Below are 72,089 nucleotides of genomic sequence, written 5' to 3'. Positions count from 1 at the left end.
GGAGTCAGAATTGCGATTCGGCTTGAAGGAACCAGGCGGTGGCTAGGTTCTCCCAGAACTCCGGCAGCTTCACAGAAACTGCGTTTGTGTCAGCCATAGTTACGCTTAGGAGTCGTCCTGAGTGTCGGGGTCACCAATGTAGGAGTCTACGTACTCCTAGCAAAAAATACTGAACTCGGAGAGGTTCAACAGAAAAGGTTTAATTGTTGAGGCTGCATGTTGAACACAAAATGGAGTCAGAGCCTACACCAAGTCCGACTGCCTTTCATCAGTCTACAGCTTCGACTGCCCCTCCCCCGCTCTGGGCTTAACTATGTTGCAGATTGAGTTTCTTAAAGGTGTGATCCTTCTTAAAGGCATGACGCCTGATTTATAGTCTACGGACCGAAAAGCGGATTGTGTCCTTTCTGTGATCGGTACGCCACAATACGTGAAAAAAAGGAAACAGCAAAGGCTGCAGTAGTTAGCAACCGAGAATGAGAGAATGTTCAGGGAGATGTAAGCAAGGAAGTGTGGAAGGGAGTGACGAGACCCAGGAAACCAGCCTGAACAGCCTGCCAGATCTTGTCTACAACAACAACTTGCATTTATATAGCACCTTTAACGTATTAAAATGTCCCAAGGTGCTTCACAGGAGCGTTATCAGACAATAATTGACACAGGGCCACTTAAGGAGATATTAGGACAGGAGACTAAAAGTTTGGTGAGAGAGGTAGGTTTTAAGGAGCAATTTAAAAGGAGGAGTGAGGTAGAGAGATTTAGGGAGGGAATTCCAGAGCTCAGGACTCAGGCAGCTGAAGGCACGGCTGCCAATGGTGGAACGAAAGAAGTCAAGGTTGCACAAGAAGCCAGAATTGTAAGTCTATGGTCGAGAAGTACAGCAACAACCCGATCCAATCACCACTTCATCAGCCAGTGGGGAAATTGATTACTAGAAACTTTCAGGCACCAGATGGGGCTTAGTACATGACTGGAATGAAGATACTGGAGGGTACTGAACTACGTGTAACTTGTAAAGTGTAGGGACATACGATAATCTATAAAATAAATTATATTGTAGTAGGCTGAAAGCTCAACTGTTACTGTAATATGGGGTAAAGTAAGCCAGACTGGTGATAAAGTTTTGTTCTTGAACATTACCATATGGTCGTTGACCAGAAGGTATTTAGGAATTTTAATATCCACAGAGCAGGTAAGGGAGCCCCAGGAAGGTTATACATAGATATAAAGTTATATAATTCCCCAGTGAGTAACAATTCATTGTAGTGATAATTTATATGAGAGTTCATTGTAATAAATTAATGCCTAACAGTCTGATCTGACAGATGCAAATTAAACAGCGCTTTAAACTGAAAACCAATCCTCCATTATTACATTATTAATGGTACGTCACTGACCTTTATTCATTTGTACAAAAGAATGTAATAACACCTAGAATTGTAGACAGGTCTGTGTGGCACTCCATATCCCCCATTGATAAGCTTCCAATGGCAACTATAAATTCTCAATAGTTAATGTCAATAGTTTTACTTTTAGAAATTAACTAGAGAGAGAGGTAACACAATCCTCACTGGACACCAGATATCACACGACAGTAATCTTGGTCACTTGTCCTCTAATTTGTTGTTCCTTCTTTCTTCATGGTACAGAATCGAAGCATGATACCACACCACACTAACGCATTGGTGAAACAATCTGCTGTGGTACCGTGGGGCCAGAATAAACTTGGATGACAAAACAGGTTATCCTCTCAGTAACTACTCAGCGCGCAAGTCACAAGATAACTTCCAAAGAGTCGTTTGCTAAAATTACTCTCTTACATGGAAGAAAGCTAGCACAAGTTTAAAGCGTTCTGTACACTGCCCAAACAGCTGGCAAATTGGTATTTATATGTTTATACACCCTAGCCCTGTGTTGTTGGCTTGCAACTTCCATTTTGTTTGGCTGCACTTGATGGAGTTTTCAAATAACTGAGTAATTTGTGAGCAAACATAATGTGATAAAACTCATACAAAAGACTGTCAGTAATTTGCAATATGTGATTTAAGACAGGCAACATTATCCTCCGATTTTTTTTAAAGTACCGTTAACTACCATTTCACTCAATCAGAGTTTGTTTTCCCCTCGAAGCAATACATAGTCAATATCAATGAAAAATAGCAATTACCAAACATCATAACGTTACTAATTACAAAATTATAAATAATAAATAACGAACTAAGCTTGGGACAGCTCCACAACTTGATGTTCTCCAGAGCTTAAAGAAACATTTTATCATGTAATAATATTCCTTTGGTGCATTAGTCATTTATAGATTCGAGGAAGAAGTTACTTTCCAAAAAGATTTAAAAAGCTGTAAATAATGCAGACCAATTAAGGAGGCACTGACTATAACTGGATACACAGTGGCTGCATGCCATAAATAAATCAAAGATAAAAGTATGATGAACAAAAAATGCCAGACTTGTTTGGAGTGGAGTTTCAGCTCTTGGTATATCTGAGGTTAACGCTGCTCTTCCTACTCCCATTTGTAATTGAAAACACCTGTTTTTTGAGACTGATGGCTTATTAGGGAATTTCCAAGGCCTTGTAGGTTCCTATATCAAGTCCTGTTTGCATTCCACCACAGGACAGGGAGTTCACCTGATTGTTATTGGACAACTTGCAGTATAATTGGTATTTAATATGATTTATTGATGCATGCAATGAATACATGAAAGTGATATGTGGACAGGAAATGACAAGGCATGTTTCCTTTGAACTTTCCAGAACAATTTTAAGTAAAATAGACTGTGCCAAATGCTATTTAGACCATTTAACATGTTTTTTTTCCAGATATGATAGATAAAACTACATAGAATAAAGAAAGATAGTTGTATTAAACTAGCTACTGATGTTGCCATAGTTTTTTTAAAATTTATCTTTGTTTATTTTTCTGCCTATTATTTTGTAACCTACCCTCCCCCAACCTAGATGTACTGCTTTCATCAGGCAATGGTACAGTCATAGAAACCATTAATGCTGTTCCATGGTCAAATCAGTCTGGAGTGACATTTTGTTCCCTCAATTTCGAAGGAATTTGAACTCTATTCCTAAGCCCCCTCCACCTTGCTGCATCTCTCACCACCTTCAAAAGTTTCCTCCAAAAGCTACCTGTTGACCATACCTTCAGTGACCTTCCCCTCAAGCAGCTCCCCATTCCTGCTCCTTGTCTGATCCATCCCTCTGCGATATACCTTGGAAAGTTTTCTATATTAAAGCTGTCATGTGATTGCAAGTTATCGTTTCTCTCAGTTAAAGTCTCTATATAAGGGTAAATTGTTGTTGAGTCCACCATCATATGTTCTGAGCAACTTTCTGACAAATTCTACAAAAAAGTGCACATATTTTCATGAACATTTGTAAAAATTTGTTTTGATCATTTAACCAGAATGTTGTAAAGAACATAGAAGTACAACAGTTCTAGAAGAAGACACGTGCCTTTTATTCAATTTGAGTAAAATACACTATCGCATCTCTTTTTTTAATGATTCAGTTATTTATTTATGCTTCAATTTAGCTTAGCTCCCCTCTAATCCAGCTAGGCACACTCCCTTTCAGATCAACTGCAGTGACAAACTACGCATTGCATTGCCATGGAAATAGGGATCAGGTCACAGGTGGGCAGAAGAGTACAGTTTCCTTTCCTTAAATAAAACGATAAGGAGACACTGGGTTATATCAGTGTCATCAAACAAAATAAATAAACGTGCCCCCTTGTAAAGGGGCACAACTAATAGAAATCTAAATCATATAACAAAGGAAACTTATAAAATTGAATGATAGTAAAGCTGCAGAAGAGAGGCAGACAGCCAGAGTGACCATCCCCACGGGCTGTGTCCAACCTGGATCTGTGGATGACCACCTTGGCCAGACTCAGGAGTACACCCACGAGGAGGTCCTCTGACTTGCCCGCCCCACACCGGGTGACCAAACATCAGGAGCATGGGACTGAACTGGAGCCAGAAGTTGAGGAGCAGCCCCTTCAAATAATGGAACAGGGGCTGCAACCTCTCACGCTCGGTGTAGATGTGAAACACGGACTCATCCAGGTCGCAGAAGTGAGAGAACAGTTGCAGTATGTTCCACTCAGTCACATTCTCCAATTTCAAATGCCAGTTGTAAGAGAACTGCTGTCCTGCTTGTAAATAATTATTTTTCCATCTTTTTCCATCTTTTTCCTTCACTGTATTCATTAATATGAAATGTGTATTTTGATTTATGGCACAAAAATACAAGTCATTCTCCTTTCTAACCAGCTCAAATCATTTTTCATAAAGCTCCCTCCTTCGGGGATGGGATAAGTATGCTGTGGTGCAGAGTAATTAGAAACCAACTGGCTGGACTTTGCTCTTGTGAGCAATTTGTGGTTTTATATAAGATCACAGATGAGCGTGAGTCTCAGGGAAATCCACTTACATTGCTTTCATCATTTTTCACAAACTTTTCAACCTCATGCCTCATGTAGCACTCATAAAGAAGCCATGAGAGTATCTAACAAAATCTGGGATTTTACCTGGGCTTCACCCTCAAGATCCATGTGGTGATACGTCAGCGACTCATTCTACCTATCTCCCTTGAAAGATCAGTGAGGCAAGGCTGTCCACAGACTCCCATCCTATTTGATGTTTTAATGTTGTTGGATGGCATCCAAGCATTTCTAAAGGTATAATGGTGCTCTTTTTCACAACAACAAAAACAACTTGCATTTATATGACACCTTTACCACAGTAAAAAAGCCCCCAAGGCACTTCACATGAGCATTATCAAACAAAATTTGACACCGAGCCACATAAGGAGATATTAAGAACACAAGAAATTGGAGCAAGATTAGGCCATTTGGCCCTTCGAGCCTGCTCCGCCATTCAATAAGATCATGGCTGATCTTCTACCTCATCTCCACTTTCCTGCACTATTCCCATATCCCTTGATTCCCTTAATATTCAAAAATATATCGATCTCTGTCTTGAATATGCTCAACGACTGAGCCTCCACAGTCCTCTGGGGTAGAGAATTCCAAATTCACCAATTCACCACCCTCTGAGCGAAAAATGTTCTCCTCATCTCAGTCCTAAATGGCTGACCCCTTATTCTGAGATTGTGACCCCTGGTTCTAGATGCCCCAGCGAGGGAAAACATCCTCCCTGCATCTACCCTGTCAAGCCCTGTAAGAACTTTGTATGTTTCAATGAGATCACCTCTCATTCTTCTAAACTCTAGAGAATATAGGCCTAGTTTACTCAATCTCTCCTCATAGGACAATCCTCCCATGCCAGGAACCAGTCTGGTGAACCTTCATTGCACTCCCTCTATGGCAAGTGTATCCTTCCTTTGGTAAGGAGACCAAAACTGTATACAATACTCCAGGTGTGGTCTCACCAGGGCCCTATATAATTGCAGTAAGACATCTTCACTCTTATACTCAAATCCTCTTGTAATAAAGGCCAACATAGCATTTGCTTTCCAAATTGCTTGCTGTACTTGCATGCTAACTTTCAGTGATTCACGTACAAGGACACCCAGGTCCCTATGAACACCAACATTTCCCAATCTCTCACCATTTAAAAAATAATCTGCTTTTCTATTTTTCCAACCAAAGTGGATAACTCCACATTTCTCCATAATCGATTCCATTTGCCATGTTCACTTAGCCTGTTTATACCCCCTTGAAGCCTCCTTGCATCCACCTCACGACTTACATTCCCACCCAGCATCAGCAAACTTGGATATATTACATTTGGTGCCCTCATCCACATCATTGATATAGATTGTGAATAGCTGAGGCCCAAGCACTGATCCTTGTGGTGCCCCACTAGTTACAGCCTGCCATCCCAAAAATGACCTGTTTATTCCTACTCTCTGTTTTCTGTCCATTAACCAATCCTCAATCCATGCTAGTATATTACCCCCAATCCCATGAGCCCTAATTTTGTTCAATAACTTCTTGTGTGGCACATTATCGAATGCCTTCTGAAAATCCAAATACACTAAATCCACTGGTTCCCCCTTATCTATCCTGCTAATTACAACCTCAAAAAACTCTAACTGATTTGTCAAACATGATTTCCCTTTCATAAATTCATGTTGACTCTGCCTAATTATTATTTCCTAAGTGCCCTGTTACCACGTTCTTAATAATAGATTCTAGCATTTTCCCTACTATTGATGTCAGGCCAACTGGTCTGTCGTTCCCCGTTTTCTCTCTCCCTCCTTTCTTAAATAGCAGGTTTACATTTGCTACCTTCCAATCCACAGGAACTGGTCTAGAATCTATAGAATTTTGTAAAATGACAACCAATGCATCCACTATCTCTATAGTCACCTCTTTCAAAAGCCTAGGATGTAGGCTATCGGGTCCAGGGGATTTATTGGCTTTCAGTCCCATTAATTTCTCCAGTACTATTTTTTTTACTTATGCTAATTTCTTTCAGCTCCTCATTCTCGCTAGGCCCTTGGTTCTCCACTATTTCCAGGAACTTTTTTGCGTCTTCTTCTGTGAAGACAGACGCAAAGTATTTTTTAATTTTGCTGCCATTTCCTTATTCCCCATTATAATTGCTCCTGTCTCAGCCTTGTAAGATTCGAAATTTGCAGCAAAAATCATGCAAGAAAACTGGATAAAATAAGACTGTTTATTGACCAAAGTAAGCTTGCACAGAAAAACCTTTGATAAAAGGGCATACAAAATGGCCGCCAGGCCCCGTGATCAGTTTCTGAACCATTTTATTTCTGTTACTGCAAGCCAGACAGGCTTGTGGATTGAAGACAGTAAGCCCGCGAAAGCCAGTATCTGGGAACTGAAACTCAGAGAAACAGCATACATATTCAATGGATTCTAAGTACAGGATGGGGCCCATCAAGATATGGGCGGACAATGCAAAAACACTTATACCCATTTATTGTACAAAGGAAAAACCGTTTAGCAGCCATCAAGGAAAATCTCCGGACCGATCAATATGCGAACCGAGCCACGGTGACAATGAAAAAGACATTAAAAGACATTATCGGCCAGGAAGGCCAGTTAAGTTATCACCGGCTCCGTTACAAGACAAAGCGCCCCTGCAGAGATTTCTGCCTGCCAAAATTAATACAAAGACAGGACTATGATTTGGCGGGAGATAAGACTGTCCCAAAAGAGTATAACTATGGATTGAAAGTCCATCAAAAACCTCACTTGACTGGACGGCGGCTGCTTCTTCTTCTTGGACGACTTCAGACTTCCATTTTCTTCAAGAACTTCTTCTACAAGGAACGAACGAAGGACGGACGGTGCCAGGATCGGCGCCTCTTCCACTTCAGCAGATACGGAATCGATGAAAACGTTTCGTCTTTTTAAAGACGGACGATTTCGGTGAAAAGACAACGTGGTCGGTGTTCAGCCAAACAAGGCTCGGCCACGACGAGAAGACGACAAGGGTGGCCCGGGTACTGAGGTCGGGAGATCATCGACGACCCAGACCGACGGAGAAGAAACCCTCTGGAGGACCGGCAATCCAGGCCGGAAAGACTCTTCCATGTGCATGCACTTCTTCAGCAGCCTGCATCTAAGTCTGCTCCATGAACCCAAATAGTGGATCTCAACCTTGACGAGCGCTCGTCGAGGCTGTGTCTACCCCACCGCCTCGAGGGAGAGAGAATATCGACTGCGCCAAAAGCTTCCAAATCCACGTGACAACGGAAAGCGGTGCCAAAAGGCTGTGAACCCCCTTTTTCGCGATTTTTGAGAGTGGTGAGCATGATCCCAAGTTCCCCAGGTCAAAACTTAGTTTAGGTATAGGGGAGGGAGTTAAGGGTAATCGTAATGTGTGTCCCCTTTTACGATGTGCCGTGTGTTCCCCATTTCCATAGAGTTAAGTTCATAAATTTGTGTATGATTGTAGTAACTTTAATCTGTGCCTATGACATGTATTTTGTAATGCTTCAAACTGTTTAAAAATAAAAGCATCCATTTCGTGCTATTCAACCTGGTCTATTGAGTTCTTTCTCTGCACTACTGTTCTCTGCATCTAAGTCCAAGGTCTAGAACCGTAGGGGGAGTGGGTCGAACCACTCAAGGGTAATTATTGCACGAAACCTGGCAGGAGACCAGAACGAGCAAGAGAAACCCCCTACAGCCTGTAAGGGACCCACATTTACTTTTGCTAATCTTTTCCTTTTTACATACCTATAGAAGCTTTTACAATCTGTTTTTATGTCTCTCGCTAGTTTACTCTCATTTTCTATTTTGCCTTTCTTTATCAATTTCTTGTCCCTCTTTTGCTGAATTCTAAAATCCTCCCAATCCTCAGGCTTACTACTTTTTTGGCAACGTTATAAGCCTCTTCCTTTGATCTAATATTATCTTTAAGTTGTCTTGTTAGCCATGGTTTTCGTGCCTTAAAGGAATGTACATTTGTTGTAAATTATGTATTCTTTAAATGCTAGCCATTGCTTGTCTACCATTATACTTTTTAATGTAGTTTCCCAATCTACCTTAACCAACTCGCCCCTCATACCTATGTAGTTTACTTTGTTTAGATTTAAGACCCTAGTTTTAGATTTAATTAAATCACTTTCAAGCTCAATATAAAATTCATACATATTATGGTCACTCTTCCCTAAAGGCCCCTTGACTACAAGGTTATTAATTAACCCTTTATCGTTGCACAGTTCTAGGACTAAAATAACCTTTCCCCTAGTTGGTTCCTCAACATACTGATCTAGAAATCTATCTTGCATACATTCCATGGATTCGTCCTCCACACTATTACTGCAAATTTGGTTTGCCCAGTCTATATGTAAATTATAGTCCCCCATGATTACTGTATTACCCTTGTTACATGCGCCTCTAATTTCCTGAATATATACTTTGCCCTACATTACCACTACTGTTTGGGGGCCTTTAAACAACTCCCACCAATGTTTTCTGCCACTTGCTGTTTCTTAGCTCCACCGAAACGGATTCTACTTCTTGATTTTCAGAGCTAAGATCCTTTAAGGCAGCTGCTTGGTCAAAGAGGTAGGTTTTGGAGGAAAGAAAGGAAGAGAGGCAGAGAGCTTGAGGGAGGGAATTCCAGAGCTTAGGGCCTTGGCAGTTGAAGGCACAGCCATCAATGGTGAAGCGATTAAAATTGGGTATTTCAAGAGACCAGAATTGGCGGAACGCAGGGATCTCAGTTAGTTGTAGGGCTGGAGGAGATTACAGAATACATTATTTTGCTGGTGGGCACACCTGATGATCTATTCAACGCCTTGAACAATGGATTAACTGGTGGGATATGGTGGTGGATGTCCACTAATGTGGTATTATGGCTTTGAGGGGATCTCAAAGCATTGATTGGAAGCTAATAGATGTTTGTCCGAGTTAACGATCCCTATCATTCTCTTGAGGTCCTGTGGACACCAACTTCAGCCTGGACACAATCGTTTGGGACCACACTGCAAAGGGGCAATGCACTCCTGGTCTTTCTCATCTTTCTTTAATGAGAGAAAGATCTCAATACAGGTTATATTTCTGGTATTGAAACAGCTTGTAATGGTTCAGAACCCTGAGGCATGCAACAGAAAGATTTTCTCTTGTCCATGTTTGAGATCCAGGACCAAATTGTTAGGTTGATTTCTGGGGGAAAGGGAAGCAGTTGCAGGGAGTGAAGACTCTTGCCCACATTGACCTGTCGCTGAGTACCCTGGAGGGGAGGTCATGTTCATGGTGGGTGTATTTCTTTAATAAAAAGTAGGAGGCTCTGGGATAAGCAGTTAGTGATGACTAAGCTTGGTACAGACATCTATCACTGTAGTTCACAAGCTGCTCTGTGTAGGTTCTTCCACCATGCTGAAGGCTGGTGCCTATTATATAGCTGATAAGATCTGGGACATCTGCTGGAAGGCATTACCTGCGGGCAGTGAATCAGAACATACACTGCTATATCCAGGGCTCGGTGCCTGCTATCCTTGGGTTGCAGCTAGATACGCAGCTGTTACTTATGCTCAACACCTCCAATTGATGGAACAGCCATATGCTGGGGAATGGGGTCCATGCTATGCTCAGGAAGATTCTGGCAATATACTCACACTTTATGGTCAGTTACACTGCTCACCATATTGTTAATGAGGAGCTCTTTGTACCTGCTGTTCACTGAATGAGGGCTCATGTCCCCTCCTGTAAGTTGCCTAATCATCCCTAGTGGCTATCCTCCATAGGGGTGCATGAGATAAGCAGCTGTTGTAAGATTTGCAAAATTTCTGCATTTCCCCGAAGGTTATTATTAATAAAAGGGACCCTGCGTGGACATTTTAAATCAAAAAGGGTACCCAAGATGGCGTCCATGCCTCATGGCAGAAAGCTTGTGAGATTTTAAAACTTGGACTCTGCGGCGCAGGCAGCTTGTGGAGAAATCAAAACCAAAGCTGCAGTTTCTGTGAAGAGAGACTTTGCATTTTGAAAACCAGACAGGACTTTGAATTATGTATTAGACCGAATTGGAGACAAATCTAAACCCAGTTAGGCCTATAGTTAAGGCCATCAAGCAGTTTGCATAAATAATCGGCAACAGATTAAGGAAGCCATCGAGGCTGGACAGGCCCATCAAGGTGCATTCATAACAAAACAAGTCAATTATCTGGCCGGTAGATGCGATTACCGGCCATCTAAAAACAGTTAGTATAGATTGCTACCATTATTTAAAATAGCCCACCAAGATTAAGACAAAGAACTAACCTGACTTGACGCACAGATAAGGGTTTTCGAAAGGAGTATAATTGAAGGCCCCGGGTAGCAATCGCTCTCTTCTATTCTCTCTGGCCTCTCCTTGCTCCTCGCCCTCGTGGCTGTTGCTCTTTCCCTGTCCCGCGCTTACCCCCTGGCCTTTGCCCGTGCCTTTCCCCACTCCATCTGGAATCGCCCAGGCACTGCATCGGGCGGACACGGACAATTCAGGCCAGGCGAGGCAGGACGCGATGAGGCGAGGAGGCAAGATGAACTGAGGAAGACAACTGAGGAAGACAACTGAGGAGATGAACTGAGGAGCTGAACTGAGGAAGATGACTGAAGACAGGCTTCGAATCATCGGGCCTTCAGTCTCAGCTGACCTGCAACTATCTTTATGCAAACTCAAACTGTCGGCCGAGGAAGAGGAACCATCATCCCTGCAAGGTAAAGCACCCAAGCAGAGACTTTAACTTTGGGGTACTTGAACCTGGACAATGCCCCTGCAGCACCCGGAGACCACGTGTTGACGGCAGGCTCCAGAGAGCACCAAGAGTGAACCCCGAACCCCACCGCTGTTTTGAGTTCAGCAGACCCTTTTGATTGGTAGCATAAATTCTGGCCCCTCATAGCTTAATCTAGTTAGGTATGGGGGTGGGATAAGGATAAGGGGATTGTTAAGATAGTTGTTTTCCCTCGATGTGCCGTGTGTTCCCCATTCCCTGTATAAGTATAGTTATTTGTATTTGCCTGTAATTTTATACTAGTAACCTCTTGTAAGACTGTGTTATTTTTCTGTTTAATAAAACCTTGGTTTTGCTTACATCCAACCACCTGTCTACTCGAGTCTTTTCTGTATCGCCGCCTGTACCTAAGTCCGATGTCTAGAACCCAGGGGCATGGGAGCGATTTGAACCGCTCATAAACAGTCAGAGGCATAACTGACTGGGCGTACGTGCCAAACACCACAACACGCCACCCCCTACACTGTTTCTTTGGAGTTGCGGTGACTCCCAAACAACATGCCTGGCCATAGAAGTTTGGAGCCACCTGTAGCAGACTTGGTAATCCAAAGCCTGAGCCAAGCAGGTCTAATACTCCAGAACACTGTCAATAATTGACCAGTTAAGTTGGCTCATTAATAGTATCTGGAGGGGTAGACCTGTTACTGGGGCCTGAGGTATTTCCCATTCAGCTTCACATAACCATGCAAGCCACTGCCCTAATAGATAGGGTGGTCCTGGCTGCACAAGCAGAACACTTACTTGTGCTCTGTGTTAGTACAAGGTGCGCTTTTAGCTGGTTAAGCTCCAACTGTAACCCTGCGCACTTGGAGTCCCTAAATCTGGGACTAAATTGGAGGAAAAATTCAGTTGGTTAGCGTCTCTAGTTAGCACCTGGTGGGGGCGCTAAGGGGGCGCTGATGCAGTAGCGCCGGGGCGAGGCGAATCCAGTGATGCATGCCAAATCCGGCCCCCTCATAGCGCCACCGCTACGAGTTACCACCGGGGACCTCGGCGCAAGGCAGATCATGACACCAGTGGGCATGCAACGCTCACTGGGTGCCCGATCTGCAAAATTCATTGTTACCCCCAGCCTTAGCGCCTTGCCCCGACAGCAACAGCGAGAGGCGGTGTCAAGCAGGCAGGTGCCGGCTCCAGGGACGCTACTTAAAGGGATAATGAGTTGCAGCTGTCATGTTAATGCTGTTTCCCTGCTTTCTTGTCAGTTTGACATTGTGCAACAGTTTAATTCAGTCATTTAAAGGTTGTTTATTATCAGGAGTGTTGTGGCTACTAAAAATTAGTTACATTTATTCTCACAACATATCAAAGTGCTACACTTGGTTACATTAATGGGTGCTGTACTGGCAGTCGACCTCGCCCTCCAGGATCTACTGCAGAAGGAGCAGAGGCAGCAAGAAAGACTGGAACATGTGGCCAGAGGGAGGAGGAGGGCCATCAGGGCTCTCAATGGGAGGTCTTACCCTACAAGGGTATTCTGAGAGCACTTCTCATACCTCCAATTAAGCGAGGAGCAAGGTGGTGGTCACTGAACTCTGCCATCTCCTGCTTCGGCGGGTGCTTCAGCGGTAGAGCGGGCCTACAAAGGGCTCCAGAGACCAGGTAAGGCTTACTTTACTGGTGGTATTGAATTAATTTAATTTAAATTGATTAAAGGGGTAGGTCATGCCAGGAGAGCCCAGCCCCTTGATATGCTCCTCTTGATCTATGTGGGAATTCAGGGACGCTGCCATTGTCCCTGACCAACACGTGTGCCAGAAATGCATCCAGCTGCAGCTACTAACGGGCCGTCTTGGGGCGCTGGAGCTGCGGGTGGATGGGTTGTGGAGCATTCACGATGCTGAGAGGGTCGCGAATTACTCGTACAGTGAGTTGGTCACACTGCAGGGTAGGGCTGCACAGGCAGAAGGGAAATGGGTGACCACCAGGCGGAACAATAGAAGCAGGCAGGTAGTGCAGGGGACCCCTGTGGCCATCCCCCTTTCAACCAGAATTACCGCTTTGGATACTGTTGGGGGGAATGACTTACCAGGGGAAGGCAGCAGCAGCCAACTTCCTGGCACTGGGGGTGCTCCTGCTGCCCAGGAAGGGAGGAAAAAGAGTGGGAGAGCAATAGTGGTAGGGGATTCTATAGTAAGGGGAACAGATAGGTGTTTCTGTGGCCGTAGACGTGAATCCAGGATGGTTTGTTGCCTCCCTGGTGCCAGGGTCAAGGATGTCACTGAGCGGCTGCAGGGCATTCTGGAGGGGGAGGGTGAACAGCCAGAGGTTGTGGTCCACATTGGTACCAACGACATAGGTAAAAAGAGGGATGAGGTCCTGCAGCAAGAATTTAGGGAGCTAGGTAGAAGATTAAAGAGCAGGACCTCAAAGGTTGTAATCTCTGGATTACTCCCGGTGCCACTTGCTAGTGAGTATAGGAATAGGAAGATAGAACAGATGAATGCGTGGCTAAAGGGATGGTGCAGGAGGGAGGGCTTTAGTTTCCTGGATCACTGGGTCTGCTCCTGGGAAAGGTGGGACTTGTACAAGTCGGACGGTTTACACCTGAACCAGAGGGGGACCAATATCCTTGCGGGGAGGTTTGCTAGCACTGTTGGGGGGGGGGGGTTTAAACTAACTTGGCAGGGGGATGGGATACAGAGTGGAGCTATAGTAGGGGGTGATTTACAGCCAAATACGGAGGAAAAAACAAGTCAGCTGGGAAGGCAGAGCAAATATGTGAAGGCAAAAGGGAATATGGCAAGGCTGGAAGGCATTTATTTTAATGCAAGGAGTCTTGCAAATAAGGTGGATGAACTGAAGTTGTTGTTGAACACATTGGAGTACGATATTGTTGCTATCACGGAGACATGGTTGAGGGAGGGTCAGGACTGGCAGCTCAATATTTCGGGGTATAGAATCTTCAGGCGAGACAGAGGGGGGTGTAAAAGGGGAGGGGGTGTTGCAATATTAATTAAGGAATCAATTACTGCTGTAAGGAGGGATGATATATTAGCGGGTTCCTCTAATGAGGCCATATGGGTAGAACTTAAAAACAAAAAGGGGGCAAGCACTTTGCTGGGAGTGTACTATAGGCCCCCAAATAGTCAGGGGGAGATAGAGGAACAGATATGTAGGCAAATCTCAGAGAAGTGCGAAAATAATAGGGTAATAATAGTGGGGGATTTCAACTTCCCCAATATTAATTGGGATAGTCAGAGTGTGAAAGGCTTAGAGGGTGCAGAATTCTTAAAGTGCATCCAGGAGAGCTTTTTGAGCCAACATGTAGAAAGTCCTACAAGAGAGGGGGCGGTACTAGACCTAATTCTAGGGAATGTAGCCAGGCAAGTGGTGGAAGTGTCAGTAGGAGAGCATTTTGGCGACAGTGACCATAATTCGGTGAGATTTAAGGTGGTCATGGAAAAAGACAAAGACGGCCCGGAAATAAGGGTTCTAAATTGGGGGAAGGCCGATTTTAATATGATAAGGCAGGATCTGGCCAAAGTGGACTGGGAGCAGCTACTTATAGGAAAATCCACATCAAAGCAGTGGGAGACTTTCAGAAGGGAAATAGAGAGAGTACAACGCCAACATGTTCCCGTAAAGGTCAAGGGTGGGACCAACAAGCAAAGGGAACCTTGGATGACAAGGGATATACAAAAATGCATTAGGAAAAAAAGGGGGGCTTTTGGCAGTTACAAAAGACTAAAGACGGAGGAAAGCCTCAGGCTACAGGACGATATAAATGGGTTGGTCAGATGGGCGGAAAAGTGGCAAATGGAATTTAACCCTGAAAAGTGCGAGGTGATGCATTTTGGACGGACAAATAAGGCAAGGGAATACACAATTAGTGGTAGGACCCTAGGAAGTACAGAGGGTCAGAGGGACCTTGGTGTACATGTACATAGATCCCTGAAGGCAGCGGAACAGGTAGATAAGGTGGTTAAAAAGGCATATGGGATACTTGTCTTCATTAGCCGAGGCATAGAATATAAGAGCAGGGAGGTTATGATGGAGCTGTACAAAACGCTGGTAAGGCCACAGCTGGAGTACTGTGTGCAGTTCTGGTCGCCTCACTATAGAAAGGATGTGATTGCTTTGGAGAGGGTGCAGAGGAGATTCACCAGGATGTTACCTGGGATGGAGCGCCTCAGCTATGAAGAAAGACTAAACTGGCTGGGGTTGTTTTCCTTGGAGCAAAGAAGGCTGAGGGGGGACCTGATTGAGGTGTACAAAATGATGAGGGGCATAGATAGGGTAGATAAAGAGGAACTTTTCCCCTTAGTAGGGGGGTCAATAACAAGGGGGCATAGATTCAAGGTAAGGGGCAGGAGGTTTAGAGGGGATTTGAGGAGGAACTTTTTCACCCAGAGGGTGGTTGGAGTCTGGAACTCACTGCCTGAAAGGGTGGTAGAGGCAGGAACCCTCACAATATTCAAGAAGCATTTGGATGAGCACTTGAAATGCCATTGCATACAAGGCTATGGGCCAAATGCTGGAAAATGGGATTAGATTGGACAGGGCTTGATGGACGGCGCAGACACGATGGGCCAAAGGGCCTCTTTCTGTGCTGTATAACTCTATGGCCTAGAAATTCATTGGCCTTAGCGCCGCTTTTGAGGCGCTAGAGGGCCTAGCGCCGAAGTTATGGCCAGTTTAGAAATTGACAGGGGCCCTAAATCGGCGTTAGGCGGGTAGCGCTGCGCCGACACCGATGACGTCATCGGTGTGCGCAGCGTCCCGGTTGCCATGGTAACCCGCCCGAACTCGGAAATTGAGTTGCGGCCGCCTCGCCCGTGGCAGCCGCAAGCAACGTTCTGGCAGAGGTGCCTTACAGAACTTTGCGCCGGCGCATTAAAGGCCCCGCCTATGACTCTATGGCCTAGAAATTGAGTTTGCGCTGCGCCAGGGCTTTAGCGCCAGAAGTTAGCGCTGGCGCTAAGTCCCTTTGCGCGCGCCAAAAATTCAGCAGCGCCGCGCCCAAACGGCTGCCGGCGCTACTGAAGGGTTTTAGCGCCTGAAAACTGGCGCAACGCGCCGCATTGCGGCGCTATTCCGGCGCTGCGGCGCCCGCTGCGGTGCGGCAGGCTCGGGAAGTGCAGGCCTCCTCCTTCCGTTAAGGAGGAGCTGCCTGCACCCGGCCGCGGCCCGCGCAAATCTCTTCAAAAATGAGCCCGGCACCTCGGACAAGTGCCGGGCTTGCATCTGTTCCGGGGGGGGGGGAGAAGTCCGGGGAGGGAGCAGCGGGCAGGCGGCCGGCGGGAAAGCGGCCGGCCGGCGGGAAAGCGGCCGGCCGCCGCGCCTCCTTAAAGCGCTGGCGCAGACTCCGGCAACACTCGTTTGCCGGAGTCTTAGTTGCAGCTGCCACTGGCGAGGCGGCCGCAACTGAATTTCGGCTTGGGGCCGGGTTACCACGGCAACCGGGACGCTGCGCACACCGATGACGTCATCGGTGCCGGCGCAGCGCTACCGGTCTACCGCCGCGGAAGGGCCCCAGGCAATTTAGGAACCGGCGCCAATTGCAGCGCTAGGCCCTCTAGCGCCGCAAAATCGGTGCTAAGGGCACTGAATTTCTAGGCCTATGACTCTAACCAGACCTTGAGCCCCAGATCAGGGTGACTACAGCTCTCTCAATGGCAGTCAAGGTCACCGCCACCCTCAATTTCTTCGCCAGCAGATTCTTCCCATCTGCAACAGGAGATATAGCTAACATCTCGCAGTTAGCCATCCATCGCTGCATTTGGGAGGCCACAGAGGCTCTCTGCAGTATGAGAAGGGACTACATTTCCTTCCCCATCACCAGAGAGAAGCAGGATGAACATGCATGTGGCTTTCCCAGGATAGCAGGCTTCCCCACGGTGCAGGGCACCATTGACTGCACCTACATGGCTTTGCGGGCATTACATAACACTCCTGTGATCTTCCATAACCGCAAAGGCTACCACTCAATTAAGGTGGAGTTGGTGTGTGACCACACACAGTGAATCCTCACCATCAATGCCCGCTATCCTGGCAACAGCCACGATGCATTCATCCTGCGCTAGACCGATGTGCCAGCACTCATCCAGCCACCACATAAAGCTGGTCAGAGACAAGGGCTAACCGCTCTCCACCTGGCTCATGATTCCCCTCCACAACCCCAACACTCCTGCCCAGCACTCACATAATGAGAGCCATGCTGCCACCAGGAACATCATCGAGCAGACCATCGCGGTGCTCAAGCAACGGTTCCGCTGCCTTGACCACTTGCGAGGAGCCCGTCAGTACTCGGCTGAGCGAATGTCCCATTTCGTCGTGGTCTGCTGCATGCTCCACAACTTGGCCATCATGAGGGCCAAGCCTTTGCCACCAGGGATTGCCGGGCCACCTCAGGAGGAGGAAGAGGGAGAGGAGGAGGAGGAGGGTGAGGACGAGGAGGAAGAGGAAGACGAGGAGGAGGAGGAGGAGAAACAGGAGTGAGGGAGGAGGCAGCTACTCAATCAGCCTTCCGGAAGGACGGTCCGTGACCGCCTCATCAGACTGCGGTTCCAATAAATTAAACATCAGATCCCCATTGCTCACTGCATCCCCATCATTCTATCCCTGTTGCAGGCCATATCACAGCGCAAAGCTGAAGTGAGAGACACCACAAAATAATCCAAACTGAATTAATAAATTTACCAATAATCAGTGAACACATATGTACAACAACAATATTACCTATTCACCTAAGGCACAAGATTTGGGTTAAGGTGAGGGGAGGGGGGCAGTAAGGGAGAAATGCATCCATACAGCATGATTACCTGGAAAGTGCGAAAGGCTTGTAGGGTGAAGGGGAAGTGGGATGTGAGAAGAAGGAGTAGGGATGACCATACCGTTGTTGTCCCCAAGGGGGTCAACGTCACCAGTGGCCACGACGCCCACCACCTGGCGCCCAATAATCTGCAGCACTCGAGTCTCTAGCTCAGGCAGTGGTTGGGTGTCGGCTTGTCCCCTGCCTGTGCACTCCTGCTCCCTCCTGTTGTGAGCCACTTTTTCCTGCAATAGAAAGGAAAGTGTGTGAGTGAGTGTGAGGCAATGTGTTTGGGTGATGCGCCTGCCATAGTTGAATAGCTGTCATTGTGTGCAAGGTATGAGATGTGGGTGGGTAGAGGCTGTTGGTGGGTGAGTGCTGGGGGTGTGGTACTTTGGGCAGTGTGTGCAGACTGTAGTTCAGATGGTGGTATGTAGCATTTGTTGAAGTATTAACTCACCCTGACCATCTGACTGAGGTTGTTAAATTTCTTCCTGCACTGTGTGTGGGTCCTGGGGACCACAGTACTGCCCGAGACATGCTGGGTTACCTCCGTCCACATGGTGCAGAAGACTTGTGGCGAGGGTCTCCCACCACTTGCCGGGTAGAGCGCCGCCCTCCGTCTTTCCACTGCGAACACTAATGCCTCCAATGCATGGTCACAGAATTTGCGGGTTCTCTCCCAGGGGCGTGGATCTGCCACCATTACGGCTGCTTGAGTCGTCCGGCTCTTGCTCCTTGACCTGCTGCTGCTGGCTGAGATGGCTGCACAGCCAGCAATGATGAGAATTACATAGGATATACGGCACAGAAACAGGCCATTCAGCACAACCAGCCTATGCCAGCATTTATGCTCCAATTGAGCCTCCTCCCGTCTTTCCTCATCTAAATCTATCAGCATAACCCTCTATTCCCTTCTCCCTCATATACTTGTCTAGCCTCCCCTTAAATGCATCTATACTCTGTGGTAGCGAGTTTCATATCTTCGCCACCCTTTGGGTAAAGAAGTTTCTTCTGAATTCCCTATTAGATTTCTTGGTGACTATCTTATATGATGGCCTCTAGTTATGCTCTTCCCCACAACATTCTCTCTGTATCCACTCTATCAAAACCTTTGATAATTTTAAAGACCTCAGTTAGGTCACCCATCAGCCTTCTTTTTAGCAAGAGAAAAGAGACCCAGCCTGTTCATCCTTTCCTGATATGTATACCCTCGCATTTCTGGAATCATCCTTGTAAATCTTCTCTGCACCCTATCCAGTGCCGCTATATCCTTTTTATAATATGGCGACCAGAACTGTACGCAGTACTCTAAGTGTGGTCTAACCAAGGTTCGATACAGGTTTAGCATAACTTCCCTACTTTTCAATTCTATACCTCTAGAAATAAACCCTAGTGCTTGGTTTGCTTTTCTTATGGCTTTGCTCACCTATGTTTCAACTTTTAGTGATTTGTATATTTGTGCTCTGAGATCCCTTTGTTCCTCTACCCCACCTAGACTCACATCCTCCAAGTGATAAGTGATGTCCCTATCCTTCCTACCAAATTGTAGAATAGAGAGGTCATTATCATTTGGAGGGGGCGAGAACGAGGTTCTGCAACATCAATGAACCTCCCCTTTCAGAACTGGAAAGAGCCTGTGGCAATGATGATTTGTGATTAGACTGCACCTGATGTTCATCAGTGCTTCGAGTTTAATGCCACTGAGCTAGGTCATTAGCACTTGATTTAGCGCTCCAATCCTTTCTTTGTGCAATGAGACTGAATTTTGCGTGCATTTGCGCCTGGGGCTAATTCTCAAACTTTTCAAAAGTTACCACCCATTCCTGGGCTATGATAAATTTCTCCCCCATTGTATTTCGGTAGGTAGGACGTATCCCTACAGAGGGTGTGCATTCCAAATCCAGCAAAAATGAAGCTCTGTGGATTTCCAAGTCGCTTGGTTTGGAGACTTTAAAACATGACGATAGGTTTCTGAGATTTCAGACAACTTACAGAACAAAAAATATGTGGGATAGTGTCAAAACGTTTCTTTTTTTTGTTAAACACCTCCTTTATATCACATGAAGTAAAATTGGGTGGTCATATACATAGATATACTTAAAAAGTTACAACAAAGAAACTGGCCATCAGGCCCAACCAGTCTGTGTTGACATTTATCTTCCACATAAGCAAATAGCCGCCATTCACCTGCCCTGTTCCCATATCCCACTATCCGTTTTTCCTTCATCAACCTATGCAATCTAAATTGAGTGCTGGCATAGTTTCTGCTTCAACCATTAATTCTGGAAGTGAATTCCACAACCTCTATGTGTAAAGAAGTTTCTCCTTCTCTCTTTTCTAAATCTCTTACATTGAATCTTTAATCTAGCCCCTCATTCTAAACTCCCCAAAAGTCTGTTTCTGTCTGCCCTGTCCCATCCTTTCATAATTTTAAACGCTTCTACCATATTGCCCTGTAATCTACATCCTTCTAATAAAAAAGCTCCAATTTTTCCAAGTCTTTCTTTGTATTTATATTTCCTCATACCATGCAGCAGTCTCGTGAGTCTGCATTGTACCTTTTCTAAAGCCTCAATATCCTTCTCAGTCCTGCACACAGTATCCTAATTGAGGTCTTATTAAGGTTTTATATAGGCTCATCATTACCTCTTGGCTTAAATATTAAGTATGTGTACATCACAACATGCCAATCAAACCAAATGAGAGGCATCGCTACAGCATGAATGGACAGCAGAAATTCAAAATACAAAGCTTAAGCAATAAAACTGGTGGAAACAGAGGGTGCAAACTCAAACCTCAAAAATAGGTGAACGTAATGAGTAGATAAACAACTTTACCCCAAAAAGGTGAAGTCCATGTGACATATATGGATTAGGGTTATGGTAAAGGTGGTGGTAAGGTAGAGGCAGAGATAGATGCTGTTACAAAGCTAGAAGTTAGCGGTTTTGGAGATGGTTAGAATAGGAGGAGAAACTCAGCTCTGGGCCATACAGGACACTGGAATTGTACAAGTCTGGTTTAGCATAAGTGAGCAGGCAAGGAGAGAGCTGGATTCAATGGCAGGGCTGTGATGCTTTTAGTGGGGCTAAAAACAATAGGCACAAATTCCGTTCCCTACGAGTGTGTATGCGCTGTGTATTCACCCGTAGGGCCAACGGAAATGCTGGTTTCAGGCATGCACTGTGCATGCGCTGGAAACCGGCATTTCCGATCTGTCAAGAAAAACTCTTGACAGGTCCTCCGCCTGCCCGGGAGAAGGGCCTCTGCGGGTGGAGAGTTCCGTTTTTTGGAGACCCTCCACCCGCAGAAAACCCTTACAATTCTTGTGCCTGGTAAAAGCAGGTGTAAGGCTTGCTTTTACCAGAATAAGAGTTGAAAAAAGTTTTTAAAAATTTCCACTGATTTATCATTTAAAAACACTTTAAAGAAAGGTAAGTTTATTTTTAGCCCCGTTAAAAACTTTAATTATTTTTTTCAAAAAATAAAATTTTTGTTTAAAATACTTAATTTATGTAATTTAAAGTCATTTTAAAACTGTGATTTAAAAGAAAAATTATTTAAAGTTTTACTATGTTTTGGGGGTAATTTCCATTCATATATTTGACAGGTCTTCCTGTCAAATGTATGAAGGGAGATTCCCTTCTCTGATTGGCTCCCCATGGCCCACGTGATTCCAGGGATGCTGCGAACCGCCTGCGCCTCGTGGGCGCTGCACACCGGCAATTTGGAGAGGCCCAGCAACGGAACTCTGCGCCTCCCGGGAGCCCTCCGGTCTTGGCGCAGATTTTTCCAGATCGCAGTCCTCCACCCGCGGGAGGCCTGCGAATGGAATATTTGGGCCAATGGCTTTAACCTTGCTGATATTCAGTTGGAAGAAATTAAATTTTCATTCACAATTTAATGTCAGATAACTAGGCAGCCTGACTGCACAAGGATGGTCGTAGGGATGGTGGAAGCAGTTCAGAGGTCGAGCTGAGTGTCATTAGCGTACATATGGAAGTGGGCTTTGTGCCTATGTATGAGGTCACCAGAGGGAAGTACATAACTGAAGACGAGAGGGGGCCAAAAATAGATCCTTGGGAGCTATGTGGGATGGAAAGAAAAGTCATTACTGGAGAGGGGCTGGCTGCATTGGGATAGGTAGAGGTGGATCAATGTGAGGGATGTGCCATGGAGCTGGACCACAGAGGAAAAGTGGTAGTGGTCGAACATGATGAATGGAAAGGTGCCACAGCTGCAGTTCCAGAGGTTGTTGTTGGTGACTTTGACCAAGGTGGTCTTGGTGATGTGAGCAGAACGGAAACCAAATTGAGCACAGAGTTGTGAGAGATGTGGGCAGGGAGGTAAGACGCTAAAAACGAAAGGGTACATGTGCAATATAAAAATAAATGGTGCCTAGAAGGGTACCAGGACTATTACATGGGTGTCAGCTGTGGCTCAGTGATAGCACTTTAGCCTCTCAGCCAGGAGATTGAGGGCTCAATCTCCACTCCAGAGATTTGAGCACATAATCTAGGGTGGCACTTCAGTACAGTGCTGAGGGATTACTGCAGTCAGAGGTGCCGGCTTTCAAAGGAGACAGTAAACCAATGTGGGAAAGCCAAATGTCAAGCACATAGTACCACAGCTTAACTTGCTGTTCTACAGCTTACTGAATGTTTTGCTTAAGTAACTTTTGTGTATATTAGGGCACTTCCAAAGCACAGCCTTTTTACACTTGCTGTAGGGAAGTTTAATGGATGGCATTTCTGCACTAAAATTCTTGTGTAACAACATCTTGTGCAGTCTTAGATTGTAGACCACCCTCTCAGGTGGACGGAAAAGATCCCACGGCACTATTCGAAGAAGAGCAGGGGCGTTCTCCTGGTGTCCTGGCCAATATTTATCCCTCAACCAATACCTGAAAACCGATGATCTGGTCACTTATTTCATTGCTGTTTGTAGGACATTGCTGTGTGCAAATTAGCTGTTACGTATCCTACATTAAAACAGTATTCAAAAAGTATTTAATTGGCTGTAATCCACTTTGGGATGTCCGGAAGTCATGAACAGTGTTAAATAAATACAAGTTCTTTCCTTCTTTACACAATGCTGAAGTTCTCTTCAGTGTATAATTTGCTTTGCTCTTGCAGTTAACGATGGTTATCAAAGCCACTTGATTGTGTTATCGAAAGAACTTTGCATTCTTTACATAATATAAATGAGGTACACAAGAACACACAGGAATGTTAGAACTAGAAAACGCCTTTCAGCTCAGTCAGCTTACCCATTGTTTAGTTCCATGTTCAGGGCCTGTTCAGCCTATTTCCACCTCCTTGGCACCAAGCCCTTATCCATCTACTCCCTATTGAATCAGGTACCAGTCTCTTTTCTCAATGCTTCAGTTCATTCAGTGCTTTAAATTGTGCTTGGTGGTGGTGTATTCCATAAATACTTTATCCCCTTGAATCGCACCCACTGTTCTTCTTTACTGATGGCTCCCCGTCTATGCAGTTATCTTACCCTGACACACTTGCCTTTTTTCATGAACAGAAGGAAGAAAGTAGTTGGTAAATATTTTGCAGAGCAATGGATGGTTGGGAGATGAATTATAGGCTCCACAATAATTTATCTGTAATTAACCCCCAACCAATCATTACGCCATTTATAATATATACTGTGTATGGAACTTACTCAGTCTACAGCAGGTTATTCTTTGTTAAGTATGCACTCACAAAGGAGTTTAATAACTATCTGCGAATGTTAAGAAACTGAAAGTCAGTAGAGGATGCCACAAGCCCCAGACCTCTCGCCAAATAACAATACATTCCAACATTCCATTCACAGTATATAGATATATAAGACTCCAGGTAGAGTAAGTTTACTAGCCTTCACACTCAAATGACATTCATAAAGTGTTAAAGTTTTATTCTTGTGGTTCACGTTGTCTTCTGAACCCTGAGATTACAGCTTTTCCATTCACTCCCAGATCATCTTTAAGTGCAGATTCAATAGGGTCAATTTTAATATATTCAGATTGCTGTACATTACTCCCAACTATGTTGTTACTAGACTGTTTAGGTGACGGGCAGATTATGTTGATCCAATTTGATTTAATTACCAGCCCGATTCTCACTAAGCAACAATTCCAAGTATGTATGTATTTGACCAAATATGGCCTGAAGGCAACATTTCGGATCCATGCGCCCTGAAACCACTGAGAGGTGGAAATGGTTGTAAACTGCAGACTATGACTGAGGCCTGTATTTGCTGTCTGGTTCTCCAGAATTGGAGACAGTTGTTGATTTACATTGAGGATATTTTTTAAATAACTCTGTAAATGCTCAAGAAGAGTGTTCATATATTGTTGTGTAAAAAAACCGTGGGGTTTGATTTCTTCTGGTAGCACATTGCTTAACCTATTATTATTATTATAAATGGGTTCATGACTGCGCCAATGTGTCAGCTAGGCTCTGTTACTGGCATCTTGCCTTTGAATCAGAAGGATTCAAGGCCCACTCTAGGCTGACACTCCAATGCAGTGCTGAGAGAGTGCTGTATTGTCGGACATACCGTCCTTTGGGTGAAACATTAAGGACTCCTGTTCAAATGGTTCAAGTAGACGCTAAAGATTCCATGGCACCATTTGAAGAAGAGAAGGGAGTTCTCCTGGTGCTCTCGCCAACAGTCTTCCCTCAGACAGCATCACCACAAATAGATTAACTGGTCATTCATCTCATTTGCTGTTTGTAGGACTTTACTCTGTGCGTTTACGTACAAAACAAGTGTGACTGCACTTCAAAGTAATGCATTATATGAGAAGTGCTTTGGGATGTTTCTAAGACATGTGATCAGATGCTATAGGGATCATGATGAGACCATTGTTTATCAGATGCCACTGCCCTGCATTATGGGGCGCTGAGGCCTGCTCAGGGCATACGAGATGCTGTCACGAAATACCTGTGCTTCTTTGTTCTTTATCTGTTTACCCATTAGCCTGGTTACCTGATTGCTTTAATAACAACAGAAAATGCTGGAAACACTCAGCAGGCCAGGCAGCATCCGTGGAGAGAGAAACAGAGTTAACGTTTCAGGTCTGTGACCCTTTGTCAGAACTGGAAAACGTTAGAGATGTGACAGGTTTTAAGCAGGTGCAGGGGCAGGGAAAGTGGGCGGGGGGGGGTGGGGAAGAAGGAACAAAAGGGACGGTCTGTGCAGGGATGGAAGGCAGGAGAGATTAAATGTTGCAAATGGGGATGGCAGAATCAGCAACAGCTGCCGCCTGAAAAAATAATGGCAGGGGTTATAGTCTGAAATTGTTGAACTCAATGTTGAGTCCAGAAGGCTGCTTTGCTGTTTTCAAGAAATTAATTCATGAGAACTTCTTAAAATTAGATTTCATCTGCTACCTGAGCCTGCTTTCTGTATAGTGGTTGTGGGGTTCCCTCTGGCTATCTGGCTGTTCCTTTTCTTTTGAAGAGAAGGATCAGAGAAGGCATGTCAAACAGGTGCTTTACCACCTATGGGGATCATTTAAGACTCACCCTTACACTGACCCTGTGTGTGTTTGTGGACCAGCCCATCATACCTGGACACGCCCAAAGAAACCTGGATGCCATCATAGAACTGTGCACAACTCTGCTGCCAAACTTGGAAACCATTTGTCAGACAGGGGTGGCTTCATCAGTGATTGCCTTGAACTTTTTTATGCCACTAAGCCCTTCCAATCAACAGCAGCAGCTATCACCAACCTGCACTACACCATTGCATCAGGCAGATCTCATATGCTTTGTTTTCCCAGACCAATAAATCCATCTGTTTCCCCATGGAAAACGTGCAACTTTGCACTGTAAAGGATCCTTGGCAGAGAGCAGGCAGAAGAAAGGCAGCACCAATCAGTGGCTGAAGGCAACCTCAACCAAAGCCCAAAAGATATATGTTTTAAAATTAATGGATGGAAAATCACGGGCTGGAGTGTGCAATTTCCCAGTGTGCATACCCAGGATGTGCCGGGTGGAAAATCTCCCTTTGACATACTGATCCCCTGAAACCTGCAACAGACATACCAGGGCTGCTTTTAGACATACATACGCCATGTCTGCAACTGTTCTTAGCTGCAGATGGGGCGTACCAGACAGTAAAATATGGTGCGACTAGATTGCCGCCAAATTTGGGACCTCACCCCGTTATGCAACCAGACCGGGGACAGATGTTGGAAGCTCCTGTACAGAGAGGGCGGGAGCTTCATAAAGAAAGCAGAAAGGACTTGCATTTATGTTACCCCTTTCACGTCTGTTTTGTAGGCAAATACAGCAGCCAATCTGTACACAGCAAAGTCCCACAGTGAGATGCATAACCAGTTTTGGTAGTGTTAGTTGAGGGAGGAATGTGAGCCAGGACACCAGGAGAACTCCTCTACTTCAAAAACTACCATGGCACCATTTACATCCAATTGAACAGGCAGCTGAGGCCACAGTTTAACATCTTATTCAAAAGCCGGCACCTCGGACAAAGCAGCACTCCCTCAGCACTGCACTGAAATGTCAGTGTAGATTGTGCTCAAATCCTGGAGTAGGCCTTGAACTCGTAACCTTCTAACTTAAGGTGAGAGTGCCACCACTGAACTAAGCTAACACTTAACGGTATTTGAAATGGGACGGGGAAGATTGCTGCTCCCATTCCTGAGCCATGGACATTCTGGCCTTTCTACTTCAGTGCTTTCAATCACAGTCAAAGCCATCAATTATCAAGGAACATAAAACAAAATAGTAAAATATTTTACAGGCACATAAATAAAAAAAGGAAAGTCTGGATGGGAATAGGGCCACTAAGGGATGGACAGGATAATATCACAGGCAACGATAGCGAGATAGCCGAAATATTAAATAATTACTGTGCTTCAGTATTTACCAGGGAGACAGAACAGGTGGACATGACATCAAATGATGAGATTAGAAATGGGATAACTGCATTTAAAATAAAAAGAGGAGAAATATTAAATAAACTCATCAAACTCAAAGAGGATAAAACCCCTGGTCTGCACGGATTACATCCATGCATTTTTTTAAAAATCTAGGGAAGAGATAGCAGAGGCATTACTATATATATTTAATAATTTGTTAGAACAAAGTGCCAGAGGACTGGCGGATAGCTAATGTAATACCTATATTTAAGAAGGGAAATAGAACATGTCCAGGGAACTATAGACCAGTCAGCTTAACACCAGTGGTAGGAAAAATAATGGAATCCCTACTAAAGGAGAAAATAGAAGAACATCTAGAAACCAAAAATATAATGAATAGTCAGCATGGATTTCAAAAGAGAAAGTCTTGCTTGACCAACCTCATTGAATTTTTTGAACTGGTAACAGAGAGAGTAGACAAGAGTAATGTAGTAGATGTAATTTATCTAGATTTTCAAAAGGCCTTCGATAAGGTACCACATAATAGACTAATGAATAAGGTCAGAGCATGCGGAGTCAGGGGACAAGTAGCAGAATGGATAACTAGCTGGCTTCAAGACAGAAAGCAGAGAGTAGGGGTAAAGGGTAGCTATTCAGAGTGGCAGAAGGTGGGTAGTGGTGTTCCACAAGGATCAGTGCTGGGACCACTGTTGTTCACAATTTATATTAATGATTTAGACTTTGGAACCAAAAACACAATTTCTAAAATTGCAGATGACTCCAAATTGGGGGGAAATAGTCAATACTGAGGAGGACTGCAACAAATAACATTAATAAACTTGAAGAATGGGCATATAATTGGTAAATGAAATTCAACACAGATAAATGTGAGGTATTACATTTTGGTGAGAAAATAGGTAGATCACATATTACTTGGAAAATATGAATCTAAGTGGGGTAGAAGAGCAAAGGGATCTCGGAGTACAAATACACAAATTACTAAAAGTAGCGACACAGGTTAATAAGGCCATAAAAAAGCAAACCAAGCACTAGAGGGACTGAATTGAAAATTAGAGAAGTTATGCTAAACTTGTATTGACCTTGGTTAGACCACACTTGGAGTACTACGTACAATTCTGGTCACCATATTATAAAAAGGATATAGGAGCACTGGGGAGAGTGCAAAAAAGATTTACAAGGATAATTTTTCTGATGAACAAGCTGGGTCTCTTTTCTCTTGAAAAGAGAAGGCTGAGGGGTGACCTAATAGAGGTCTTTAAAATTATGAAAAGTTTTGATGGAGTAGACACAGAGAGAATATTTCCACTTGTGGGGAAGAGCAAAACTAGAGGCCATCAATATAAAATAGTCACCAAGAAATCCAATAGGGAATCCAGAAGGAACTTCTTTACCCAAAGAGTGGTGAGAATGTGGAACTCGCTACTGCAGAGAGTGGTTGAAGTGAATAGTATAGATGCATTTAAGGGGAGGCTAGATAAGTATATGAGGGAGAAGGGAATAGAGGGTTATGCTGATAGATTTAGATGAGGAAAGACAGGAGAAGGCTCGATTGGAGCATAAACGCCGACATGGACTGGTTGGGCCGAATGGCCTGTTTCTGGGCTGTATATCCTATGTAATCTGGTGTAATCCTATGAGACTGCAGTTCAAAATAAACCCTCCAAATGTTGAAAATGTAAAGCTTTGTTGAGAATGCAAAAAAGATTGTTGACATAATTGAGCCTGAATTTGCTGAAAACTTGCATCATAGTAGTAGTGCAGGTACAGTGTCTGCCATTATTACGGTGCAGAAATTCCAACAAATTAGACGTGAGTGACTTACGCCATTACCTGCACCACGCCATAATTTAGGGGGACTTTTGCACCACTCCACTGTTACCCCTCACCAAAAACAGCGGGAAGGTAATTATCACAGCTTTGCCCCCATTAAAATCAATGGCGGTCGCAAATTTGCTGCATTTAAGCCAGCCTTCACGCCGCTGCCACTTAAGACTGAAAAATAAAGGCACTGGAAACTTGTATCTGAGGAAGCTGGTTGTTTTGTTTCCCAGGGTTTGGGAGTCTTTTATGGAGCTTGACACAGACCACACACCAACTCTTGCCAATGACCCAAATTAGCATGTAATGAGCATTATTGGGAAATGATCTAAGCAATCCTGATCTCTCCTCTAATCAATGCAAAGCTGTTGGCTTTGGAATCAGCCTGTTCCTCTGCGAGATATATTCACATCTTCTGAGTTCATGAATCCAAGTCACTGACCTCTTAAAACATTAAAGAGACTAATTTGTTACATGGCATCATGGGCAAACGGAGATACCTGAAATTAAAAGTTCACACTAATAAATAATTGTTTATAATCAGGAATTGAGATCCTCTGAAAAGAGAAAAAAATTACTAATGTTATTACACCAGTTTCTGGATATTGGGCCGGTTTGACGCATCGTTAGTTTTCAGTCACTGCTTTCAATATGATCATTGGTCTACGTCAGAAGTGCTGAACTTTTTAATTGCTCTGACCCATTAAAACATCTGCCCTATATGGAGCTTCACCCTTTTAAAGGGGTTTTAAGCACTTAGAGTCCTTGTTGCTTGATGCCTTTCCACCAATATTGATTTGAATGCTACGTGCGATTTTTAAAATTCATTCATGGGATGTGAGCGTCGCTGGCAAGGCCAGCCTTTCTTACTCTTGAGAAGTTAGTGGGGGGCCACCTTCTTGATCTGATGCAGTCCGTGTGGTGAAGGTATTCCCACTGTGCTGTCAGGGAGGGAGTTCCAGGATTTTGACCCAGCAATGATGAAGGAGCAGCAATATATTTCCAAGTCAGGATGGTGTGTGACTTGGAGGGGAACTTGGAGGTGGTGGTGTTCCCATGCACCTGCTGCCCTTGTCAATCTAGGTGGTCGAGGTCGCGGGTTTGGAAGGTGCTGTCGAAGAAGCCTTGGCGAGTTGCTGCAGTGCATCTTGTAGATGGTACACACGGCAGACATGGTGCACCGATAGTTGAGCGAGTGAATGTTTAAGGTGGTGGATGGGGTGCCAATTAAGTGGCTGCTTTGTCCTGGATGGTGTCACGCTTCTTGAGTGTTGTTGAAGCTGCACTCATCCAGGCAAGTGGAGAGTATTCCATCACACTCCTAACTTGTGCCTTGTAGATGGTGGAAAGGCTTTGGGGAGTCAGGAGGTGAGTCAATTGCCGCAGAATACCCTGCTCTTGTAGCCACAGCACAAGGTGGTTGGGCTGAGCACACTGCCCTGAGGAACTCCTGCAGCGATGTCCTGTGGCTGTGATGATTGGCCTCCAACAACCACAACCATCTTCCTTTGTGCTAGGTATGACTCCAGCCAGTGGAGAGTTTTCACCCTGAATCCCATTGACTTCAATTTTACGAGGGCTCCTTGATGCCACACTCAGTCAAATGCTGCCTTGATGTCAAGGGCAATCACTCTCACCTCACCTCTGGAATTCTTCTCTTTTTTCCATGGTTGTAATGAGGTCTGGAGCTGAGTGGTCCTGGCAGAACCCAAACTGAGCATCGCTGAGCAGGTTATTGGTGAGTAAATGCCACTTGATAGCACTGTCAATGACCCCTTCCATCACTTTGCTGATGATTGATAGTAGACTGATAGGGTGGTAATTTTTTTTTTTATTGGCCAGGTTGGATTTGTCCCACTTTTTGTGGACAGGACATACTTGGGCAATTTTCCACTTTGTTGGGTAGTTGTACTGGAATGGTCTAACCTATCGCATTGGTTGCCAATATCGCCATTGCAGTGAATTCCATGTTGGGGCCTCAACTATTCACAATATTTATTAACGACTTAGATGATGGCATAGAAAGTCATATACTCAAATTTGCCGATGAGACAAAAATAGGCAGCATTGTAGGCAGTGTAGATGAAAACATAAAATTACAAAGGGATATCGATAAATAGGCAAAACTGTGGCAAATGGATTTCAATGTCGGCAAATGTGAGGTCATCCACTTTGGACCTAGAAAGGGTACTTTCTAAATGGTAAAAAGCTAAAAACAATGGAGGTCCAAAGAGACTTGGGGGTTCAGGTACATAGATCATTAAAATGTCATGAACAGGTACAGAAAATAATCAAAAAGGCTACTGGAATGCTGGCCTTTATATCTAGAGGACTAGAATACAAGGGGGTAGAAGTTATGCTGCAGTTGTACAAAGCCCTGGTTAGACCACACCTGGAGTACTATGAGCAGTTCTGGGCACCACACCTTCGGAAGGATATATTGGCCTTGGAGGGAGTCCAGCATAGGTTTACTAGAATGATACATGGACTTCAAGGGTTAAGTTACAAGGAGCGATTACACAAATTAGGGTTGTATCCCCTAGAATTTAGAAGGTTACAACAACAACAATTTTATTTATATAGCGCCTTTAACGTAGTAAAACGTCCCAAGGCGCTGCACAGGAGTATTTTAAGACAAAACATTTGACACCGATCCACATAAGGATAAATTAGGACAGGTGACCAAAAGCTTGGTCAAAGAGGTAGGTTTTAAGAAGCGTCTTAAAGGAGGAAAGAGAGGTAGCGAGGTGGAGAGGTTTAGGTAGGGAATTCCAGAGCTTAGAGCCTAGGCAACAGAAGGCATGGCCACCAGTGGTTGAGCGATTATAATTAGGGATGCTCAAGCGGGCAGAATTAGAGGAGCGCAGATATCTCGGGGGGTTGTGGGGCTGAAGGAGATTACAGAGATAGGGAGGGGCGAGGCCATGGAGGGGTTTGAAAACAAGGATGAGAATTTTGAAATCGAGGCGCTGCTTAACCGGGAGACAATGTAGATCAGCGAGCACAGGAGAGATGGGCGAACGAGACTTGGTGCAAGTTAGGACACGGGCAGCCGAGTTTTGGATGACCTCAAGTTTACGTAGGGTAGAATGTAGGAGGCCAGCCAGGAGTGCATTGGAATAGTCAAGTCTAGAGGTAACAAAAGTATGGATGAGGGTTTCAGCAGCGGATGAGCTGAGGCAAGGGCGGAGACAGGCGATGTTGTGGAGGTGGAAGTAGGCGGTCTTTTTTATGCTGCGGATATGTGATCGGAAGCTCATTTCAGGGTCAAATATGACACCACGTTAAGGGGTGATCTGATCGAAGTTTCCAAGATATTAAGGGGAACAGATAGTGTAGATAGAGAGAAACTATTTCCGCTGGTTGAGGATTCTGGGACTCGGAGGCATAGTCTAAAAATTAGAGCCAAACCTTTCAGGAGTGAAATTAGGAAACACTTCTACACACGAAGTTTGGAACTCTCTTCCTCAAATGACAAGTGATGCTGGATCAATTGTTAATTTTTAAATCTGAGATTGATAGCTTTTTTTTAACCAAAGTTATTAAGGGATATGGGCCAAAGGTGGATATATGGAGCTAGGTCGCAGATCAGCCAAGGATCTCATTGAATGTGGGAACAGGCTCGAGGGGCTGAATGGCCTACTCCTGTTCCTAATAAGAATAACAGTGAGGCTAACAGCATTCACCGTTACAACAGGGTAAATTGGACTGCAACTTCTGGCATCCACCAGTACGCAGTTAAACGTGGAAATCCAGAAGTTGCTGTCAGAGATACCCCGCTCCTCCACAGGGTGCACTGTTGCAGTCCTCACTGATAGACGTAGCATTGAAATGAATGCAATGGCGCGAACTTGGGTACTTGCCCATTTGTTCCCTACTAAAGACAACTGAAAAGTTAGAGCTTGTGCATTCAGAAGTAAGTGCTTTTTTTAACAAAGTGATAAGTGATAATAACTGCCAAACAACCTCTCTGGCCCTGAAAAATTAATTTTACAAATGTGGAGTCTCATTCCCTCAAAAGATAATTAGGGTTAGAGTTTTTTTTTAAATTGAAATTAAAATACTTTTTTTAATGTTTCTGTCTGTCTCTTTTACCTCTCTCCCTTAATCCCATCTGTATTTCCCAATCTTTATTTTGCTTTCTGTATATTATTTAAATCTAATTTATATTTCCTGCTTTATACTTCTTAGTTTAGACTCTGCGGGCTGGATTTTCTCAATGGAGTCGTGTTGGAGGCGGGACTGCTGCTTGCCTGGTTTCAGTCCTGTCTCCATCGGCCTCTGGCCAACCAGCCTGATGTTCCCCTGATTGACCTTGTTAGGCCTGCCCTGCGGGCTCAGCAGGCCAATTAGGTGGAAGTCAGTGACAGAGCATGTCAATGTATGAAGTGTCATCTGTCAAGAATTTTTGAAAGAAGAAATGTCATCGTTTGACAGCTCTACGAAGCTGTCAAACACTGACATTCTGTATAGTTTGATAAGTCTCTGGGCCAGATTTTCATTGGGCTGTGAAGCGGGCTTTCAGGCGTGCGGGGGGCAAAAATCCCGAATTCGGGGGTCCCGACACCATCCCGCCCAAAACCCGCCTCCACGTAAGTTTCAAGGGAGGCGGGTACCCGCCCCGCACTGGGACCCGCCGACTCGAGGCGGGAAGGGATTAGTGCCAATTAACAGGTAGTTAACAGGCAGTTTTTAGCCTAATCCCTATTTTGAAGGGTGTCGTATGGGATTCCCGACGGCTCCAAACCACGCCAGGTTAGAGCAGGCGGGCCGTCGGGTTGAAGGACTTGGAAGGGTCGCGATGTCGGTGTTCAGGTGAGTGATGGGTGCATGAGTGCAAAGGTAAGTGTGTTTGGTGTGTCTAAAGTGTGTAAAGAAGTTTTACTTACCTGTACTTACCTTAACAGCCTTTCTTCCCCTAGGCGTCGGGAGTCCATCACTCAGCCGGAACTGAAAGCTGAACGGCTGCGATCTGTCAAAAGTGACAGCCTTCAGCTTTCATTGCCGGTGACAGTTCTAACTGAGTCTGCGTAGAAGGACTCAGGTTAGAAGTCAGGCTGTCAGTGTTTGACAGCTTCAAACAGCTGTGAAACACTGATATTTCATCTGTCAAAAACTCTTGACAGATGACATTTCAGTCTGTGACATCACCTGTTGCCGGGTGGCCCTTAATTGGCCTGCTGAGCCCGCTGGGCGGGCTCAGAAAGGTCAATCAAGGGAAAATTGCGTCGATTGGCCGGACGTCGATGGAGGCGGGACTAAAACCTGAAAGTTGTAGTCCCGCCTCCTTCCCGACAGCTTAATGAAAATCCAGCCCTTTGTGTTCAGGACTCATCAAACCTTTCTACTTTGTAGAAATCAGATGACTGTCAGATCAGAGGATCCAACAGCCAGTCTGTGATCTGTACAATGAAGATGTTGGGACTCTGGCTCCACAGCGGCTGAAGGCTGTAGGCAGAAACAAAGGTAAATGAACATTTTCTAACACTTTACACTCACCTCACATACTTACCACTCCACACTTGCACCCATCACTCACCTCTACATCGCACTTTCAGACCCCTCCGACCCCCACAGACCTCCTACATGGCTCCTACACCCTGTTAACAGGCAGTTAATAGGCTTTAATCCCTTTCCCGCTTTGAGGAGACGGGACCTGGGGCAGGACGGCTTCCCGCCTCCTGGCAAGAGGGCACAGAGGTGGGTCAGGGTTGGGTTTGCCAGCCGCCCCCAAATTCTGCAACTTTCCCGGCAGTCCTGCCTCCATACCCGCCTCCTCGGGGCTGAGAAAATCCAGCCCTGCGTGTCTCAGCGAGGATACTTCAATCTGATTGGTTGAAGAGCCTCACTGTATCATGGCTTGCTCACAGATGCCACAGATTCCCTGTCGAGGGCACCGTGCTGGATCAGACGCCGGATTAGTGCAAGTCGGCACTCTAAAGCCTGCAAAATCTCTGCGGGCAGCTGTCAGTGAGGTGAACATGGAGCACTGTTCCTTCGCCGCTGACCACAAAATCCAGGCCAAAATATTTGATTGGGGATACAGTGTTATTCAGGAGTGAGTTACACAAGCCTACCCCATGACTGTGAGAAACGTTGTATCATCTCCTGTCCTCATTAAAGGGAAAGGAAAGTCGAGTGGGAGTATTTTCTGTTCAAAACTTCTCCCTCAATATCAATCTAAAAAAAACAGAACAGAAAACAGAACAGTAAACAGCTGGTAGTGTTTGCCCCAGGATGAGATAACTGCACAGACAAGTATGAAGTGTCAGCACTCATTGAAATGAATGGGGCTCATCCAAGACGCAAGCAATCCTGCAATTGTTTTGACAAGAGCTGCTGAGGAAGGTGGGAGAGCCAATCGGTGGGTCTCTGGGCAGCAACAACATTGATGTTATTGTCATGGTCTAAGTAGATACATCTTGAGGCCAATTAGAAACTAATTGCTCAGTTTCTGTAGATTGGCGACTGCTTATAAATCCCTGGCTCCTGACACTGGGGAATTTATTCCAGCCAGAAACAGATTCTGGTAATGCCTGGGGCTCTTTTTGACACTTTGAAGCGCGACAGACAGACAGATAGATTAATATATCTATTTGTCTTGGGTGAGTGAGTGCGACAGACAAACATGAAGGGGGAAGAAGTACTTTGAGCCCAAACGCACAGCTCCCTGCATTTTCATCCGTTATGCCTCACGTTTCTGCAACGACTGTTCCGAATTCTAAATTTGCATTTGTTTTCGGTGAACTTTTTATTTAATTCCCCTGAGAATTCTTTTGCGAGAAGGCTCAGTGCAGCATGAACTGTGAGCAGCCCACCCTGCGGATATCATCAGAGGCAACAGGAGTGAGGTTGCGTGTGTGAGTGCAGGTAGCTTTCCAGCCTAGTGCGTTTTTTCCTTTCAGACACTGATTCGCAGTGCACTGTATGTTTGGGTTGCTTTATGAAAGAGCTGATGTTTATCTCAGGATTAATTTGGAGTCTTAGACTATCTTGATGCCGGTTTGTTTTTTATTGTGGCTTTGGCTGGTGGCTGGAACATGGAGAAGGGAGATTATGTAAATGCGGCATAATAGTGCTGTAACTTTTATTAAATTTTAAAAAGTTGATTTCTTGGCGGTAAAAGTATTGCCCCACAGTAGTGAGATATTTATCATTTGTTTGATCATGCTGATTCATGTTATTAAAAATATTATCCTTGATGGCTTGGTAGGTAAATGTATCATTTGATGATCTCAGGAAGATCCGAAGTTCAATCCTGTACTGAGTTAGCTAATCTCAGCCAGAGCAGCAGCAGGAACACAATTAATCTCATCATCCTTCAGCTGGGGAGGGGGAGAAATTACTGAAGACTTCCTTCCCACTCCTGATTATTATTAAGTGATGCCACAAAGGAAAGTGGGCAAGAATCTTGTGTCTCCTACAGGCAAAAAGTCTGCTTACATACACTCTTAAGGCTGGCAGATGGAGAATGCTTAATTGGAGGAGTACTGAAGTACCACTGGCACTCATAGAACACCACCACAGCATAAGCTGATCACTTCAGGAGACATCAAGATGAAGACAAATAAAACATTCCCACATCTGTTGTACAAGTGTAAATGCCTGTTATATTTTTGCGTCTTTTTTAAACCTTCTTATACTAGATTATTTTAGTTCTCATATCACACTCATGGGGGAGTCCCAACTCCCCAACCCTTCAAGAGTGTCGATCTTTGCCTTGAGATCTAGATAAGCTTCTCAGTAACATGCACGCATAAACAAACAGAAAACCCTGTTTGGTAATTGGTCTTCGGTACAGACTATCTTATGCCTTCATAAGATCTCACTCTGGTCTTCAAAAGCAAAAGGGTATCACAGGAGATTTTTTTTTTTTTTAAGAACAAAGTTATTATATGAACAGTATAGAAATAGCAGTTCTTTCTTTACAATAGAATGTCTTATCTAATTCTTCATCACAATTTTATAGCCAGGAAAAAAGCTACAGGGACATCCTGAATATTTGACCTCAAATTCATCAGTGAATTAGAAACTGAACCAATTACGATATCTGTATGTGTTTGAAAAGTGCTTGTTAGACTCCGCCTCAAAGGCCACAACAATACACGTTGTATCAGGACAAACCTGGTTCTAACCGGCTGTCAAACTCCCTGTACAATGACCAAGTTTTAAAGAGACAGCTGCTGAATCAAAACTATGCTTTTTCCAATAATATATTAATGGAGTTCTGAGCAAGATATAGCCTTGTACTGGTCAGGTGTTAAACCATATTATATATAATTGAAAATTATGATTTTAGTGTTATGTAAGTGGAATCATACCACAGAAGATTAAATTTTAAAATAAATATTTGTCTCGAGTCCATTAAGGAGATGAATACTGAGAATTGGAACATTTTCCTGCTTTGGTATCATATTTGACCCTGAAATGAGCTTCTGACCACATATCCGCAGCAGAACTAAGACCGTCTACTTCCACCTCCATAACATCGCCCGTCTCTGCCCTTGCCTCCGCTCATCCGCTGCTGAAACCCTCATCCATACCTTTGTTAGACTTGACTATTCCAATGCACTCCTGGCTGGCCTCCCACATTCCACCCTATGTAAACTTGAGGTCATCCAAAACTCGGCTGCCCGTGTCCTAACTCGCACCAAGTCCCGTTCGCCCATCTCCCCTGTGCTCGCTGACCTACATTGGCTCCCAGTTAAGCAGCGCCTCAATTTCAAAATTCTTGTTTTCAAATCCCTCCATGGCCTCGCCCCTTCCTATCTCTAATCTCCTTCAGCCCCCCACCCTCCGGAGATACCTGCACTCCTCTAATTCTGCCCTCTTGAGCGTCCCTGATTATAATCGCTCAACCTTTGGTGGCTGTGACATCTGTTGCCTAAGCCCTATGCTCTGGAATTCCCTGCCTAAACCTCTCCACCTCATTACCTCCCTTTCCTCCTTTAAGACACTCCTTAAAACCTACCTCTTTGACCAAGCTTTTGGTCACCTGCCCTAATTTATCCTTATGTGGCTCGGTGTCAAATTTTTTGTCTTAAGATACTCCTGTGCAGCGTCTTGGGATGTTTTACTACGTTAAAGGTGCTATATAAATACAAGTTGTTGTTGTTTGAGCGCACAGTATTTACACCAAGCACTGCCAGGCCTGGCAAAACATGAGTTAAAGTGTCTCTAACCTGCCCCAAACCACTTCATATTGCACCTATATGATATTCCTGTAGCCTCAGTGACATTATCTGATAATAGTTCAATTCTGGATATTTAATTGCTGTGAATTTATGACAACTGGGAATTAAACTCATGCTACATTGCGTAAATAGAGCCAGAGAGATATATTCCATCCCATCACTCGAGGCTGAATATGTCAACCGACTGTGCCATCCAATTTGCCCCTCCCCCTCAAAAATGTTGAAATCCTGAAGAAACGATGTACAACAACAGTTAACAAACTGCGGTAAGTGAATAGTTTTGCAGTCACACCCTTACTGTAAATACTAATCTGTTAATTATTTACCTGACTACCAGACTCTAGCCAGTATAAACATGCTTACCTCCAAAACCACTCCTAAATTGTCCTTTTACTGTAAGTCAGCAGGTTTTGAGATACTTTTGTTTTTGTTCTACTCTTAACCCTTCAAGGTAGTATTTCTGCCCCAATAAGAAAATAAAGCTGGATTTTAATTACTGTATTTACTTTATTCAAAAATACCAGGAATTAAGAAAATGTCTTTGGTTCAATACAGTTCTCCAATTTTATTTCAACATTAGGAATTAACATTGTTTTTAACATACACAACAGACTTTACACTTCGACAACTGAAAAGATGTTGTAATAGTTAAAGGGCTGAGTGTACACTCCTAATCTGTAATTTTCCACATTAAGAAATATAAATATGCATAACAAATATAAATATGTAGATGTTCATACAAATGACAGTGAACAAGCTCCTGATTACCTAGAACAGGAAGAGCCTTGCAATACTTATGGCAGCTGGCAATTGAGAGCATATATCAAAGAACATTGTGTGCTAGAAAAAGGACATATTTGTCTCTGTGCGCGATAATAAACCCTGAACATTACAAAGTAAACACATAAAGCAAGAAATCTTTAGAGGGAGTCTTGCTACAGGAAACTTTCTGGGATCCGGCACCGACGGGACCGAGCTGGTGCTGTTAGATCAAAACTGCCGTAGAAACCAGCGCTAATGTTAAAACATACGGAGCTCAGAGCTCTGTGTGAAGCAACAAACACGGTTGCTTAGCAACAGCTTCAAAACAGTCAGCGTAGCTTGCAAGCGTCTAGCTGAAGCTGTTGCTTAGCTACAGAGGCGCTTGCAGAGCCAGGACTGGAGAAAAGAAGCAACGAAAAGAAAAAAAATTATCTGAACCGACTCCTGAATTTTGCCGGTAGATAGAGCTTTCCGGACATTTAACCTCCGGATAAACGAAAGTTTTCTGTATATTAAATCCTTAAAAAAATTAATTAGGGCTAACTTTACATACTATAATGTTTCAATCAATCTCCGGTATGGATAAGAACATTAGGCTTGGAGGGGGTTACTGATGAGTCCTTGCGAGCTCCGTGCGTACCAGGCAGCTAAGTGTTCTTGCTGCTTGGTGCTCTCGGCTCGTCAAGAAAAAAAGCATTTCACTGACTAGATTACACTTCTTGTATTTAGTTATGTGACCAATAAAATTGAAATTAAAATTGAAATTGATGCAGGCAATGCAAGGGATCTGAATTAATACATGCACACACATTCATAGAGATGCAAACAGTTCATCTCAGTAATTCCTCCAAGCCACAAACATAGCAGAAAGGGGAATACAACATGAAAATATGTTAAACCTAATTTTTCACGATTTTAAAAGTTCTTAGTGAGACTTTCCAAGTTTTAAATAAAATTGTTTCTGTTATGGTGCATCATGCAAAAATAAACAGTAACGAGCTTGTTCAAAAACCATCTATTCTCAGGTTAGCCATTTCTCAACTCCGAATAAACAATAATTCTACCTTTATCGGAGCAGAAGCATTTCACATCGTTAAAACTGGTTTGTATTCAGGTGAATGCAGTGACAGAACCTTAATCTCCTTGTAGCCTACCAGGTACTCAGTGTAACAACACATTTAGGAACATGCCAAAAAGCCAATTCCTTTTTTACTAGATCAACCCCATCATCTCCCTTCTCAACACATCCTTTAATCCCTTCTCTCTCGAAACCCATTCAACCACATCCTTAACCCATTTATATTGTCCTTCTCCAAAGCAATGCACAACTCTTAGCTTTTGGATGAACTTGTTCCACCAGATTTTGCCCTAACTTCCTATTCTTTTTTTTTTTTAAACGCACACCCTTGGTATTTGAACCCTTCGCCATAGTATGATATTTTAAGTGCTGTAAATGGCGAACATGGATAGCCGCAGACTGATACACCCAAGAGGATGCTACACAGGCACTAAGGGGGGTAATTTTAACCTAACCCATCTGGTGAGAAACTGGCGGGTCTGTTGACTAAAGTGGGCGACTGATCTAATGCGGTCAGTTTCCCGCAAGGCAGATTGGGTTAAGATTTCCCCCCTAGGAGTGCAGCATTAATGGTTCAATTCATATAACCTCCCTTTTCCAGTCTGTTAAGCAGTAATGTTAAGTATGGCGTTATGGCTAGTTGTTTTTTTGAACTGGCAATCTCACTTCACCATCAACTTGGCAAACATTTCCATCAGTAATCTTCACTAAACAACACTACCACTTAATAAAAAAAATAAAAGGAGTACTTCTGTTACTGCGTTTTATTCACAAATTGTCCATTTAAAAACTTTTGAATTTTTTTGGGAGGGAAACAACTACTAATTGTTAAAGGTATAGATCAATTCAGTTCTAATAGAGCTGGGCCACAGTATTTATTCAATTGAACTTATGATATTGTCAAGTGGAATGCTGAACATGTATCGGTGTAATTTTGAAATAGATTATACGTCTTTCGAGCTGGATTTATTCAATGCTTTTCTCCTTTGAAATGGAGGCAGCATGCAACAAAATGTAGGAACAATAAAACCAATTGACAAATAATTATACATCCCTTTTGAGAGAATTATTAAGGCCATGAACAAATGTTTCATATTCAGAAAAAAGACCATCAGTTTGGTAAAATATATTTTATTTATTTCTTCATAACAAGAAACAGTATGCTTTTATTCCATTTCCTAGAAAGAAACATTTTTCTCTGTGTAAAATTAATTTTCTGTTGTACATACCACAAAATACTTGATTTACAATTTTTTTTACACATTAACTATTCTAAAGTACAATATTATCAGAAGAAATTTGCTAATATCCGTACTTTTGAATGCAGGCTGAATAAAACTCAGCCACATATTTATTATTACAAACTGATAGCTAACCACCATTTCAAGGTATAAAATTTACCCTTCGGAAGACAATGGATTGGATATGCTGCGATATTATGCATCGGGCAGAACTAAACAAATGTGTAGTTCATTTCAATGGCAAAACTGCTATATAGAGCACTTTGCTGCTGCTGCCTCAGTGCATTCGACATCATAGCATGTTACAGATAGCTTCCATTTTGTACAGGAACAATCGTTGTCACTGAAAGGTGGCATTTTGGACAAGATCTTTTGCTTTTAAAAGCAAAAAAGAGTGGCTTTACTTTTAAAAGACAAAGAAGACCCGAATCTATGGGTTAAAACAGGATAGCATACAAAGTGTGAATCTTAACAAAAAAATCCAAATAAAAAATAGATGTGAAAAATTGTGCTTTGTTCAATAACAAAAATTCTAACTAATCTTAATAGATCGGTGTGGCTGTAGGCTAAATAACAGACATATGGCTTGAAGCTCACTTTTTAAAAAAAAAGTAAAAGGCAGCAAAATGTCTGTAGCACAACAGAGAAATGGGTTTGAGTAACATTGTTGCAGATCTCATCATCGTGGTCCTTGTGGTTTTGATTTCTTGCTCGGGGCCCAAACAAGGCACTAGGATCCAGTGAAGGTTTGGGAATAGCCAAGACCCAAAGGAACACACAATAAGTAACGTTTCTCTACAGGTTTTCCTCCCAGTTTAAATTTTCCTACTTACGAAAAGTACAAAAACAATTTGAGCCAAAGTTCGAGCCTGAAAAGATCTCTATTACCAGTTGCCAAAGTATTGTTTTGCAGTCACTTTCACAAGATTTCCAACCCTTTCACTGGCACAGACCAATATTTGGATTTGAATAACTGATTCAGGCAGCAATGGGACATGTTTCATTTTGAATGGACAGGATCACTTCCTCTTATTTCACAACCATGTCACATTTTAGCCGAAAGGAGCAGAAAGATCGAGTGAGCTACATAACCACCACACCCTGGTAACCACCACGCCCTGGAGTTACACTGAGAGTGCCTGCAAGACCAGAGCTGGCCAGTAAAAGAGCTGAACAACTCCATTTTTACAATAACCATACAGGCATTTATGGCAGTCTCACCGCTGGCCATTATCAAATGATCACAACTACCTTCCTGCAACCGGGCCATGATTTAGGATTAAAGGGATGAGGAGAATTTTCAGTCTACAGGTCACAACCCAACTGATTATAATTAATGATACAAATATCTAATTACGATAGTGGAAATAAATGGACGCCTTTCAAAATTTAGCTCCGAGTTGGTGGTGGAGGGAGGGCGGTTCTGGCATAATTGGAATCAGTTTGGGGGTCTCCGTTTACTCAAACACCACAGAATGACAGACTAATCTACAGTAATCCATGCCGTGACCTTAAAAAGAGAAGACAAGCCAAAGGACTCAAGTAGCAAGATACTGGTAATTATCTGTTCATTACAGGCCTTGGACACAGTTGTTACAACTAGTGATTTAAACAAGGTATGGCAGTGGATTGATTTTTTTTTCCCTTCTTGTTGTCGATAGTCAAACAAGATTTTCTTCTGTTCAACAGCCATGCGCAGCTTCTACACTGACTCATACCATGTGACCATGTTTTGCTTTCTTGATGGACTTTTACCGCAAGAGCTTTCTGCATGAAGCCAATGTAGACAGGCAAGGAATCAAATGCCCAACTGTTAGACCGTATGAACACTGAATACCCGTAACAAAATGTTGTGCTTTTGGATATTAAATCTTAATAGATGAATGACTGTACCATCAATGAGCAATGCAATTAAAAACTGTGGAATGTTAGAAGATATGGGCTGATCTATATACAGTGTACAATGTGGTTAGGCAGCTTAGTGAATTAATTGCTTAAGAATTAAAAATAAATTATTATAAAATAGATTTCTGTACAAGTTACATATATATATAGAGCAATAAATTCACATGTCTTTATCGTAATTACATGAGGTTAAATTGATCTTAGTCCCAGCCAAAGTTCTGTCCTGTCATTTGGTAAAATTTCATGTTGAAAGGCCGGTAGAAGTCTCTCAGCCTCTGCACCACCTCTGGGTCAATGTTGGGATGGGTTCTGCCTTTTGTTTTGCCCAGGCAATGGGGCTTGCTGCTGCCCTCAGGCTTTTTCAAGCAAGGGAAGCCCTTGGTCTGGTTAAAGTAGAAATGTTTGTCTGTGATGATTCTCTTCAGACCCAGAAAGTCTTGCACCTTGCCGAGTTCTCCCGCTGGGTCACTGATCAGCCTCTCTCCACTCACAAACAGAATCTGGCGCATTGGGAAGTACTGTAGCCAATTCTCCAGGTGCTTGGCATATATGCCAATCTGAATCGCGCTCCACGAGGTGTCAATCAGGCCTGTAGTCCTGTTTTTGAAGGTCAAGCTCTCAAAACTGGGGATATCGGGTTTTTTCGAGAGAGTTTGCGTGTAGTCAGAAATAGCCCGCGTGACAGGGTCCCGAACCACCACTATTAGCTTGGCATCCTTGGACATTGCATAGATTCGGCCAGCTGCCTCCTTGGTAACAAAGTAACTGGGAGTTTTCTCCATGGTGATTTGTCCATCCAGTGTTTTAGGCATCAGGTCCCTAAGTAAAAAGAAACATACTTTGATGAAGAAAATTGTCTGAGGAATAAGATCAGAAGTAAAGCAGATAGTCATAAAACCATCAAAAAAATATGGCCAATGTAATCATGTAGAATATATATAGTGCTGTGAATACCCCTGAAAAGACAGCCTGTAACAGCCTTCTGCCAGTCATGTGACTGATAATGGACACTTATTGACCTCAAAAAATTAATTTGCTGGTGTCTCAATGGGACCAAAATTAACACCAGGAGAGCAACCACTCATTAAGCACAAGTAAGTGATTCTTGGTTAAATTGTCTGTGGGAGGGGAGGGGTGGGGGAGATGGGACTTATATAACAACTTGCATTTATATAGCACGGTTAGCACAGTAAAACGTCCCAAGGTGCCCAATCCAGAGTTTATGTAATGCCATTTGGTTAATATGGTAAAAAAGGTAACTACTTGAGATACTCTTGGAGTTTACTGGATTGTCAGAATGCCCTTGATTCGGAAACTGCCTCATGTTACTGAAAGATGCGAGCACTTGTTAAAGCCTGAACACCATCTGGCATTCTGCCTTGTGAATATAATGGTTATTGCAATCAATAGCCATTGCAGCAGTTCGACAAAAATAAAAGCTCAAGGGATTTAAATAATTATGGTTCCTGAAACTGTTTTGAATGTTCAGGTTGCTGTAGGACCCTTTCCCACCCAAAAAAGAAGCTTGAATGTTCTGATAATGAACCCTCTGCCGTTGTGAATTTTTAAATAGGTTCCTGCCATACACCAGCTACTACTGTTAAAATCTATTCTCTAACAATGGTCTCTACTGGGATTTTACACACACTGCCCAACCATTGGGATTGTTTGATTCCAATAGAATAATTGCTAGTAATTCTTTACTTGGACAATTGTAAAATAAACAAAAAACATTTTAATAAGCTTCAATTTATGGAAATGTTATACTGCACAGAGCAAGAGCCCATGTTTCTTCATATTATATGCATCACTGTTGAAAGTTTTAGATCTTACTGTGAGAGTATACACAAGCGATTGTGAAGTTGAGTTATGGATTGTCCTACATGGGTATGGTACATGAGCCTCAGTCTCAGTTGGAGCACTAACCTGCACAGTCACCTCAGTTAGAACACTGACATGCACAGTCAACATGATTAGTGTTAGTCAACTGAGCTGTGAACAATATTTAAAACCCACTAAACCCAAGCCATGGGCACATTTTAAATATGCTACTTTCTACAATTCAATAGCACCTCCCAGCCCCATGGCCTCTACCACCAAGAGGGGCAAAAACAGGCAGATAACGTTAATGCCATCAACTCCAAGTTCCCTTCCAAGTCACACACCATCTTGACCTGGACATATACGCCTGGAATCTCCACAGGGGTCCTCTGGCAGCAGATCACTGGAACCGCCCAGAGAAATGGCACAAGTGGTTAAAAGTGGCATTTTACTCAGTTTCTTCAGGATTTCCAGTGATCTTCCACCAAAATGACAGCAAGAGGTCTCCATGGAAATTTAGGGCCATACTGCCATTTATTCATTATTTCCGGGTCAAAAACCTAGAATTCCCCACCTAAAACCATCATGGGAACACGATCAGCACAAGGACGACAGAGGTTCAAGGAGAAGGCCCACCACAACTTTTACAGCGCAACTAACAATAGGCAGTAATTGCAGCCCACATCTCGGTGCTGTAAAGTTCTGACGTGGTAAAGTGCTTTAGGATCAGAATTTCTGTAAATTGGAAAGGCAATTGATGCAGTGGAGTTATGGTGAATTTGCAAATTTCTTGCAGCTGCACTTCAGCAAATTGTCAATTGCACATGATTCAATTATTTAGTCTGATGGCAAATCAAAGTACACACCATTCCTGTTAAATCAAATAAACAATTTGTATCAAAACCCAATCATTTGAATTAAACAATGTAAACGCAGCAAAATGGGAATTTAGCTCTCGAAAATTTAATCAGCAAGATTTGAATTAAGCAACTTTGAATTAAGAGTAGACTGGACTTCTTTCTCCCCCAAATTTATCTAACACATCTAAAGATGTCTCAAAGTGCTTCATACTATGAATTACTTTGAGCGCAACCATTGGAACATATGTTCCAATGCAGTAATCATGTTCATTCTATTGCACGATCTGCATTGGCTTTGTTAACTTCCTAGCAATTATATTTAGGGATCACACATTTGTTAGTATCTTTCAAGAAAAATATTCACCAACAGCATTTTCTACTAATACCTGTAAAGACCTGTCTTAGTCTAAGAACAGGTTGGCCTACTTTGCAAATTAACTACAGTACTTGGAATCATTCCACATTAAGGCACAAAGTTTGGGAGAAATAAAATGCAAAGTTCAAGACGCAATATAAAATGAGCAATAAGTCCTGGATCTTTAAATATTAGAGAAAGGGAACAAGGATAGACAAAAAGTCTCAATAGCAGGTGGCCATTTTATAATCCAATCTCTGGGCCTAACGCCTTTACTGGAGGTTTTGTCTGCACAGAGGGGCTCTGTGCTAATCTGCTAATGTTTCTCAGAGGGACATTCACTGACTATTGTCAACAGGAGAGTAGGGGATTTGCAAATGTTTGATTTTTTTTTATTCAACTGCAACAAATCCTCTGCTATGGCAGGAATCTAGCGCACCTTCTGCACGAGTGTTATGGATAGATACTTGTGGGCTCCCTCAGATTAAAGAAAAAGCTAACCAGTGAGTTAATGTAAAAAAAAACTGCCGAGCTTGACGGATTGGAATACTCCTAGGGACAAAGTTAAAAGGAACAGTGAGAGTCCAGTGTGCTCATTTCCATCAGTCGTCAGTCATATTTTAGGTTCTTAGAGCTTTTAATTGGTATTAATGTCATCTTGACAGGAAAAAAATCCCTTTAACATTGCACTAAATAAAGATAGCTGAACTTTAGCAAACAATAGGTCACTAAGAAATGTTCTATTTGGATAATATTTCAATTAACTGCAGATAAAAATTGGCAATCTTTGTATTATGGTCCACCTGGTTCAGTAATTCAATCTGAACTATACCAGATATGGTGTACAAAAATTAAATGAGTAGAAATGTGCTGTAGAATAACTGTATTTAGTGTTCTGAGCATTATTTTAAAAAAGCTCTGGGACATTTCATAGAAACAGGAATAAAGTGTTTGGTAAATTAGTGCTTAGGATCAGGGGGCATTAGATATTTTTCGCATCAACTTTGAAAAATACTTAATCAACAGACACTAAAAAGATTCTTATTCTGTTTATTTACTGATATCTCGGGTCTCGGCACTATATACAAGAACTTCCATTAATCTTTCTCAAACTCAAACACTGATCAGCTATATGAAGCATTGGAATTCAGATTCAGTATTCTGCATTAAAACAGATTTACTAATCTCTTTTAATGCTTCATCTCCACCCTACAAATTCACTCTGTTTATATTCCATATAAAATGCCTTTAGACATCTAAGGGAGTGTTTTTATGCTGAAGGCTTGCTTGAACAGGACTGTTTAAAAGAAGGGTCTCATCTAAATATACAACTTAATTCACAGCCCTCTGACACAATCATAATATAGATCCTTAGCACTTGTCACTTCACTTGTAGGCCGGTTATGTTACCCAATTCGCATTGATGTGAAGGTGTATCAGTTTTGCAGCAAATGTGTGACATAATTCAGGTATGAAGTCACCCAAATCAAATTTAGGCAGGCGGTACAAGATCACCGGCGCATTGCACCAAGTGCAGTATAACTCCAAGCTTCAAGAGAGTTTCCATTGGCTCTTCTGTGACACTAAAATTGAACTGCCATTTTAGCACTTATGGAGATACAGAGTTGGTAGCATAACCTGGGCCGTCGGGCTCAGTGACACTAAGCAGCTAGTATAGCTTATATTTTATAACCTTTGTTATTTTAGTGAGGTTTAACAATCTGACCAAGATTGAATTCTGAAAAGCAGCAGGACACAGCAGTGACCAACATGGACAAAATACAGGAAAATTCACACGTCATCTGCAGCTAACCACAAATATATTAACTACTTCAGCATAATATTCCTAAGCATGGCACAACCTGAGAATGTACATTGTTTACGGCTGACGCATCAATAAACCATAAAACAATTTTGTACGGCTCCCAGTACAATATAGAGTAGATGCTATATGTGCTGTGCATGGAATAGGACATCCACTCAGATTACCCATTACTGGAGAAGCATATGTTCAGTTATGCCACTGGAAGTAGGAGTTCTGGCAATGGTTTGAATGTTAAAAAAAATTACCTTGCTATAAACTGGGATCGGATTCATTTTAAGCACAATGGCCGTTTGAATTTAACATTCTGAAAGGAATAAAGTGAACACTTACATCAACACACTTGCGTAAAATGCCGGGAAAAAGTGTGTGGTCAGTAATATGCTTGCTTATGATTTCAATGGTTTGAAGGCAACAAAAGACTAAGGAGCCTGATTCACCATTAGATAAAAAGAGAGGCTGCATCGATATGATTTATAAGGTATAGGTATTCAGAGATTTCATCAGCAAACAGGTGTTCATTCACGTTACTTCAGTCCTGCTTTCAAGACTTTTGTTTTTTCATTTACTTTTCAACTCCAGCAGACAAAGCTGAAAGGCCTACTACAGGAAGCAAGCAGCAGACCTCAGTAGCCTCTTTTATTCTGGACTAGTATACCTGGTTCTATCAACAATTGCTAGGTAGAGGAGCCTCGTCCTATACTAAATAAGTGTCATGCACCATTCAGAATTTTAAAAAGATGCACTAATGCTTTGAAGATGTGCCTAAACCAACCAAACATCAAAAGGCAGTCTTCAAGATCCGTGTCAAACAAAGGTTCATTTAAGTGAAGAGGTTGACTAAAGCAAAACATGCTTCTCTGAACATAGACATGTGATTACAGCTTTAATCTGCTGAACAGAAAGTTTTGATCTATGGTTTTTGCAGCCAACCCATTTTGTTGGACCTTTACACAACAAAAAATGTTAAAAGGAAAAAAAAAAACTAGGATTCTTAACCCACCAGCTAACTTTGGGCTTGATTCGAATCAGTGCGCAGTCATTTTAATTTGCTCCAAGCCATTAAAAATTCATCAGGTATAATGCTCAATGAGTCAAAAAGCACACTACAATTAGGACCTAGCTTTTAGAAGAGGAAAAGCCCCATCACAGATTTTTCAGGGAGGCTCAAGTTTTGAGTAGCCTGCTGCAAAACTCAACATCACTGCCATGTTGATCATTACACAAATATTCTGATGCATGCACTATAATTGTGATGCAAGCTTTTATAACATGGCTTTGACGTAAATTATAAATGTGTCAGGTATTGGCAATGCAATGAAGTCATTGATTGTGTTATACAGTTAACTGGGAATAAAGATCAAATCTCCCACAAGACATTTTACCAATACAACCTTACCCAAAAAAGATCCTCTATTTTATCTCAATAGTGCTTCAACCAGTACCCAAACAAAAACCTAGCTCTCATTTCCAAACTAACATTAAAGCCAGCTTCATCTAGACGCTTGTTTTTACCTTAATCCTTGAAATAATTTAAAGCATTACACCATCAATGTGCAAGAATATTACTGGTCTCTCTTGACCAATAAAACAGGACCACAGACATTCAATTGTTTTCCAATTATTTTTATCACTTTTGTTAAAGGTATTATTAAAAATATTAAATTTACGAGCTGTGCCACAAAATGGATTTACAACAACATTTTGCTTTACAGCAAATCAGTCATGAGGAACTACTCTGCTATTCCACCGCCTTAGAACATAGCTGTCCTGGACACCCAGCCAGCCATCAGTTAGAAAAAATTAATTTTTGAATTAAACTAAAGGCTTGTTAACAGCAAACTTGCTTCATTAACCTATACTCCAAATAGGTGATGTCAAATGGCAGATTACAAAGGGCGATTACTCTTGCTTACATATGGTTTGTACTGAAAGGCGGTAATGTACAAGTGAGCATTCACATCATTGCCAAATCGGAAACTCTCCAGTCATAAGGCATGGGTTATATATATATATATTTTTTTAAATAGAGCATGCCAAAGCTTGTTCGGGAAAGAATCTGCAATAGATGAATGTTTTGTGATGAACTACTATATAAATTCAATTAAGGCAGATTAGCCTTTCTAGATCCTAGTGCACTCAACTTGTACAGTCCTGTCAAACCTAGGAACACCTGTGCTTTTCATTTATATACTTGGATATTAAGTAAGTGCATTTTACTGCACATGCACAGTACTCCCACAGTTGATGGCGAAGCAGAGCAATTCTAGAGACGCAATATATTCATGGGTCACACAAGCTTCCACATGGTCTCCACTTAAATGTTAAAACCACAGAAGCACATTCTCTCTCTTTTAATAATGGTCTCCATTAACTAGTCTCCAGGTTCCAATGGGGCTTGACTGGCAAGGCAGGGTCAGGTAAAGTAAACAGAGGACTATTGTCAGAACATCGTATGGCGACACTCTCAGATTTTACCTAGTCTCTAAGGGAGTGAGCCTTTGGCGCAATGGTAGCATTCCCGCCTCCGAGTCCCACTCCAGACAGTCCCAGCGAGCGGAGCTGGAGCTCCGGCTTGGAGTTCTGGGTTGCCATCCAGCGGGATACTCGCATCTGGTGGGTGTGGGTGTGGGTGGCCTCTCCCCCCTCATCGTATGGGTTGTGGGAGCCATATAGGACTAACCACCCTATCGGCTGGTAGAAAGATGGTTAGGGCCATGGAAGGAGCGTTAACGTGACCAGTCAGGCTGCGAATCCTTCCACTACTTCACATTGTTCCCCAAAGGCAACGGCCAGAAGACATGAAAATGATGACCTGATGAGAACACGGATCTGGAGCCCAAGCATGTTGGGGAAACATCTGGCACACACCTGTGCCCTGCGACTCAGTGCACTGCTGCTCGAGTGCATGGTTCCATGCACAGATTCATTATTACGTGAAGTTACTGGGCATTTCTTAGTGGTGGGTTGCTAGATTCCATTCAATAAACAAGAGTGAGCACAATGAGCTGGGATTTCTACATTTCTATTCAAAAGGTGAAGTAAATTGCAATTCCTTAAAATTTCAAGAGGGTCCAAGAAGAATTCCTCTCTACTAGGCTGGTGATTAATTACATTTTTGCAAAGCCTTTGAGGGATTCCAGAAACGAAGCAGTATTTATTGAGGTCTAAAAATTGTAAAAAGAGGTCAAGTGAAGCATTATCTGTCTGTTGACGTAAACAGCTGTATTTTAAACATCGACAGGCCATTTTCTCAAGTCAACGTGCTTAATTGAAAGTTTCAAGGGGTTTTTAAGTCAATGCATTGAGGGAGGGCTCTGTCACAATCGACAATTGATGACTTGTAATAGAGTTCAAAAATCCATACTCCATTGACTGCTGGAAAGGACATTCTACTTTCCCACAGTGATGAGGCGCGCAGTATTTCATAGCATGACTTGAACCTGCTGAAGCATTCGTGAGGGGAATATCACACCAGCATTGTCCATTCTTGCCCAGGCTGCTCGGTGGAGTGCCGCACAGCAGTTATGTAACCTTCCGAAGGGAAAGGCGGAGGAAATAACTGCTTTGGGTGTCTCATGCACTCGAAAATTACACCATGTGCTGTGCAAAGGGTGCTGACAGAGATGCCTATTGTACAAACAAGTCTCTTCTCTCACCATCCCCCAACTGAAGAATGCAATGTGGCACAGAGCTTCACAGAAGGAGAAAATGGCTGAATTAAAAACATTAAGGATACGTATTCCTTTGCTCAGAAATCTTAGGGACAATGTAGGCACAAGTATAAAATGGCGTTCACAGGCTAATGCTATATCTACTTTAACAATAAAATCAGCAAATGGAGGGAAATTATAGTCCAGGCCATTCGTTACTGCAACCAAAAGGCTGTGTCTGTGTGTTAAACGGCAATGCCCACTTAGCACTGACTTTTAAAGGTGAGGTGATTAATCTATTTATCTTGGTTGTTTGCCAGAGGTGTTAGTAACCTGTTACTGACCCATCTTATCGCTGAAGAAAAACAGAAGCATATCAAAGTGACAGCAGTTTGGGGCCTCAATCAGAAACAAAGCTCTCGACACTCTCTTAAAAAAAAGGTTACATTTATAGCACCTGATAAGTCTTTCAGCAGGTGTGCCCTGCCCACCTCGGGAGGCGGCGATGTGCTGGTCACGCTACGCTTTTGGGCTCGACGCTCGATCGACATTTGCTGAAATTCAATCCGCAAAAGCACAATCTAGCTGCTCCGAACTGTGCGGCAAATGGTGCAGTGTGGCACCTTGTCGCCGGTGTCATGTGGAGCCGGCTGCAAGTGCTTCTACTTTCTAAAAATGCGTACTTCAAGCAAGCTGTGCTGTGTGTGAACTCATCACCATGTTAATGTGTGAAATTGTGGGTCATCCCGTAAGACATTGCACACTTTTTAAACAAAAAAACCCCAAGACTACGCCTTGGTCAACCTCAATAAATCCACTACTTTTGCTTTGGCCTGCATTTAACTAAGAGTTTCAAGCAAGCTTCCACCACTTTATCAATTTCCTCCTGTTTCCCAAAGGATTTGATTTGATATTTTTTCTGAAAATGATTTCAAAAGTAATTGATTGAAACCACCTGTAATTTTCAAGGTATTCTCACCATTTTCTCTCCAAACAATGTTGTTCAGTCAATGTCAAATAACCAATTGAATAATTTCTACCACTCAGTAACTTTTAACAGCATCCTGCTCAAATGACTAGCTCTGAACTCGGCTGCCACTTGGTTCCAATGCAGAGTAGAACAATGCTAAACCAGTCCAGGCTTGGCAAAGAAAAAAACAGAACAAAATGCTGGCTTGTTGGCTTCCAACTAACGCAACTTACATTATAGACCGCATACCCCACAATTCAACACAGTGCCACGTGTGGCATAACCTCATTGTTGCCTGATGCATTATCTGTCCCGTAGTATTTTAAATTGCAGTGTGCCAGTAAAATCAGCTCAAAATAGGAATTCCAACTCAACTGCATCCAAAGCAGAACTTGACACCATTCTGGAGCTTGGGCACCAGATGCTGGTATTACATTACAAGGTTTAGCAGAATCATTTGCGGTTGATCACACAGGTACCTCCTGTGCAATCTTCTTAGATTTACTGCTTTTGCTATTGGTCAAAAGCTACTGTTTGGATCCATATAATTCTAAATCAAAATTGTGCAGTTCCAAGGCACTGACTACAATCCATTTTATATCTTGAAAGCCTCCTTCATATTGTAACCGTTCTTAGTTTCCACTTTATCTGCTAGCTGTAACTAAGTGTTGGGAGTGGTGAATCTCAGGATACCATTTCCATTTATGGCCCATTGATACTTTGGGTGCCAAGCAGTTGGAAATGCAGCCATGTGCATTCATAATGAATTCTGAACAGTCACATTCAAACTTCCTCCTGCTGTATTATATGATCATAAAAATAGTCAAAGTATTTTTACCGTCCAACATCAGAGAGTTAATTATCTCCCTTCACACATTACTTTAGAGATGCTGTGCCTCAAAAGGTTTCAGCTTTCTTGAGCGCAGCCTGGATTATTTTGGGAATGGGTAGGAGGGGAAAGGGCTGGCGAATTCACTCCAGAAGGTGGACGTAAACCACATTAGCAAACACACACACAGTAAAGGAGCATTGTCCCTTTGTTCTTTATTTGGTGTCCCCAGCTACGCCCCAAATTTGAAGTCACTGTCACTTGCGTCCGGGGTGCCCGCCTGAAACAAGCATTAGGTATCTTGAATATACAAAGCAGGGGTCCAAACACCTATTTTAAGACCCCATTCTAAATTAGTCATTAATTGACGGAGCATGCACCAGGTCTACAGCGGGTTAACCAGCCTTGCCTAAAGCGACCGCTGGAGCCGCCCTCAGCAGGATATGTAAAAATGTTATCCTTTGGTTTCTGTGGCTCCAGGAGCAGCAGGAGTGCTGCTCCTGGCTCCACAAAAATACTGCAGGTCACTGCCGGCCAGGGCTCACCCCCTCCTGTTTACTACACACACCCCCGCCCACCCCTCAGAAGTTACCTGTGGGCCAGCTCAGGATCTTAACCAGCTGAATTTCCCAAAGCCCAAATCCAGCGAGCTGCACTGGGGCCCCCGATTGGCATCTGCAGGTTTATGGAGGCCAGGCGCGAGGCCCAGTTTCTAGTGAATCTAGGACCGACGTCTTCGAGCGCGCATTCAAGACGCGGCATCTGTTCCGTGCCAGTTTCCGGCGCTGCATGAATTTCTCAGCCATTTTATTTTAAACAGGAATTCCCATACATTAACTTGACAATTAAAAATGGTTGTTTTGCTTTTGCATTCCCCGTATTTCACGCATGCCAACACATTCAGCCCATTAATTGGGGGGTGCGTAAGGCATTGCACCATGGTTCAGTAATGTGCATTTATCCAGCACTGACCCATGGCCAGTAATGAAAAATACGATGTCATGATTTTAAAGATGGCAGCAGATAAAACAATTTGTGCCGCAGCCTTGATCATTTTTGGTAAGAATGTCACAGCTGTTCCATCCCCCCCCCCCTTCTCTTGCCATAGGTTTCTTACCCTTGGCGTTGCAATTTCCACATCAAGCTGGAGTCTTGGAAGTCACTGGGCCCATGCAAAATCTTCCACATGTGTAGACTGATTCAGTTACGTCCCGGATGGTCTCAGCAATTGTATCTCATGACTGGAAAGTGGGAGAAATATTACAAGACTGTGGGAGGTTTTAACTGTAGCCAAACCGTGCGAGTAGCACAGTCGGAGGGAGTGTTGACGTTCAATTTCTGCTGTTTTAACAAGAATAACTAAGATTATTCTCTGCCACTGTTCCTTTGCTTGGCTGGCATCGCCATGGAGAAGCAACCAATTAAAGCAGAATGTTTCCATTTAAATAATTGCACCACTGTCTGCTGCTTGTTAGGAGGCATCTCGGAGTCCATGAGAGACACACTGAAATGAGCTACTAAGGTAAACATTAATGGCCTGTCATATTTCCAATGTAGAATAGTTTGTACTCAATGACGAGTATCTTTTTAAATATATCATAAACCAAATAAGCCATTGCACTACCAACATATATTAGTAAAACCACACAATTTGAAGCCTTCTCATCTGCACCCGATTAAAACGGTGGCCACAATATTTCATGAAAAAAAAATTGAACTATTCATTAACGAATGTCAGATATTTGAGAACTATTGCTACAAAATTAGTGGGAACTAATTACCCACATGGTTTAAACCTCACCAGCAATATTTTACTGGAGAAACATCAATCTTCACACAAGTTACTTTATCACCCAAGGATCTTCATGGGAAGAAGCCCTCGAGGTGTCAGATACTATTATAACTTTTTGGCCAACATTAACATGCATCAGTTTCCTGGTAGAATAATAGGAGCTATTTATGCTGAGTCTGTGCCTCCTGATGAATAGATGAGCCACTGGAGCATTAAGAGTTAATAATTGATAGAAGTCTAACGAAAGTAGTTTGGTCCTGGTTGTATTCTTTGACTTTGGTGTTTTTCCTCTCCCTCCTTAATTTTGTGAATAAACATCAATGCAGGTTTGCATATTGTTAAAATAAGTGTCCAACATCCAAATTAGAAACCTATAAAATAACCCTTTCATTTGGTCCAAAACTAAAAAAAAAAAAGATTTATTGCTGTACATGAGACCTACAGATCAACTGGCTTCTTTTGATACAGCTGACTTCAGCTACAGGGGAAAGCAAACCTTAATAAGGAAGAAGAAATATGTGTAGAAAGAAGTTTGATGAGGGGGGCTGTTTGAATGGCCATGAACAATAATTGGCGGTACACCATGTGTGGAAGGCTTTCTGCCGACATGGGTGTTTGACATGAAGTTCCTGTTGGACTGAATTGCTTTTGTTTCCGCCTTCAGCAGGAGATTCCTATCTCGCTCAGCCATGTTTTCCCAACTGTTGTGGCCACATTCAGTGGTGGCCGGCAGGGGCCAGGCCACCCCAGTAGCCTCACCCCTCCCCTCTCCCCATGTCCCCCTTACAATTAGTCTCTGTAATTCAGAATGAAAACAATCCACTGCTTCTCAGTGCGAGATGAAAGGAGTTTGTGCAGCAGAAGTAATTTCACTGCTGTGAAGAGGCCACTCCAGGCATTGTGTCCAGTTAAGGAGTTGGAACGGGATTGGCTGACAGAGGTTGCCATGTGATTCTGCTGCTACCTACTGTTTTTATGGTGCTTAGGTAGAGCCTGTTGGGATAATGGTCACAAAAGAATACAGGAGAGAAAGTAATCTTTTAATGCACAGAGGAAAGTGTTTTATTTATACAACACCAGTTCCTCGTCGCCTTTGCACTTAATTGCACGCAGTAGAAAGCGTTCTTCATGCTGAACATTTTCTAAGGAAATCCATTGTCCTTTGCCTCACAGTGGCCTAATTACATAAAACTTTAAACAAGCACATTTTATGGTTCAAGATCACAGCTCTTAGGAGTATATTAACTTGATACGCTGAGCAAACCACTCAAGTTTACCAACAGTACGTAACGTTAGTTATGTTGCAGAGCGGTGCTGAAATCAAGCAAAAAAAAGAGAATAGTAAAGTACAACAATTCTCGTTTGGATTCTTACAATCTCATATCTGTGATTTTACAAATGTAGAAGTTAATCTAATGGGGAAAAAAAAAACATATGAAGTAGAAGCCAGAATATTTTATAAACAGCAGCCAGTTGTATACTTCAGCTCCTCTACACATCTATAACATCAATTTAAAAAAACAGATTGAAACTCAAACGATGTCCAATTCATGTTCTACAAATGAACCTAAACTTAGATTTCGGATTGTTTATCTCAGTGTGACAGATTTCAAATGACTGTTCTAGTAGAATCCTCCTACAATGTGCATTGTTTTAAAAAAAAGTAACTAAGTTTATTCAGCAAACCAAAGTTCCAAAACAAGAGACTAATTGTTTCTTTAACTAGATGCACTCAACGTGCTTCCAACAAACTATCAGAATGGGTGGGTGCGTTGGCATGCTGCAACCCCTCAATGCTTTTTAATGCAAAGTTATTTCCGAAGGCAGCGAAGTGATGTGTAACCTAACATTAAACCTGTCTAGCCTTAAAGTCTGTTCAGAGTAGAAGAGGTGGCAGTCAAGCAACTAACAGAAAACGAGGTTTAGTTACTTTGTTCTTTAAACTACAGGATATTAGCCTGACCTTTCCCAGAATGCTGCTGGTCCAGTTGTCCATTAAAAAATCCAGAATGTAAGGCTAATGAGGCATTTGGGTCAAGAGCCTGCAGACCAGGGAAACAATCAGGGTCAAAAACTCCAGTAACATTTAAAAAAAAAAAACCTTGTGTTGGGTGTGTAAGAAAGACAGAAATGCAGAACAAGATAAACAAAAGATGGGCAGATATAATCATTTCTCGAACCCAAAAAATCCTTCATCTAATGGATTGATTGTGTGCTATTAATGACACAGACCTTATATGTCAACAGAAAATGGAAGTTAATGCCCTATTTGTATTAATACTATGCAGTTCCAAATTTAACAGTGTAGATTTCAACATCTGAAGCCATTTCTTCAATGATCCTGCTAATTGCAAGAGGCAAGAATCTTTGTTCACATACCCACACTCCAACCCAGCATCAGTTTTCAAAATACATGCCAAGATAATACTATTGATATTTTCCCCATTTGCAGGTTGTTAATAAGGAAAAGGTATGTTATCCTGATGGATAATTAAAATAAATATTAAAAGGTGAAATAAAAGGATAAAGATAAAAGCCTCAAACTAAAACAGTTAGCCAAAATAAAACTTACGAATGCATTTATCTCATTCGATAACATCCCTTGCCAAATAAAGCATTAAATGGTACAGATTCATTCTTGCAAAACCCACTGGAAGATATTAGCAGTTTTTAATACAATTCAATTTGATTAAATATAAATTGACATTCTATTAACTTGGCTGAAGTCTAGGACAGCTTAACAGAAGTTAAGTAGCAAGGGTACTCTGTCTTTAAATCTGTAGACTACTTTTTCCAAAGATCAAATCCACAATTTTATTTTAACAAATTTACCAATAACTGACCAGTCATCTTGGTGTGCTTAAACAGATTTAGCATTGGGACCAATCAACTGTTTTACAATAAAATTTCACAAATTGGGCAAGACAAATAATTATAAAAAATATTTTCATTATGGCTTATTGGGAAAGAAAAATATCATGGTAAAGCTTTGTATTATAGATGACCTGGATTGTGAGGGTTGAATTGAAAATTCACAATACAGTAGGGCACAATAACCACTGTAACCCTAAACGGAGAAACTGCAACACACGCAACAACTAAGTCAGGTGGAAAGGCGTTCACTACAATGCAAAACATGTTAGAATTATATAGTGTCCATTGCAAGGCACCAATGATAATTACAAAGTGAACATGAAGGCAAATGTATTATTGTGGGAACCTGTAAGCCAGCATTAAGTGCAGTTCTGAGTAACAGATTTACTGGTACTGTACAAACTTCAAACGTTAGGTCAGCTTCAGTGTGACTGCCTCGAGGGATATTTAGGACAGTGGCATTAAACAAATTAAAAATAACATCACTAAACACCTAGTAAGTCACTGATGTGCGGATAGTGTAATGACTCATGCCTTTGGTTACACAAATATTTCTCTGGTACTCACGCAAGCTTGCAGAGCCTCACTGGGCTCTTTCCATTTGATAAAGTGGTCGTCAATGGTAAGGCAGTTGACTGACAGTCACTTTATCACCTGCCGAAGGGATCTTGGAAGGTTTTGAAAGTCTCTGTTACTCGTTATACAATTGGTGTATCCCTCTTCCTATACAATATCAATATTATATAGTTCAGTAGATCATTAATTATATACAAGAAATTTGTTGGGTGAGGTACTGATCACAATTGATGAACTTGATTGACTTAAGTTTTGACATCTTAACCTAATCTGTAAGACACACATTCAGAAAAATTCCCAATGCACTGTCCAGGTAGTTGAATGAAAGAATTCTTGCAGCAAGGACTGCCTCATTTATCAATGGTATGTGTAAGATATATTACCATTTAAACAGAGGTCGTGGGAAAGATTTATTCAACGACATAATTTGTTAGAAAAATTCCCCTTACAAGTTTTTTAAATTAATTATGAATTCTGCAGAATAGTCATTTCTCCTGCAAATTTGTTTAAGTCCAGTCACTATCCGTGCATTTACTTAATGGTAATCAAGATCATGAAGAGATTCTGCACAGTCCCGTTTGAAATGCTGCAGCTGTCTGAAACAAATTTCCCTGATTTTCAGTAAAATGCAAGTCTTACATGCTTTACGAAAGACCGCTGGAAGCGCAGTTTGTTGTAACATCCTTCAGCCTCTTTAATGTAATAGTCGGAAAAACTTCTGAATACTGTACCAAATGTCTGAGTAAAAAGAATGAGGTACAGCTTTTATTATTAACCTTCCCTCCGCCATACAACAAATCCACCACAATGATTGTAAAATTGTTTAACGAGACAGAATCATTCTTCAACTGGTTGTCCTTGTCTTATCTATAATTTTGAAACCAGTTCATGTCCTGTAAGTTACTCTCATCAGCAGAGCACTGGTTCAGGCAGGTTAATTACTGATAGCTGCAAATATGAAACCCCCAATTCTTGTAAAACAAACACCAGGCTCACCCTAGTACAAATGCTTTATACACACAACAAATTAAACTGGTGATATATTTAGGCTTTTTGCTAGAACCTGCAGATAATCTGAGAGACAGGCTAATTACTCTGAAATATGACAATATATATTTCAACCATGTTAGAACTGCTGTATCCCCCATAATGAACCTGATCAGATTCTTGGTCGCTCACTAGCACACAGCCACTCACAGTGGAAACATTCCCACATCTTACATAGTCAAGCGATAATTACTAGGTTTAATTAAGAAAACAACTGCAGTTAATAAAATTCAAGTCAATGGAAAATTGCAGTGGTGTAATTTAGTGCAATGTTTGATGTGCAAATGGTTCTGGTGTTGCCCATTCGGTGTGAATAAACATAAAGGGATCTCTAAGCATTCAGGTAGCTATCTAATATGCAGTATGGAAAAGTTGTCCATTCACCTACCTTGGTCTGTATTTACAAAACACTTATGTAAATGTACCTTCTGTAACTCCCTTGACAATTAATAGGAGGTGCACAAGGAGCTTACTCTAATAGGAGTGCTAGTCTCTAAATACAATGTATTGAGTATACTTAGTTGTTAACCTATATACTGGCAATACACTGGGTCTGCCAAAATGGGAGTACCTCGACAACTAAAAGATAATGCAGTTTTACTGTTTTCTCAGGGGTAATCTCCTCTGGTGCTTTTCTAGACTCAATTAAAATTGAACGTTAGCTATATACATTGAGAAATGCTTGGCTCATTGACAAACTCTGTCAGTGTCTTGAAAGTTTACAGTCAAACTTGATTACAACTCCAAATCCTCAATGTTTCCCCTTCTCCCTGTTGAAGCTTCATTATACAAGGACGCCAACCTCAATTACATGAGTCTCCGTGCCTAAAAATGGACACAAGAGTTCAGTTTCCCGGCAATAAACACCCCTCAGCTTGACCAGCACAACACTGATAAAACAAAATGAAGCTTTGATTCAAACAAAAACACTTTGGTCCTGTGATTTTATAGTGGGGTTAGACTGTATTTGGCACACTAGAAAACTTGCTGACTCACTGGTCCAATTCATTATGATTTCCCTTTCCTTAACTTACTGAGGGCACTGGGCAAGCTGTTCATCCCAGGTAACTCAGGAGCCAGACTAATGCAGTGTTCTTAGTCAGACAACCAGATTACATTGTGATTCTTTTTATCATATACATATCCCTACAGAAAGATTGGTGTCTATACACATACATCTATTATTGGCAGGATGTAAATCCCCCAGGAGTGGACTCGAATGTGATTCATCAGCAATAAGGATGGCATAATTTGCATGTAGCCCTACTTGCGGGTTTATTTACCGACGGGATTCCAATCCGGTGATAGCAGCTGATCCCGCTAATTAAACGAGGAACCCCTCCCCTCCCCCACACCCTCCCCTCTCTTTTCCTGTTTCCTTTGCTCCATATGCTAAGTGACAGCCACAGCCATGTCTCATCAATTAAGCCCCCCCCCCCTCACTCGCTGGGCACAGATCCTCCTTAAAAAACTGTTGGGCCAAGTGGATGTGGCTTGTGAAAAGATGACTTCCTTCCTATGGGGGCTTCAAAAAAAACTATTCTTTTAATCTCTTCCTCCACCGGCATAAAAGAGAAGAAAGAAAATGATTAGACACCAAAGGAATACCATCTTAAGAGGCTTTTCCTAAAAAAACAAAAAATTATCTACATTTGGTAGTTAGTTAGTAATTCTACACATCCTTTGTGGGGGAACCTTAACAGCAAAACATTCTTCCTTCCAAAGACAACAGTGAGCATGGGTTAAATTAAATACTTTTGCGGGAGATATCGCTAACCGCGACCGCTCCCACAACATGGTTTGTTTTGCTCGTTTTAAATCAGGCGAAGTTTCTGGGTACTAACACCTCGTGTTTCAACTTTAACTGAAGTTCTTCGATTTAAACTGTTCTGAAACGTCATTTTGTTTGGGGGAGGGGGGATTTCAGTTTCACATTGGGCACGGTATTTATTGAATGTTCCTACAAATCGAATATAGCGGGAGGGGCCAAACCATTGCGCAATGGCAGGTCAGAAGATGGGAGCCAGAACGTGAGCTCAGCCAACACTGGCTGCCGTGCGGGCTCCGCTTTGAAACAGAAATACACCAATGATATAACTCGCATATCAATCCCCGTGACAACATTAAAGATTAACTGCAAATTCAGTGAGTATTGAGATTAATTTGCTGAATCGACGTTCAATTCTTTAGAAACCTGAACTAGACAAAGAGTAGTTTTGATCTGCAGAATAGATTGTATTGTGCCTTTCATTGAAATATGAATATCACCACATTGTATTAGTATAGCAGGACAAAGATGAATATCTCCGGCACTTTAAATGGCCAGATAGATTGTTAGAGTGAGTTTCAAGAGCCCAACAGGCGAGGCAGCAAAACACGATCCTCGGAGGTGGGTTTTTTGTTTGTATTCTAGAGTTCCTTCTTGCTGAGGAGGGTCACCACTTGTGGATTGGGAAATGTCAAGTCTTCAAAAGCCGCAGTGGTGCAGCCGGAGCTCGGGAACCTGGTGGTGGCAGCACTGAATCGGAATGAAGCGACCATCTGTCTGGGCAACTCACGGGAACACCGCCAGGGAGCTGCCTCGCCTCCCACCGTCTGATCGCCAGCTATTTTTAATATTGCAAAAAAAAAAGGACGAGGGGTTTCAACCCGCCCTCCTCCCCAACCCTCCAAAAAATATAAGCATGAGCAAAAATCTGTTTCAATAGGCTTGTCAGTTTCAGCGGCCAAACTTCCAGTCAGTTACGAATTTCGATAGCTATGGAAAAAGTTCTGATTTTAGAAATGTCAACGAATTGCCTTTGCCTCCGTTCCCGTGCCGTCCCTATCCAATTACTGTCTGGAGTGAAATACCAACGCTCTCCCCTGAATGGCAACTGAACCCTAATACAGCAAGAGGCGGCACTTGGAATGTGCAGCCTATTTAAAACTTAATAATAATAAACACACACGCCCATTGAATATACTTTGGTATACTGTTCAGGTCAGCGGACCCCCGGTTTTCGGGGTCAAGATCCAAACTAAGTTAAGAAGCAACAATGTTGTTCCAAATCGACATTTGGACAACTTTTGCCTTTCACTGCTCTAAGCTGCCAGTCGCCACTGTTGAGAAATTACACCAGGGCTAAACCATCACTTTGTCCTTATTAACAGCTCATTCGCCGTCATAATTAGCCGGCGCTTAATGTTGAGGCCGAGTCCGGCCTGGATTACAATTATCTTCCAGCTTAACAAAAAAACAGCCGGCGATCCCCTGGCAGATGGACTCTTGTTTGTTTCTTTTGCCACCTCCGTCCTGGGTCTGGAAAAAAAAACAACTGCCCCGTGTTGTGACAGTAAACAGAAACAGACTCCCCAAAACTCTGGTCCGAGTCCCAGAGCATCCATAGACTCCAAGTGGCGAATGGTGAGGAGTCCCATTTTTCGTTACTGTTCCACAAATCGGTGCAGATATTCGACCACAAACAGCGGAAGGGGGGGGGGGGGGGGGAAACAGAACTCATTGATTGTGGTTTATTGCATTTAAGCCAAATACGAAAACATCGGAATATTATCCCGCCAATTTTACTGGGAAAAATAATGGGAATTAATTAGAATTTGAACTGAAAAATGATTGCTCAGAAAGCTACTCAAGATTTGTATTCGATATTTTGGTCCGCCCTTGAATATTAGGACAGATCGCTGCCCTGTTGAGTATTGCTTTATGGGGAAAGGGGACCTCAAACAGGAGAGATCTTTGAGGCCTCTAAACTTATTAAAATTCACTTTTAAAGGGGCTCCCAGCTCTCGTTGGTGTAAAGCTGGGAGTTTTCCATCCAGTGACATGGCTGATAATTCGATGTTGGTTTCAGGAGGATCTGAACTTGTCGAGCAGTCCCCCAGGACTCTCTCACTGCAGATTGTTTTAGACAAAGTACTGATAACACGGGAGAAGGATACACGCATTTGGGGGTTTATTTTCTTTTCCTCTTGGTGTTGTTGGTTAATGTTGATTTACCTTCCACTCGAGCCAAGTCAACAACACGAGCTCGCAGTGGCGCAGCTTGAGACGAGCGCAGAAATCAATAATAGAAAGCAAGATTTCCAACACTTAAATACTCGGCTTGGAGAAATTCTGGACACTTGGGCAGCTTCACTCGTTTAGGGCTGTAACCAAGTAAAACACACTCCAGAACAGGCCAATGAGAACCAATTCCCGGATAACATGCTCCAGTTGTGCCATATGATATTCCAAAGTCTTGTTCTAACAGTTTGACAGAAATGTCGAGATTCTAAAAAAGATTGCAGCTTGTGGCCAACAGTAAACTCCATTATAACTAAAATAACCAAAAACACACACACGTCACTGTTTGTTTAGAGAGTGTAATGTATTAAACAAAAAGCAGTGTATTGAAACACCGCCTGAACAAGTTCCCACTTCCTCCATTCCCAATACTGCTTGCATTCGCGCGTTTGGGATTTTATGGGCACAGATTATTTCTCCACTTTCAGGGAGTACAAGTAATTAAAAGGCGACACACATCTCTAGTTACATTTTCTCTGACGATTTTTTAAAATTCTTCCCTTCGGGTCAATTAAGTAAATAATCCATAAATCAATATATTAAAAAAACAAATCGGATTTTAACGACTTTTAAATTATACAATTCATTATGACATTTTAGTAGGTTACACTCCACGTCAGGGCAATGATTGGGAATAATGATTATAAAACGCTTGACATTTTTATTGCACTATTCTCAAAAGCGGGCGAAATTTAAACAAGAAACTCCATGCAGAGAAGTATTTTATCATATAGAAAACTTCACATCAAAGTCTTTCCCCCCCAAGGCAAACTGAGCGTCTTTGGAAACAGAAGACAAGTCGATGTATTTGTGTGTGAGAAAGATCAGAATAAACCCCCATCAGACTGGGGAGATCTCGCCAGCTCTGATATGACACCTTGTTTTCATATCTCAATTGAAACAAATCTTTCAGAAAGCACGGAGAATAAAAGGAACGGGACGTTTCATCATCAGGTGAAATTAAATCAACACTCCCCGATGTTTTGAAAACGACCAGGAGGAGGTCGAGGCTTTGATTTGATTTTCAGATTCTAACCCGTCTACAAAAGGACTTCTCGCTTTCTGTTGGCCTGTTGAGACGACTCACGCATGGAAGGAAAAGTGGAACAATTCTGCACAGTCGGTTCATCTCTCATCGCCTTCACTCCTAACATGTGAAGGTTTAAAAAAATCTACAAAACACAAATTTTAAAAGGGAAAGGCCGCCTGTTGTGAAATAATTTTACATTCAATTTGTTTTATAACATTCGTCCACCCGACGCAGTCATCGGGCCGAAGTAAGGAAAGCTTTAAAAGACGCTGTAAAGCGGATTAGGGAACAGTCGTCAGCGAAGGCAACACAATTTCCAGTAATTATGGCCAATCATCTGATCAGAACACATTGGAAATCATTAGCTGAGACAGTTCTAAAGGCTAATGTTTGTGAGTATTGTCTAATCTGGACAAATGGATGAAAACTAGTTTCATCCGTCTTAACTCTCGTTTCGCCTCAGTTCCCAAGAAAGTTGGGTCCGGAAAAAACCCAACTGAGGACGTGACAGGGATGGTTGCATTTTTAATCGGGAGATCAGACGGTAGGTTTTGCAGGTGAGGCGAGGCGCCGGGTTGCCAGTCTGTGCCGGAGCATGTGTTTAAAATCAGAGGAGAGCGGCCACAAGTTACACAAACAGTCGGATAGCCCATCAACCGGCGGGGGACGCGAGCATCGCGGAGAGCAAATTGGTTCTGGGAAGATTTCTCGCTGCTGTCCTTGGAGGGATGGGAAGCAGGGCTCGATCAGACTGCATTCACAGAAATCATCAGCTGGGGCAGAACGAGCAGCAGGTTCCACGAGGAAGAGGAAAATCTCTGGTTTCCCTGCATCCCGATTTATTCCCAGGGCTTGTGTTACTGAGACGTTTCCTGGCTTGATGGATTTAAGCTAAAAGACTGCTGGGGTTCACCTTTTGAACCGACACCATATCCCCTTTTCCTGGCCCACTATGGAGATCTATAAAAATAAAAAAAGCACACTGCCCTCAGCTCCCTATAGTTTTAACCTAATGAGTTTTGCACCATAATTTATTTTAATGATCTTTCTATCTGACCCCCTCCCCCATACACGTTTAAGTCACTCTCCATGCAGTCTTCATAAAAAGGGTGATTTGGAGAACATTGGAAAATAGACAGCATGACTTGGGCTGAAACTCCGACTGAAGAAAGATCGAAATACAACAGTTGAGTTACTGCTCTGAACGAAACGCTCAGTTGTGTGAAGTAAGTGGTGTGACTGCTCATATACCACACATGCTGACAACACTGCAGTCAAAACCCAACTTCAGAGCAGAGTTGGCCAAAAATAAGCACCCTTCCTTGGTCGCAATAAAGGGTTGAAGGTATAAATTAATCATTGCTTCAAGGTACATTGTGCAGCTCGTGAAATCCCCTCTTTGCAGATGACAAGTAACACAGTATCGTGCTGTTCTCCCTTATACCGTGGCGCCATTCGCCTGGCGATAAAAGCTACAGAATTCCGCGTGCCGGGCTGTGTAAGTTCATTAAAATAATTTTTTTAAAATTTACATCCATTTTAAACCTTGTGAAAGGGAGACAGTATAAGCAACACACACACACACTTGATCTTATAAACAGACTATTATATATTAGAGAGAAGTTAACCTGCCGCTTTCCCAACTCTTAAACACAAACCTCTCTAAGAGAGCGGCGATATAAAAATGCCATGCATCATCAATCGGGTGTCAGAGAGTGAGTATTGAAGCTCAGGTTTATTACATCACCCAGATGGAGAATAGTCTGTTAAATCAATATTTAAAAAGAAACACATTCATGCGTGACGTCGCTGCCCAAAAAATGATGAGATTTAGTGTTAAATCAGGTCGGGTTCAGGCGTTTGACTTTTATTTGGGGCATGTACAGTAACACTCTCCCCCTCTCTCTCTGGGGGTGTTGCCCAAGAAAAGAAAGAGTTTGATAGATGACAGACTTTCAAAACGAGATGCAGCCTGTTGTGGGCTGGGCGGAGATGCGCCCCAAACGCGTTGGCATTTGGTGCAACATCCGCAACTCGATTTCAGTTTAAAGTAATACATCAAAAAAAACAGGTTCAAACCAATTCTCCCCGATATTAACTGAGCCTTGTATCCCAGCCCCGCGGTAATCGCGGAGTGCCAGTCCCTTGTGTACAGCGGCTGGCTGGTCGCACCGCTTGGCCGAGTTGACGGGGAGGGGAACTGGCTGGCAGAAGGCTCCTAGTCCTCGGCCGATACTAAGCATCCCTCCCCTCTCCACACCCCTCCCCAAACCAGCAGCAGCCCCGCCAAGATCACCCCGACACTTACTTATACCACTGCATCCCCTTATCGTAGTGTCTGTCGAAGAAATGCGGCTCTGCCCCCACCGCCCTGATATCGGGATGGACCCGGAGGAATTCGAGCAGAGCCCGGGTGCCGCCCTTCTTCACCCCGATGATGATGGCCTGCGGGAGCTTTTTGGCTCCGTAGCCGCTCAGGTTGAGATCAAAGGGCTTCTGCGAGTGTCCGCCGGCGGCCGTGGGGCTCTCCTCGGTCGGCTCGACCGCGTTGTCGCCGTCCTGCAGCAAGTCTCTGGAGGCGGACCTGAAGGCGAGCCCGTCCGGGGCGGCAGCCGAGAGCCCGGGCGCCGCCTCACCTGCTTGTTGCTGGGCTCGGAGCAGCAGTCTGGACCTCAGCTCGGAGACCCCGGCTCCCGAGACCGCGGCTGACTTGTGACGGGCCGACTCGGCGAGCAGGCTGGGCGCGGAGAGGCAGAGGCCGGAGCAAGAGTAGAAGATGTAGACCCACAGCAGGAGCATGGTGACAAGCAGCAAAAGTTTCTTTCGTAGCGCGGCCGGGGAAGTGAAATCTGAAGGATACCAGCTCAGGCTACATTCCATGCCGTGTGGAACCGACTCATTGTTAACCAGCCACAACTCCTACAGAAAGTGCAATGGGATGATCCAATAAACTTCCATCATCGAGAAACGCAGCATGTGAGCGCTGGATGTCATCAGACTGTTGACTCTGGCCACATATTCAGAAGAGCTCTCGCTGGGTAATGGGATAATCACCCGTCCCTTGTATCCTCCGCTGATTCTGCCACTAATTCCCCAGCTCAATATTGCTCCCAGTCTACTTGATGGAGCGGGCAGCGTGACGCCGGCTGATTGACATCCGCGGGAGCCAGACACGCGCCTCCATACATGTTAATTAGCTGACGTCGGCTCAGTCCGCCTCCAATCAGAGGAGGCTGCGGCTGGACCCGCCCACGGCCCGCCCCTTGGCGGCCAGTGCGCTTTCCCATTGGCTCCTGGCCCATTAGCCGGAGTCATCAAAGGTAAACAGCCGAAGTGTGAGTGTTGGGTCCACCTGGCGCTGAATCCCTTCCAACTTTGCCGGCCTATTTATTTGCATTCCTCCCTTCCCGTCGCGCCAACCATCTATCACTCGATAAATTACAGGACCACTTGTGGGTTTTTTAAAAATTTGGTGGCCCTATTTGGTAAATGCCACCAAAAGCCTTATCCCAAACCAGCAAGCGTTACCCAGTGAAACATTTACCCAGTCTCAACACAGCCGCGCACTAATGTGTCAGAAAGTAGAGTTTTAAAGCTGCGTTTAACACGTGAGGATCAGACCTCTCCTGCCAGGATGGAAATGATAGATTCGGATCTGAAAGATCATTTTACCCGGAGATAGGTCCTTAACCTGGCGTAGTTCGACCGTAAAATTCCTCACGGCGGTTCTCATGGGTTCTAAGTGCAGACGCACCTCGGTAATTGATATTGACCGCGACATGGAAAGGCCAGCGCAGTTGGAATATTATAAATAGACTGGGGAATGGGGCTCTTTCGGGTAAATAAAAACGGGTTGTAAAATTCTTTCTGCGAGTTGGTGGGCCACATCAGAATGACCTCTGACACCGCCATCTAGTGTATCGAGTGGAAGCACAAAAAAAAACCGTCTCAATCTTAAAAGTTACTGAGTCGGGGCAGCGGGAACAATAGTGATTGAAATCCCAGATTAAAGTAACACAAATAGATACACATTATGGTACAGAGGGAGTGTCTTGATAACAACGTCCCTTTCATCACCAGAGCGTCCCCTTTATCCAAATATTCCTGCTAGTGAAACATTGTGCAACATGCACAGTGTATATAAATGCTTTGTTTTATACAATGTTTGATATCCGCATCATTCTGGAGCCGTAAAACTAGAATTAGCCCCAGTGTGTATGGATTCTGGGGCAGCATAAATTCATAGCAAACAAGAACAGATTTAGAAGTGTGCATATACACATATAGAGAGTTACAGCGATATATAAAAACTATAATAACAACAGCAAATGCTGGAAAAACTCAGCAGGCCAGGCAACATCCGTGGAGAGAGAAACAGAGTCAACGTTTCAGGTCAAAACCCTTCGTCAGGACACTTGACAAGCTGAGTTTTTCCAGCATTTTCTGTTGTTATTTCGGATTTCCAGCATCTGCAGTATTTTGCTATCGTATAAAAACTATGCCTGGTTTGAAGTAGAATGTCAGATTAATGTACATTTACCAAACTTCGCAAACCGCCTTGTAATTTCTTTACAAGTATTTAGATTGGACACAGATATGAAAGAGATGAACGCTTTTCAGTCATTTACATCTGGATTAGTTCAATTCTTCCTGGTGTAGTTTGCCGATTAAAAAGGCGAAGGGTTTATCTGTACATTGCAATCGTTAAATAATATTCAACTTTAAAAAAAACAAATCTGCCTTTACTTTAAATTTTCCCATTTTTGCATAGGCGGATTGATTTACAATTTTAAAATATATAGTAATTTGCGAGGGGTCCTTGCTATTTTACGGTTGGGGTTGGGGGGTGAATTGAATCAGGAATGGTTTGGCAGCGCTCTGTCTTTGAAGATTTATCTTTATTATAAAGAGTGACCCACAGAAAGGTCTTCCAAATCCGGTGCGTGTTCCTTTTAATTTCCCCTCACGGCGTTTCTGAGTCCTTTCGCTGCCGCCGCGCGGCCCACGTGGAGCTTAACATTTTTTTTTACAACTTTTCACCAACTTTTCACTCAAAACCCGGATCAACACCTAACCTGCAAAGCGCCGTTTGTTGGTAACCGGGCCCGCTCTATACTGACTTTCTAAAGCCACAGCTGTAGCTGTTCTTTTTGGAACGGCCCAGTATTTGAAAATAGGAACACCGCTGCTTCGAAATTGCGGAGAAATAAAAATAGTTTTAAAAATAAAATAAAGTTAATATTTACTTCAAAGTGGCGATTTAAACAAAACACAACAGCTAATTCGGAGTGTGAGCACGCGAGTTAGCTTTAGCGGGCCCACTGTAAACAACCCACTGACTGAAGTCATTTAGTGCCTTGTTTTTTGTTGTTGAAATGAAGTTAAAAAAAAAAATTCAACAGTACCCCGTGCTTTGTTGAAGTTAATATTGCGGGTAAAATAAGAGCCAGAAACAGGTTTAACAATAACGAGGGGAAACATGTTACATATGAGGTTTGCTGTGCTAAGTTTTTGAGAATGCAACATTCATTCGTCTGCATCAATAATGAGAATGAAACCCACAACCAAGAGGCGATGGATGATAAATGAATACAGTTCTCGTGTCACTCAGGATGTCTGCTTGTGAGGTAAAATATTCATCTGACTTATAACGTTTTTGTATCTCTGTCCCGTTCCATTAATAAGCGTGGATTGAAATCTACATCGAAATGGAAGTAGACAGTCTTCGTTTTGTCTCCTCCGATCATCTCATTTCCTTTTGTAATGATTTTAATTGTATCGCATTAATCAGTTTTGCGGATGGCCCCCGCTCTGTAACTCAGCCGCAGTTACACGGGGATCACCGCTCGCTTCATTTTTAATTCATGAAACTGACCTGAAATTGACGCGTGGGTACGAAAGCGACACTGACGCTTTAATACCCGTGACTAATAAATTTCGAAGATTGGAGACCCAATTCACGGCAAATACAAACCCGGCGAGGAAATATTCACGCACGGTGTGGCGACGTTTTTCTCGACACACAACTGCACTTGTGCCCCACAGCCTGTCCGCGCTTCTTCATTATTGGTGCAGGTGTTCGGAAATATTTAACTCGATGGGGGGAATGGGCAAGAACATCACACCCGATTTTTGGTCGAACGATCCAATCTTTTCAATCATTGCAGTACATGGAAAGTTTGCCAAAATGTTTGTCAAGTGGATAGAGGAATGACTGACAGATAATTGATGATTATAGAGGACAGATTGCATTTTCCCTTCATAATAATCCACGATTGAATTAACTCGACGTTCTTGTAATTGATGCTTGTGGTTGCAACAAAATAAAAAAGACACAAATGTTGTTATGCTGGTCCCCGGGGGGTTCTGATCCTCGATGTTGATTTTGTCATATTGTAAAATCTCACCACCCGTGGCTGAGGCGATGGGTTGTGTAACGACTCTGATTCCTGTGACCTCGCGGAATCTCTTGCCACAGATAGTTTCCCGATCAGCCTTGAACCCCTACAGCCCAGAGTCTAACTTCTCCATTCGTTACAATTTCCTGTCACCCACCCTTCGTATCTTTTTGGAATAAAAGTTCACTGAATGCCAAATTTTATAAACTTTATCAGTTATCCTTTACATTTAAAGCCACGGCGCAATGCGCTTTAACGTGTTGCAATTGTGTGCTTGTGCCTGTGTTTCTATGTCTGTGTGTGCCTGTGTTTGTTTGTGCCTGTGTTTGTGTCTGTGTGTGCCTGTGTTTGTGTGTGTGAGTGCATGTGTTTTATGTCTGTGTGTGCCTGTGTTTGTGTGTGTCTGTGTTTGTGTGTGCCTGTGTTTGTGTGTGTGAGTGCCTGTGATTGTGCGTGTGTGCCTGTATTTGTGTGTGTGAGTGCCTGTGATTGTGTGTGTGTGCCTGTGTTTGTGTCTGTGTGCCTGTGTTTGTGTGTGTACCTGTTTGTGTGTGTGCCTGTATCTGTGTGTGTGTGAGTGCCTGTGTTTGTGTGTGTGAGTGCCTGTGTTTGTGTGTGTGTGAGTGCCTGTGTTTGTTTGTGTGTGTGTGAGTGCCTGTGTTTGTGTGTGTGAGTGCCTGTGTTTGTGTGTGTGAGTGCCTGCATTTGTGTGTGTGTGTGCCTGTGTTTGTGTGCGTGTGAGTGCCTGTGTGTGTGTGTGAGAGTGCCTGTGTTTGTGTGTGTGTGAGTGCCTGTGTTTGTGTGTGTGTGTGTTTGTGCCTGTGTGTTTGTGTGTGTGTGAGTGCCTGTGTTTGTGTGTGTGTGAGTGCCTGTGTGTGTGAGTGCCTTTGTGTTTGCGTGTGTGTGTGTGTGCCTGTGTTTGTGTGTGTGTGAGTGCCTGTGTTTGTGTGAGTGCCTGTGTTGGTGTGTGTGTGAGTGCCTGTGTTTGTGTGTGTGTGAGTGCCTGTGTTTGTTTGTGTGTGTGTGAGTGCCTGTGTTTGTGTGTGTGAGTGCCTTTGTGTTTGTGTATGTGTGAGTGCCTGTGTGTGAGTGCCT

The 72,089-nt window shown here is 43.0% G+C and overlaps 1 protein-coding gene across 1 annotated transcript; it reads right to left on the bottom strand.

The window, feature by feature from the left end:
* Nucleotides 1–40,873: 40,873 nt before the first annotated feature.
* Nucleotides 40,874–67,711, bottom strand: hs3st3b1b (heparan sulfate (glucosamine) 3-O-sulfotransferase 3B1b). Its single transcript, XM_085963441.1, has 2 exons — nucleotides 66,905–67,711; nucleotides 40,874–43,723 (listed from the first exon to the last, which is right to left on the bottom strand). The coding sequence occupies exons 1-2, from the start codon at nucleotides 67,474–67,476 to the stop codon at nucleotides 43,105–43,107; spliced, it is 1,191 nt and encodes a 396-aa protein (XP_085819567.1). The 5' UTR covers nucleotides 67,477–67,711; the 3' UTR covers nucleotides 40,874–43,104.
* Between the last annotated feature and the right edge of the window lie 4,378 nt (nucleotides 67,712–72,089).

Source organism: Somniosus microcephalus, chromosome 21 (genome assembly GCF_052327205.1).
Source record: "Somniosus microcephalus isolate GS21.2 chromosome 21, FLI_Smic_1.0, whole genome shotgun sequence".
Classification (NCBI taxonomy): Eukaryota; Metazoa; Chordata; class Chondrichthyes; order Squaliformes; family Somniosidae; genus Somniosus; species Somniosus microcephalus.
The sequence above is the reverse complement of the archived record's forward strand: the minus strand, read 5'-3'. Positions and strand labels throughout refer to the sequence as shown.

Coding starts and splice junctions, on each gene's coding strand:
- hs3st3b1b (XM_085963441.1), bottom strand. CDS start 67,476: ATGGAATGTAGCCTGAGCTGGTATCCTTCAGATTTCACTTCCCCGGCC. Junction 43,724..66,904: donor AAGGGGATGCAGTGGTATAA/GTAAGTGTCGGG, acceptor CTTTTTACTTAG/GGACCTGATGCCTAAAACAC.